The sequence below is a fragment of the Humulus lupulus genome, chromosome 2 (assembly GCF_963169125.1).
Source record: "Humulus lupulus chromosome 2, drHumLupu1.1, whole genome shotgun sequence".
Classification (NCBI taxonomy): domain Eukaryota; kingdom Viridiplantae; phylum Streptophyta; class Magnoliopsida; order Rosales; family Cannabaceae; genus Humulus; species Humulus lupulus.
In genome coordinates, this window is record NC_084794.1 from 7,671,191 (window position 1) to 7,742,184 (window position 70,994).

The following is a 70,994-nucleotide window of genomic DNA, read 5'->3' on the forward strand; positions in this document are numbered from 1 at the left end:
TTTCAACTATAAAATAAATCAATTTAATTCTTTGAAAATATTAATTATAACTTAATTTATATTTAACATTTAATTTTAATAATACAACATTTTTACCTCAAACTAAACCACAATAATTCAAATAATTAACTACAATATTTTACAACAAAATAACTATAAAAACACACAAAAATATATAAAATTAAAATAAACCTAATAAATTCAAAATTACTTAAAAACTTAATAAATCAATTAAAAACTCAAGAATTAAGCAACAATTAGCACATAAAAAGTGGTAAAATAACTCTATTTTGTAGAGTTATCAATAATCAATTCCATAGGTTTGAGTAAACCCTTTTGCGACAAACCTAGCCTTATACCTTTCAACACTCCCATCAGCTTTGGTTTTTATTATAAGAACCCATTTGCACCCAACAATCTTTGTCCCCTTCGGTACTCTTACAATCTCTCAAGTACCATTTTTAATCAAGGCATTCATTTCCTCCATAACTGCCAAATTCCAATTTGGATCATCCAATGCTTCCTGTATATTTCTAGGCACAACAAGTTCTGAAATATTCGCAATAAATGCTCTATGGTTTTTTGACAAATGATTGTAAGAAATATATTTAGCAATAGGATACTTAGTGCAAGTACGGGTTCCTTTCCTTAAGGAAATAGGAAGATCTAAATTGGTATTTTCTGGAATTACTCCTAGACTAGATTCAGGTTCAGTAAGAGAAGTAGAAGTAGAAGTAGGAGAAGAATTACCTGAAATATTTGGAAGACTGTCGCTTAGGGCTTCCGTTTGACCATGTGTTGAGATGATTACCTGGTCTTTATTTCTTTCAGGTACATTTCTCCTAGAATAAACCAAAGGCTCGAGATTTTCACGATTTTTAATAAATCGTAGTATTTCTTTTTCTGAAAAACCAATTTTAGATTGACATTCAGTAGGTTGAGCTTGAGCTGTTTCTAGAATGATATTGGGGAGTGGATCAATTTCCCAAAAATTTGATTCCACTAAAGTCTCCCCTTAAATAAAATTTTTGGTAAAAAAAGGGGTTTGTTCCAAAAAAGTAACATTCATAGTCATATGAAATCGTTTGGTAACAGGATTAAAGCACTTGTAACCTTTTTTATTAGGTAAATATCCAATAAAAATACATTTTTCAGCTCTTGGTTCTAATTTGGACCCAGACCTTTTTGGAGTGTGAACATAGGCAGTACAACCAAATATTTTCAAAGGAATATCTTAATTAATTCTACACCTTGGAAATAATTTTTTCAAGCAATCAAGAGGAGTAGTATATTATAAGACTCTAGTAGGCATCCTATTAATTAAATAAGAAGCGGTAAGAACAACATCTCCCCATAAGTATTTTGGAATATTCATGTAAAACATCATAGCTCTAGCCACTTCTAATAGGTGTCTATTTTTTCGTTCAGCTAAGCCATTTTGTTTAGGTTTATCAGGACAAGAATATTGCTAAATAATTCCTTTTTCCTTTAAAAAACTGCCTAATGTATTATTAAAATATTCTGTTTCATTGTCAGATCTCAAAATATTGATTTTACTCTGAAATTGTATTTCAATCATACAGTAAAAATCTTTAAAAATTTGAGCCACATCAGATTTTTCTTTCATTAAATAGACCCAACAAAGACGAGTATGGTCATCGATAAAAGTAACAGACCATTTCTTACCTGAAAATGTAGTGACCTTGGAGGGTCCCCAAACATCGCTGTGAAAAAGGTAAAAAGGTTGAGAAGGACAATAAGATTTTTTAACATAAGTGTTTTTATGGCTCTTGGCCAATACACAACTTTCACATTGAAAATATAAATGATTTAATTTTTTAAATAAACCAGGGAACAAATTTTTCAAATAGGAAAAACTAGGATGGCCCAACTTATAATGTCATATCATTATTTGATCAAAAATAGAAAAAGAACTGATTCTACTAAGTCCTTGAGCAATTTTATTAATAGATATAGTATCCTCAAAATAGTAGAGACCATTAATCATCCTAGCACTGCCAATCGTCTTCCCCGAGCGTTGGTCTTGAAAAATACAATGAGATTCATAGAAAACAACACAACAATTGGAATCTCTAGATAGTTGACTAACAGATAAAAGATTACAATGAAGTTGTGGAACATGGAGAACAGATTTAAGATCTATTCCCTCAGATATTTTAACAAGGCCTTTTCCCGCAATAGGTGCGAGAGTTCCATTGGCTATCCTAACCTTTTTATTACTTGAACATGGGATATAAGATTCAAACAGTTTAGAAGAATTTGTCATATGGTCAGAAGCTCCAGAATCAATTATCCATTGAGTATAATTTAAAAAGGAATGGAGAGCATATTTTTCAATACTTGTTTGTGTCACAGATGCAACAGAAATACCATATGATGGCGGATTGGATTTCAGCAGCTCATGAAGATGAACCATCTGCTTTTTTGTAAAGGGAAGAGCTTCAGCCTCATTGGTAGCAGCATTACACCCATATTTCTCTCGTGGTTTCCAGTTTGTTGGTTTCCCATGAATGCGCCAGCATGTCTCACGAGTGTGACGAGGCTTGTTGCAAAAATCACACCAGACCCGTGGCTTTTCATCAGATTTATTCCAGGTGGATCTGCTATAGCCCCCTCCATTAGTAGTAGCTAAAGTTGATCCTTCAACAGCTGCTCCAACAACCTTCTTTCCCAACATGACATTCATTCGACTTTCTTATCTTCTAACCTCCAAGAAGACTTCAGCAATAGAAGGCAAAGGTGGGCGGCTAATGATTCCCCCCCTCACCTCATCAAACTCAACATTAAGACCAGCCAAAAACTTGTAAATCTGATTGTCCTCGACTGTCTTTTTATGATGTTTACCATCATTAACAAATTCCAATTCATATGTGTCAAAAAGAGCAAGATCTTGCCAAATCCTTTGCAACACTATAAATGTAACGCCCTGGTTACCCCAGAACAGTTACGGTGAACAGTGAACCGAAAATTTGACTCGCTACCCGAGTCCTTTGGTTAAAAACGTGATCTAGGTACTATTAACAGGTTAAGGTGAAAAACCAATAAAAAGGAAATGGTACATTTCATTAAGTAAATAAACTGCTCATGAGCCTTTTAAAATGTTTACAAGATGTCCATAATACAAAAAAGTCGCTACAGTTTCAAATTTACAATCCCCGCCGGCCTAAGCGGCAAAAATAGGGTAAACCCCTAGTCCCTCTGAGAACTCCTTGACCGTGGCAGTCAAGCGGCCCTGTATGTACATCACCTCGCCAAGCTCTCCACTCAAGGTTGGCCAAGCTTTTCCTTCCCTTTACCTGCACCACATAGCACCCATGAGCCAAGGCCCAGCAAGAAAACACCATAAAGCATGATATAATGTCAACAACGATCATAATAGCCATACAGGACTAACAGTCCAACAAATAGGTGACAATAGCCAAAAGTCACAATAATGAGCATCGCTCCCTCTAGCCATGTGACGATAGGGTCACCAGGGCTTAACTGATAAGTGATTCTTTCATAAGCTTAGTCAGGACAGGTGTATGGTGATTAGTCACCAACATAACCTTCCTCACGACTCTAAAGTCGAAGCTATGGACAACGTCCCTTAGCCATGTGACAAACGGTCACCGGGGTCATATACCTTGGCTGTATTCATCTGGTCGTAGACCAGGCAAGCGCTTATATGTTCTTCGACCCTAAGGTCGGTCTAGCATTAATGCCATAAAGCCATTCAATGTGTGATTCTTGACTTTAGAGTCGGTCCCTGACTAGTCAGTGTCTTAAACAGGTAATCAGCGTACATTAGCATTTAATATGCAATCCACGTCCACATATACCAACCAACATGCTCCAATATCAAACCATGCATGTCATATACCTATACAGGGTGCAACTGTATTCATACACCGTTTTCTTACCTCTGGTTCGAGTGAGAATTATAATATGAACGACCCCTGAGAACGATCAACCTTTAAATTCCTCGACGGTCACCTGGTCATAACCAAAATATAGGATTCATCAATAAAAATGATAACTGAGGGTTCCCAAACCAAATCCCAGCCCCCGAGACATCAAAAACTACCCAACCGGGTGCTAGGTCCAACCCCGAGGCCTATGGTTTGAATCCCCAAGTTAAAAACCATATTTTAACAAAATTGGCCTTAAGGGCCGCGACCCTCCACTGCTGCGCCGCGGCGCGCCCTCAAACAGAGAGGGCTCCCTGCCTGCCAAACGCCAAGGGCCGCGGCGCACCCCTGCTGCGCCGCGACGCCCAGCCCAGAACAGCAGCATGCCCACGCACGAACCAGTTTTTCCCCTGTGCGATTTCCACTCAAACCAGTCCTTCAAACCTTCATAAAACCTCCTCCAAACATATAATTAAACCCCCAAACAACACCCTTAGCTCACTCTCATCAAACCCCAATCAAACTAACACTAAAATCCCCTTTGATTCTCACTTCCCACATCAAAACTCTAAGGCTGAAACTAACAATCAAAACAGAGCATGTATAAAAACCAGTGGCTAAAACTCACCTTGGAACCGTTTTTGGACCTCCCTTACAAGCTAAACCAAGTCTCCAATCCAGCCCTTAGGTTTCCCTAGCTTGAATCTCCACCAAGAACTCAAAACCCTCAAAGGAGAAGTGAAGAAGTTGATGTACGGGAAAGGAAGAAGCAAACCCCTGTTTTTGTTCTGTTTATTCCACCACCTTCTATAGCCACTTAAGTCTCATATATCCACCCCTAAAATGACCAAATTACCCTTATGTCATCTAAAGCCTTTCAAGCTACTCTAGGGGTAAACTTGGTACTTTTCGCTTAACCCGTTAATCATAATTAACGCTTCCCAATTCCCGCTAATCTCAATATCCTCAAACACCAATAATTCATATCCCGTTACCCTATAATCCCTGGTAACGCCATAACCATCAATATCACCCCGAGACTCACCCCGAGCCCCGAGCTCAAACCTGTTATGACCAAACCGATAAATCATGTTTAAAGATCGTCTCATGTCGAAATACTCGAACCAATCCACATTATAATGTGGTCTCACAATATATCATTAACACGCAAACAAATATTCAATTATACCCCCCAACGGGCCAAATTACCAAAACACCCCTGTAAACAAATGTGGACTCACATGCTTGTATTTAACATCATATTATAATATAATTCTCATAAACATGCATAAACACATTTAATGGCGTAATTAAACAGTTATGGCCCTCCTGGCCTACTAATCCAGCCATTAACCATAATAGGGAATCCGGGGCATTACAATAAAGTATTTGGTAACATTGTCCTCACCTTGTTTTATGTCACCAAGTTTGAGATTCAACTCAAAAATTTGAGATTGATTCTCCAAATCAGAATACATCTGATGAACATTATCCCATAATTCCGTAGCAGTAGGATAACACATATAGTTTGAACTAATCTCCTCCTCCATAGAATTAACCAGCCAAGTCATAACCATGGAATTTTCTGCATCCCATGTAGCATAAGCCGAGTCATCCTCCTTAAGTGCCTTCTTATCACCCGTCAAATAGCCCATCTTCCCACGTCCTCGCATGTACATTTGAATCGATTGAGACCAGCACAAAAAATTATCACCATTAAGACGAATGGTGGTAATCTGAACAGAATGGGATTCAGAAACATGTTTAGATGATTTATGGGTGTTAAGGTTGATAAGTTTGGTTGGTGGGATAGTAGTGGACTCATGGGAGGTATCTGGCATCGTGATGAGAGAAAGAGATTAGGGCCGGCTCTGATATTAAGTCAGAAATAGGAATATTTTCTGATATATTATTTTATCGTGAATGATACAATATATACCTAAAACAATACAATAATATTCTACTTTAATGTCAAATCACCATATTTAACAACTTTCCTAAAATAAATAAAATCAGCAAACAAATCAGTTATTTTACAGCTTTAAACAATCATTCTAAAATTAGAAAACTTCCTAAAATAGTTTGATTTTCTTCAACAGTAACTGGTTACCTCAGTCTGTAATCACATACCCTACTAAAATACTTAATTGAAAATATTGACTGTTTTTCAAGGTAACTGGTTACCTTATTGTTACTGAATTTTTTTGCAGTTAAAATTCACACCAATATCAAATGAATTTTTTTATTGAAAAGACAAGTTAGAATCTAAAATTTTCATAGTTCTTGTTTTTTGTCTATTTTTGATAAATCAATGTACATATATCAATAGGATTAAATAATTTTAAAAAAAAATTTAGTTTATAAATTGTTTGTGTTTTTAGAAAGCAGAGATCATCACTATTATCATTATATTCAAGATAATAGTTAAAAAATAATTTCGAATTTTTATGCAAACAAAATAGATTTATGTAGAACATTTAGGAAACTAATAGTTTTGAAATAGAAGAAGATTACAATAGAGTATATTAAGGTAGCTGGTTACCTTAATCTGTAATCACATAAACTACTGAAACACTTAATTGAAAGTATTGATTGTTTTTCAAGGTAACTGATTACCTTGTTGTTACTGAATGTTTTTGCAGTTAAAATTCACACCAATATCAAATTATTTTTTTATTGAAAAGACAAGTTAGATTTATGTAGAACATTTAGGAAATTAATAGTTATGAAATAGAAGAAGATGACAATAGAATAGAATTTAATATATTAAGGTAGCTGGTTACCTTAATTTGTAATCACGTACCCTACTGAAACACTTAATTGAACATATTGACTGATTTTCAAGGTAACTGGTTACCTTGTTGTTACTGAATGTTTTGGCAGTTAAAATTCACACAAATATCAAATGATTTTTTATTGAAAAGACAAATTAGAATCTAAATTTTTTATAGTTCTTATTTTTTGTACATTTATCAGTAGGTTTAGGAAATTAATATTCTGAAATAGAAGCAAACGACAATATAATAGAATTGAGAGAGGTGATGATTTTTGCATACCTTGTTTCTTGATTGTATACCAAAGATGCAAGTTGTTGGAAATGCCAAAGATTGCAGCAGAACTGATTGGAAGATTTCTTGAATTTGAATTGATTTCCGCAAAAGATGATCACCAATTTTCTTGCAAAAGTGACCATATTTTCTTGAAGTGTTTTTGCTTGAGATGAGTTCGAAAATAACTATTGTTGATCAAATGTTGAGGTGGTCGTTGGAGATAGAAGTTTTCGTTGGAGAAGGAAGGTATCGCTGGAGAAGGAAGCCGGAGATGGAAAAAGAAATTGGATAGAGTTACGACAGAGGAAAGGCAATGTCACGATAATGGGTTTGATTGATTTTGATGAGTGTTGTGTTATTTATTACGATTCTACCCCCTCCTTGGGCTGATTTGTCTTTGCTTAAATTTTAATTACCATATGTAGTTAGTTTTCCCATAAATTAACTTTTTGTTGATTACATTTTTTATACAGATTAGGGAAAGTATAATTCCTATATTTTTGCACAATAATGGCTAAAAATTCATATTTACGAGAAAATCCCTTATTTTTTAGGGAAAATTTTATATATACGGCATTTCACCAAAAGAATTCGAAAAATACGGTAATACATACTTCTTACAATATTACGGTAAAAGTGAAGCCCACAATTCACGGAAGACCCAACCCAATACGGAAGACCCAACATTTCCCACCATTATATACCGAAGACCCAACCCAACCATCACAACTCGGCCAAAGTTTTTGTAACATGCTGTACTCAACATTTCCATGGATTTCAGCTTACAAAACCGAGAAAACAGGGAAAAAATGAGAAATTTTCTTCTGCAATCTACTGCAAATTTTTTGAATCGATGGGTCTACAAAACAAATTACACGATATCTGTTTTGTGGTAAGTTTCCTTGAATCGATGGGTCTTCTATTTTGTTCTTGGAACATAATTTATAGCTTTCGGAAATCATTAAGATAATTATAGCAAAAACATATATTTTAACACATATCTCCACAGAATCATAAACAAAATTTACCATAGAAACATTTGAAAATCCTGAAAACCTTTTATAAAAAAAAGAAACTGTTACAATATTATAAAGATGTTTCTTAGATTGTCTCATCTTTAAGTTATTTGCTCTTCCTTGTGCAGAATTTGGTCATTTAAAAACCAATAAAGGGACGAGTTTATATGCTAAATTCTCATTTTGTTGGGGGATGTGTTATTGAATAGCTTGTGCTGGATTGGGTAGTTTTTAACCCATAAGGTAGTTTATATCCTATTTTGTTTTATAATGAAAATATAAAATTTCTACATATCAATCTAATTTTTCTTTTTATTCATCTGCAGCCATGAATCCAATAACATCTTTGGTATATTATGATGGTCATTGGAATGAAAATAATGTGTATGAGGATTTCAAAATGCTGGGAGTGTTAATACCATTAGATTGCTCATTTACAACACTAATGAATATCTTGTCTACAGAGTTGTCTACCATTCTGTCAACAGAAAATGCAACAATTGAGTACCAGATTGCAGAAACATTGCCTCCATTGAAGATCAAAAGTGATAGCTCTATACAATTCTACTTGGAGTGCAAAAGAAATGACAAAACACTCACAAAATACCCTTTGATAGTTTCTGTAACAGAGAACAACCAAACAATTACCTGTGGAGCACTTCAAAAGATGAGTTCTACTGTTGCTTCAAGTAGTAATAATATAGAGAATGATATTTCGGACACATCGACATTCTCTATAGATGAACCTCAAGGACTACCAAATTTTATTCAGTTGGCAGATCAAATTACAGATTTGATTTTGGAGAAGGAACGACATGAATCAATTCCTAAACATATCGGAACAGAAACTACAATTATAACTCATGCAATTTCTGATGGAATAAGAGAAAAACAGGTATACAAAAACAAAGAGGTTCTTACAACAACAATTGGTCTCTATGCCATAAAAAACAATTTTCAGTTCAAGGTCCACAAATCTTGCAAAAAAGAATATCAGTTGAAGTGCCTTGATTCAGAATGTACGTGGTCATTTTGTGCTGCAAGATATGGAAAGACAGATATGTTCCAACTTAGGAAGTTCAATCGTGCCCACACATGTTCCTTGGACATTATTCTTAGAGATCACCGACAGGCTTCAAGTAGTATGGTTGGGAATGTTGTGAAGACCAAGTTCACAGATCCAAAAACAAATTATAGACCTAAAGATATAGCTAAAGACATGTTGGACAGATATGGAGTTTCCATGAGTTACCAAAAAGCATGGCGATCTAAGGAAAAAGCAGTTAATTATGTACATGGTTCAAGTCAAGATTCCTACCGAGACATTCCACGATATCTGCACATTTTGAAGCACAAAAATCCAGGTACTGTAACAGATTTGCAAATTGATAGTCTAAACAGATTTAAATATCTTTATATGGTTATGGGACAATCAATTCTAGGTTGGAAACATTGCATTCCAGTAATTGTTGTTGATGGAACATTCCTAAAAGCTGCATTTGGCGGTACACTTCTCACAGCTTCAACACAAGATGCAAATAGACACATCTTCCCATTGGCTTTTGCTATAACAGATTCGGAAAACAATGATTCATGGGAGTGGTTCTTCAGAAAAATAAAAGAATGTTATGGAGAAAGAGAAGAGTTGTGTATAGTTTCAGATAGACACGAAAGCATAGAGAATGCTATAAAAAATGTCTTTCCAAATGTAACTCATGGAGTGTGCTCCTACCATCTTTTCTGCAACATAAAGACCAAGTTTAAAACAGACGCAGAGGCAACCAGTATTGCATTTCATGCTGCTGCAAAAGCTTATAACATGGAAGATTTTGAAAAATACATGAAGGACTTGGACAGTTTACATGAAGGAATCCGTCCTTTTCTGGCCAATGAGGTTAAATATGAAAAGTGGGCAAGAATCCACTCCAAAAGTCGTAGATATGCAGCTATGACTTCAAACATAGCTGAATCCATTAATGCAGCACTAAAAGAAATGAGAGAGCTTCCAGTAACAACATTACTCGAGTGCCTTAGAAACCTGATTAAAAAATGGAGCTACAACAACAAAAAAGAAGCAGAAGCAACATTTACAGAATTGCCAAAGAAACAAGAGGAATACTTAAGAAAGAACTTTGTCAAGTCATTAAGAATGACTGTAAGTACAACTATTTCCTTTATTTATAAATACCTCTGTATTAATATACTTCCTTGTTCATTATTATAATTTCATTGCAGGTAGAACCAGCTAGCACACTCATTTACAGTGTACACAATGGTTTAACAACAAACATTGTTGACATTGCAAAGAAATCTTGCTCTTGTAACAAGTTTGATTTGGATGAATTACCTTGTGAACATGCCATGGCAGTCATTAGAAAGATGAACCTTCAGTATAAAAAATATTGCTCATATTATTTCACAAAACAAGCCATGTTGAACACCTATAATGCATCAATACATCCATTGGGAGATCCAAAAACATGGAGAGTTCCGCCTGATGTTGAGGAAATAGAAGTACTACCTCCAAAGGGAAACAGAAAAAGTGGAAGGCCAAGGAAAAAAAGGTTTGTCTCAGCAAGAGAAGGGTCTTATCAGCTTAAATGTGGAAGGTGTGGAGAGCTTGGGCACAACCGAAAAACCTGCACAAACCAGCCTCTATTGAGAACAAAAAAACAAAAAAGCACTCAAAGCTTATAGATTGAAAATACTTTTTATTTGAATTTTGAAACTTTGTATGTTTCAGTACGGTGATTGGAACATTACTTATCACTATTACTTGTGATAAAGAATTATGAAATTTTATTGAATATATGGAATATTATAAAAACTTAGGAAAAAGTTTGCATCAATATATCAGAATTAATGTTCAGGGCGTTATCTGTAAATTTTTGTTACATATTTGATACAGATATATCTGAAATGAATATTAATGTAACATTTTGTTACATAATTGTTACAGATATGTTACTAGTTTCTCACAGACACTTCCAACATCAAATAAATGTGAAATAAGTTCTTTTATCAGCTTATGTTACAGTTTTGAAACAAAAATATTTGATTTTCATTTGTAAATTTACAGTCCATTTAAAAGGATTAACTTCAAAAGTTTGAAACGATTTGATACATATTTGAAACTGAAGTTATCGTGACTATTAATAGACGTTAAGTAATGCTACGCAATTTTGCATGAACTTAGGTTACAAACTTTTAACAGATGTTACCTAAAACATGAAATATAAAAATAAAGTTGTGAACTCAAGTTACAAACTTGAGACACCTCTGTACAACATTCCTCATAAAAAAGGGCTAATATCAAAATTCATTGATATGCCACAGTATTCAAAATATTCAAACATGATACTTGCTTGAAAGTTTGCAAAACAAAGACACAAAAGTTATCTTGCCATAAGTATGTATCTTCTTTACAAGATAAAAGCCAAAATGTTAACTACTTTGATGCTCTCATACTTCCATTGCATTAACATTCAACATCTTCTTGCTCATTCTTCCTCTGAACTCCCCATCAGATAGATAGCCTTCATCTTTCTTTCTTTTAGCGTGGACATATAGCTCGACTGCAATTTTGTTTCTCTGGAAACTAACATTCAGAGGATTGGGGATATTTTCAATAAGTCCATGCATAAGAAATTCAGCAAACTTTATGATAAAAATCCCACAATCGCTACAAAAAAAAACAACAAAATCAGTAACACATAAATGCATATAAACAAAATAATGCAACCAAAAAATAACAATAACTAAAAAAAAACCACTTACTTGTTACTCTGTTGTGGAACCTCATCATCAAACACAATGTCCAACGGGTGACACATATCAATGCCCTTGAATGCTTGTGCGTTTAGATCAATATCTTCCCTTGACTCATAAAAATTATTTAAAGAAAGAAACAAGGGCAACAAAGTAGAATATGCTTCAACAACTTTCAACACTTTCTTATCCATAACTCTATTCCTCATTGAGTTGTAGACTTTAAAAAATCTCTGCTTCACGTTGAACTCCCCAAGAATCCAATGATTACAGCCAACAACAGTCATATTAATAGGGAATAAAATGAAATCTACTAGCGACCAAGGGGTGTTACAAAGCATTTTATAACCACAAATATACTCAAAAATAACACTGTTATGCGATATAACAGATCGATCACAGTCACTTGACAGATACACATCATACAGAGCAGTGATAACTTGATCAAAAGAGTTATCTGTAGTAGTAACTCTAACATTTATCAACTCACAATACTTGGCTTTTTTTCTAAGGTAATAAAATGCCACATTAATATGCTGAAAAAACAAGAAGCAAACCATAATAAGAATAATGAAAACAGCAAAACTAAAACAACTTAATAATAATAAGGGAAAAAAATACCTCATTGTCCAAATCCCTCCCATCTTTAACTAAATCATAAAACCAAAATTTTCTCTCAATCTCAGTTACACAAAACTGAAATGGCTCCTTAATGATACTATTATTATCATCAAATTTCTTATACCTATAACAATTATAAACATTTAAAAGTGAATTATGGTGAAACAGAAACTGAAATACAAAATAAATAAAAAAACAATTAAAAAATAGAAGCATACTTATTATTTTTTCTCAGCCCCAGAGAAAACCACTTGTTAAAAGAGTCTTGGTCAATTTGATTAGGCAGATCAAAAAGATTGTCTCCAAAAGCATATCGTCCCACAACCTTCCTTTTAGACTTCACAACCTCCAAATGTTTCATATCCTCAGAAGAAGATGATCCAAATTGGTTAACAAAAGGAGATTGCAAAACTGTAGCAGGCTTTGGATTCCTTTTGCCAACAACAGGAGTAGACACAACTACTGGATTCATCAAAGAACCAGCAATGGGTGTTGCCATAATAACTTCCTAGAAACAAAAATAATATGAAAAACTCAATAATACAACTATTGGAACATATTGCAAAAAGAGAAAACAAAATACAATATCTGCCTTGTTTAGTTACCTTTTTCTTTGCCAAATCACCAACAGCTGCATGAACAACTTTATCAAAAATCTCCACATTCATGTTGTTAAAAATATGAGTCTCTTCTTCTAGATCTTTAACAACATCAGCTACATCATCATGAGGTTTGACAATATTCTATGGAAAAACAAAATTTTATAAATTAATACAGAAATACATGAATACATTACCTTAAAAAAATACAAATCATGAAACCAAAATAACCTGGTCATAGCTCTGGAAAAAAAAGTTGTATATATAATAAAAAATAATAATTGCCAAACAAAAAATTCCAAAATTCATAAGTTTACAAAAACATAACAGAGTTTATACATGCTCTGGAAAAGTCTTGTACAAAACTAACTTAGAAATAAAAAGTTTACAAATTAATAACAAGAGGTTTACAAAACAAGAATTCTAAACTTTCTCTTCCACTTCTCATACTCCAATGGAAACAAAATCAGATTCCTATCAAAAAGGGAAAACAAAAATTAATAAAAAGAAAATATTAATTATATATATTAACAGAAATATAAACATCTATAAAATATAAAATAAAAAATAACAAACCAACCAAGCAATAAAATTAATATTTAGATAAGAATACATACCATTGTTTCTTCAACATCATTCCCAGTAGTCTTCTCATTCTCATTTACTGTATCATTCTTATCATCTGCAATTACCATATCTCCAGCAGCATCTTCTTGCATTGCTTGAATGCATTCATCAAAAACTTGGGTAAAACTTTCATTCTCAAAAAACTTATCCTTTTCCTTTGAAACACCACCACCACCAGAAGTATCACCAACATCAGCTCCCACAAAACCAACATCAACATGATCAATATCATCATTAATACCACATGATTTTGGCCTCAACTCACCTAACATTTCCATAACTGCCTTGTGTTTTAAATCTTGATCGTTTTTCAAATTAACCAACATCTCCATCAATGCCCTATGTCTAGATTCACTAGCAGACTTTAAAAATGCAATTTCCTTAGACATAATGTTACACTTCTTCTGACATTCATCCACAATAATTTTCATATCAGAAAAACCAAATGTCACACAAGGAACATAGGATGAGGAAGGAGCCTCACTGGTTGGTTTCTTTGGAGGAGCAACAAAATCATCATCCTCAAAATCAGCAACATTCATATCCTTGTTGCACTGGAAAAAACCTTCAAGCTTGAAGGAATTGTTCTCTTCATCAGTGGGCAAAACTTTAACAATTTTGGTCTGCAAATAACAACACAGAAAAATCAGTTTACAATATTAAAAAAATCAAATAAATTCATATATAAAGAAAAGCAAAAAGAATAAAAATTACCTTATGTAATGAAAACACATTCCTCTCAAGCTCCTTATGAGATGGGATTGCAACAGATGACCAATTTATAATCCTAGGCAGACCACAACTAACCTTCTCACAATAAGTTCCCTCTAAACTAGGAATTGATTCGTAAATGAAAACTTGGAAAACAAATGGCAAACCATTCAACTTATAGGTTGGGTAAGAACCTTGCCGAGTAATAACAACTTCATTTTCCCTTAAAGCATCTCTCAAAGATGAGAGAGTCACATTAAAAATATCCTTTCCCCATGGAAAATGATTAAAACCACCACTATCACAAAGATACAAGTCAGTTTTTTCAATGTTCTTCTCTTTTTGCCAAGCATACAAAAAGTTAGTGATCAGGTAAAGTACAACCATCCTAACAGCCTCATCATCATTATCAAAATTGGCAGCCTTAAACCTTTCTTCAACAATAATTCTTGAAATGCCCCTTGTATGGTCACCAAAAAATTTAGAATACAATCCAATAGGATTACTATTCTTAATTCCACCTCTATCAATGTCACCAAACACATTTAACCCAGACAATAACCCAAATTCACCCAAAGAAAACCTAATCAGCTTTCCACAAACTTTAAACCACATTTCATTTAAGTTTGGTTGGTTAACTTCTCTCAACAAAACATGGTGAACCAATTTAGCTTGATTAGCATAAGATTTAAGGTTTAGAAAATGACCAAAGCAAGTCTTACTAAACAAAACCTTTTGAGAGTCAGTAAATTTTTCTGAGATCACATTGATCTTCTCAAAACCACAGTGAAAATTGACTCTTGCTCTATAATGATCCTCATGTTTGATAAAACATTCCATATGCTGCATAGAATAATAGACAACCAACAAAATTTTAAAACAAGACAAATCAAATGATTAGATGACAAGAAAAACACAAATTGATGAAATGAAATTAAAACAGATACAATCAAAACTTGAAAAAATGAAAACATATTTCAATAATATAAAACCTATTATCTTTAAATACAAAAACTAACAAATTGGAACTTGTAACATATGTTTACAGAAAAGAAAAACATATTTACAACATCAGAAAGAACATTAACAACCTTGTAACACTTGGTTACAAAACTAACAATAGGAACTTGTAACATATGTTTACAGAAAAAGAAAAACATATTTACAACATCAGAAAGAACATTAACAACCTTGTAACACTTGGTTACAAAACTAACAATATAGGACCTGTAACATATGTTTACAAAAAAACAAAAACATGGTTACAAGATCAGTAATACCATTAACAAACATGTAACATATAGGTACAAAAACCTAACAAAAATTAACAAAATTAAAAACATAAATCAGATCAGAGCATGAACAACATAGAAAACATATTTCAAGAATATAAAACCTAATATATAAAATACACAAACTACCAAATTAGAACCTGTAACATAAGTTTACAGAAAAGAAAAACATATTTACAACATCGGAAAGAACATTAACAAACTTGTAACACTTCGTTACAAAACTACCAAATTATGACTTGTAACATATGTTTACAAAAATGGAAAACAAGGTTACAAACATCGGAAATACCATTAACAAACCTGTAACACTTTGATACAAAAAAATAACAATTGTTAACAGCAACAAGACAAATAGACCCATAAAAAACAGAAAAAAAACAGAAAAAAAAGAACAAAACGAATTTAAACGACACAAACATAAATACCTTCGGTTTATCCAGTAAACCAACATTCTTCTTCGCAATTTTTCTGTTAGCCTTGCACTTTACTCGACTAGAACCTCCAATAGATAGTTTCTTAGATTTCTTCGCACTGACTTTGCTCTTTGACAATGCAACATGTTTTCGCTTCAACTTTTTCCCAATTAAGTCAACACTCGCATGCATGTCGCCCTCCTTCAACTCATTTGAACCACCAACATCATCCTCGATCACATTAGGAAGGGGAGAATCCAATGAATACTTCAAAACAGCTTTCCCTTTAGACAAAGGAGAAAGATTACTCTTCAGAAGTTTCCCCTTCGTTTCGGAAGACTCTTGATCGTCAGAATGCTTCGAGGATGCTGGGCCAGAGAACGCAGCACCCGACCGAGCAGGAGATGCAGACCCCGCACGAGTGACAACCATTGTTTAACCAGTCAATGCCAAACGATTTAGAAAAAAAATGAAGAAACTCAGTTAGGTTTTCGGACTCGGCCAAAGAAAAAATGAGAAACGGAGAATGAAACAGATGAAAGAGAAAGAGAATACAAAAAAACTTCGGGGTTTGAAATTTGAAAAAAAGACTTTATAAAAAACCGTATATTTGAAATAAAAAACCGTATAAAAGTAGGCAACCGTATATTTAAAATTTTTTTGCTTTATACGGTGTATTATGTAATTTTCTCTATTTTTTACTCAAATTTTCTGTTGGGCCCAACAAAAGCCCAATAAGTTGGGCCCAAGATAATCACAAAGCCCATTTTTCTTCCAACGCTGGCCCACGTCGCTTCCTTTGTTAAATTCGAATCGCACGAGTCGACTCAATGCGGAGGACGAGTCGGTTTGGATCCCACAGTTCACAAGGCACAAATCGTCCCAGTGTGAAAGCGGAGTGAAGCAAAATTCTGTTGATTCGGAGTTTGTGCGCTGAAAATCGATTTGCGAAAACTATGGACTCGGTTGAAGCGGTGGTGACTCAGATTCAGGGGCTGTCGAGTAGCGCCGGAGACCTCTCGAGGCTTCATACGATTCTCAAGCAAGCTGAGGACTCGCTTCATTCTGAGTCGGCTCGGTTGTTTCCTGCTCTTGATCAACTCGACCCTTCCAAACACTCCCTCGGATTCCTCTATATTCTGTAATTTTCTGTTCCATTACATAAATATTTATACATATTGTGATATAGTTATATGTGAACTTATATCTTTTGCTGCAAGTTTTCCGCATGTTAGGGTTTTAGATTATTCCCCGGTATACAAGAATTGAAACTGGACTTTGTGCCCTAGTCTTGGTCTTGAGAAACATTCGAAAATGATCATAGTTACTATGTTTGATGAGTTTAATTAAGTGCTATTGTATTTGAGAAGAATAGGGAACTTGTAAACATGGAATCAAATCAGTTTCACTTGCAGTAACACGTATGCTGGAGTAGGAATGTGGCTTTCTTTGATCCTGAAACCTAAAAATTGTTAGTTGGTTTTGATTGAATAATGAACATAGTTACTTTTGGATTGGTGGCAGTCATAGGGTCGACCAAATTGATGTTATATGTTTTTATGTGAAATTCTGATAAAATTTTATGGGTTTCATATAAATTACATAATTTTTTTTCTTTGGCAAATGATTCGCCGTCCGGTCTTCTTGAATTTGATTTTTTTTCTTCTCCTCTTTTTCATGGAATATTTATGTGGTTACAGAGAAGCATGCTCTTCTGGTTCCATATCGAAAGAGCGAGCAAGCACCCTGGTTCTAGCCATTTCCAGTTTTATCAGCTCATGTGCTGCGGAGCAGATTCGATTGGCACCTGAGAAATGTATGCATCTTAATTCCGAATAGTTTGGTAAATTATAAAATAGTCTGCACTTTTCCTGAGGCTATTGTTAACTTCGCTTGTTTGGTCTGCAGTCATATCTGTTTGTAAGAGGTTTAAAGACCAAGTTCTGCTGCTCCAAGCTCCAATTCGTGGGGTTGCTCCAATGCTGACAGCTATTAGGAAACTTCAGGTCTCGTCTGAATATTTGACTACCTTGCATCCAGAATTTCTTCTTCTGTGTTTGCTGGCGAAATGCTACAAAACAGGCCTGTCCGTTTTACATGATGACATTTCTGAGGTAGATCAGCCAAGGGATCTTTTTCTCTATTGCTATTATGGGTGAGTTTCTTCTCTGTTAGTGTGTTGAAAATCTTTTCATTGTTGTTAGATGCTTTGATCTATTGGGATATGTTCAGGTTGTTAAACTCAGATGCTCTACACACATTACTGTTTTTCTCTATTCTCTTGTTCTTTGCTATTCTTATCCATATGTTATTTTCTGATATTTAGAAATACTTTTATTGTGAATAGCATCTTAATATTGTTTTAAGAATTAAATATTTAGTTTGATAACCCTAGAGAGGAAATTCAATTGGTTAGGCATGGGATTTGCTCCCACAAGGTCTGAGATTATCTGAGCACCTAGCAATTGTTATAGTTTTCTGATCCTCAAATGTTGTAGGGTTAGGCATACTGCCTAGTTTAAAAAAATATATGTAGTTTGAAAACCTTTTGTCATTATTTTGCAACTTGTTAATTCAGGGAGCTTTTATTAGGAGATATGAATGATCGCGAATCATGATAAACATGCAATGCAAATATGTTATTTTGGTGATTTATGTCTTGATCAATATTGAACTATTTTTCGATACTTCTGTAGATAGTTTGTGGTTAATTGCTGACTGTACTTTTTCTTTTCTTTATCATAATAGGGGGATGATATGCATAGGGCAAAAGCACTTTCGTAAAGCATTGGAGCTTCTACACAATGTCTGCCATCAGATTCCACTTTCTTTTCAACTTCTTGCAATGTTAACTTTGAGTTAGTTGACCAAACTTATTTCCTTTCTTGTATACTCTAGGTTGTAACTGCTCCAATGTCTACTGTTAATGCCATAGCAGTTGAAGCATACAAAAAGTACATTCTGGTTTTTCTCATTCTCCACGGGCAGGTATGTTTTTTATTTCATTGCTTGATTTCCTTGTATACCCTTCGAATTCAAATACAATGACTTGTAAGAGTTCATTTTGTCTTGCAAAATATTTAGTAATTTTCATTACTGATAGAATGGTTTGTGTCAACTTTCATTTCTGGTGGCAGTTCTCTGCCAATCTCCCGAAGTACACTTCTTCAGTTGCTCAGAGGAATCTAAAGAATTTTTGTGTGGTAATTGGCATTCTCTTTATTGTTCTATGCGATTTTTCTCCGAATTAGATGCAGATGTTCTCATGCATCATTCAAAAACACCCTATCTAGTCATATGACGTTAGTGGTCCCTTATTTTGCTCGCTATCTTCTTTGATCAGCCCTATATTGAATTGGCAAATAGCTATGGCACTGGAAAGATTACAGAGTTGGAGACATATGTTCAGGCTAACAGAGAGAAGTTTGAAAGTGTGAGTTTTCTAAAACATACCTCATTATGTTCATTCAATATCTTGCATGCCCCACTACATATTCTTAATCTTGTGATATTCAGAGACGAGTGGATTTGGTTATTTGTCATGGGCTTCAGCCACCTAACAAAGTTTCTAAAAAACATTCCAGGATAGCAATCTTGGACTGGTAAAGCAGGTTGTATCTTCCATGTATAAGCGAAATATTCAGAGATTGACTCAGACATATTTAACTCTCTCCCTCCAAGATATAGCCAACTCAGTTCAATTAAACAGTGCTAAGGAAGCTGAAATGCATGTGCTTCAAATGGTAATTTCCATCTCAGAGATGTTAATGATATAGCAAATTCATATCACTAGTTGACATTCTTTGGTCAATTTGCAGATCCAAGATGGTGAGATCTTTGCAACAATTAACCAGAAAGATGGAATGGTTAGATTCCTTGAGGATCCTGAACAGTATAAATCCTGTGAGATGATTGAGCATATTGACTCATCAATTCAAAGGTAAATTAATTTGGTACTGACATTACATTCACTCAGTGCATATAATTTTTAAAAAATCACACTGAACTAATTTGCTTGATATTTGCTGTTGTCATTATTTATATTTATATTTTGAAATATTGGAACCTAAATATCCGAGACATATATTGTAGTCAATTGTTGCAACTCTATAGATATATTAACCCAATAGGGATATAGCACAAGCAGTTAGGTTTGCGATTTGCTCCTACAAGATCAGTTCGAGCCTCTCATGAATATTGTAGGGTTAAGCCAGAAACCCATTTTCAAAAAAAAAAATATCAGGCTTTGGGTAGAACCCGCATTTCGGCCTTTTGTTTTGATTTTCTGTTTTCTAATAATTCTCAGGATAATGATGCTTTCAAGGAAGCTGACTTCTATGGATGAAAACATCTCATGTGACCCTTTATACCTAGCAAAGGTGAGTTATCATTTCTGGATTTGGTTGTGAACAAAACTTGATGGGAATTATTGATCACTTATAAAGCTTATCTATGTGCTCAGGCTGGGAGAGAGCGGCCGAGGTTTGACCTTGATGATTATGACAGCGTTCCTCAGAAATTTAATATATGAACCAAGCGAGACTGTTGTGTATAGGGGGACCTCAACTAGTGACGGATTTTATTTTTTTGGGGTAGCCGAGTGTTAACTATTATTAAGTCATATTTTGGTCCCAGTTGAGAAATAGAATTTTATTGTTTTACCATATTAATTTTCAATCATCTTTTGTGCCTTCTTTCCATAAATTTCATATTTGCCATATTGGAGAGAATCCCTAATAATGCCATGTCAAAGTCTTCATTTGCTAACAAAGTTGGTCTAAAGTTGTTTTATTTTTAGCCCTTGTTGAATTCAATAATTTGAAGCATATGGATTTTTGAAGATTGTCATTGTAAATAATGTGATTAACAGTTTCAAACTCCAATCTATAATGAAAAGAAATCAAAGCATATGGCACAGTTAGGAACGACAAGATGAGTTGGGAATTAAACCAGCATTAATAAAAATGAACGTTGTAACAAACACCTCTCAGCATGAAATATCAATTACTAGCCGTACAAAATATACAAGGCAATTCCCATTTGAAAAAATGAAGACACAAATATACTCTAAAATCAGAGATTTTCAACACCTACTGCTTCATCCGTATATAATAATGAAAAAAAAAGAATAAGAATACAAGCAACACCAAAAATTATGTCCAAACCTTTGTGCGTCTAGGAATTGAAGGGCCTTAATTAACTTTGGCATCCCTATCTTTACACAGCATGTGCCACTCCTGAAGCACCGCAGCTTGAAGAGAAAGATGCTCGACTTCCTCTGCGGTTAACTTCGACAGCGTTGAAGGCCCCTTTTTCTTCTCCTCCTCCTCCTCGCCATCTTTCTTCTTTTCCTTATTTTCCTTCTTTTTGTCCTCGTCTTCCTCTTCTTCATCATCTTCGCTATCTTCGTCACCATCAACCTTTGGAATTTTTGCCTTCGGTTGTGCTGCCTTTAACAATGCTATCCGTTCCATTGAGATCCTAAGTCTCTCGGCAGCTGCCTCTTTCACTTCGTCCTCGGGCATGTATTCAACACCCCCATCAGTGAGATCATCTAACCAGCCTTGTAGATCTGATCCTATCTCTTTTGTTATTGATGCGTCAGAAGCTCGAACCACAAATTTGCATATCATGGTTGTTGTCTCATCACCAAGATCCACATTCCTACTCACTTCGCTGGCTCCAAATATCATCAAACCTAAAAATCCTCCGTACCAAGTTTTTGCTGCGAAACAAAGCTGTACAAAAAAAGGGAAAAGTAATGTTCAACACAGCTCAAGATCCAAAGGAATACAGGTGTATAGCCATCAAACCATCAGAGGTGGCAACAAACTAAGCCAACAATGTGTTAAGGGAGTCTAGAATCTATTTATACAGATTCAACACCAGCTACTCTGACCTTTCTACTGCTACAGGAAACTATTATTGCTTAAACCAAGTTCTTCGATGAGTTTTTTTAACCAGAAGATGAAATACTAAACCCCAACAATTTGAAAAAACCATTTGCCCAACTCAAATTATGTAGCATAAACCCCAACAATTTGAAAAAATCATTTGCCCAACTCACATTATGTAGCAGTGATAGCTTCGATTAATGAAGCAGGAGAATAAGGAAATTAGATAATATTTCATCCAAATATAAGGAAATAAGCCAAATATAAGGAAATAAGATGCGAAAATCCAAATACAGTTAGATTTAAAATTAAGATGAAAAACATAATTACCTGAAATCCTGCAACTGTCCGAATGATATGCGAACAAACTCTATGAAATGGCTTGGTTGACAGCGATTTAAGCCCACTCAAAAAAGGAGACGCACCATATTGTTGTGCAGCAGTAGCTTTGAAACCACTTCCCTCATAAGTATACGTACCAGTGTACTCTACAATAGCTGGTAAACTAGGCCAGAGTCGGAAAAACTCAACAGGAGAAATTTTGTGGGGCAGAAGAAGCTCAGTTAATGGAATCTTGTATGGTTGACACCTCAATATGACAGGTTCTCCTAATTCTGGTCTTAAACTTCTTTTTTGTCTCATTATCTGTGGATCTTCTTCAGCGTAATCACCTTCATAAGCCCCAGAGGCACCACTACCATAGAATGGGTAGTATAAGACTTGAACCCAAAGGGCAGATCTCTCAAAATGAGAAACACCTACAGTCACACTGCACAGTACTGGATCCTGGAAACAAGAAGAACCAGCAGATGCAAGACTTGTCAAAAAATTGCGAACAACCCAACAATAGTACTATCAGTCTAAATCTCTGTAAGCAATTTGTGGAAGAGAATTCCTTGTTCAATTGAAAAACATGACATAATTTATACAAAGTACAACCCCCACACCCCATTTGTCCGCCAAACATGAGAAAAGTAAGTAAGAAGGAACTTGTGAGAAAATAAAAAATTAAATGTGGAAGGTGAGGAGAAAAACCTGTGACACAAGATTACGCAATTGCCGCACTGCTTGAGGAGACCCATCCATGAAATAAAGTGCACCAGATAATCCAACCCGAATATCCACTCGGTTCAGTTCGAGCTCTGTTAAATTCAAGACCTGCATATCATAAGTTGGAATAAGAATGTTATCCTCGAGTTTCAAAAAACAAAAAAACAAAAAAGCCTGTCCATCATTTTAGTTTATGGAAAACACGCATAATGAAGTTATCATTCCATTGACATCCTTTAACAAATATTTGCAGTAAAACTCATGGCTTGAACATTTAAAAAGACTAAAAAAACAAATTCACTACTGTGTCCTTAAATTTAGACACTAAATAATATTTTAAATGATACAATTCTACATCAAGAAAAATTTAATGGCCCAAAATAAAGTTTCTGTCAAATGTAACAAGAAGGAATTCTATGTATATTTTTGAATTCACATATATTAGGGGTGTAAAACTTGAAACTATAGATTACTGCCCGAACATTCAAGGAAACAAATTTGAGGAAATTGTTATTCTTTTCAATCAAAATGAATTGAAGGGTGATAAATGGATATTAATATTCCAACACAGGCACACAGCTGAGGTACAAGTAGCACACTTAACGTGACAACCAAAAATACACTTTTGCATCTATAATAGATAAGGGGAAAAGTTTACCTTCAAATGCAATGTGATCCTTCCATCACCAGAGTCAGCTAAATGATATGCTTCCACAAAACAGGGATCACTGCTACCAGTCAAAGTAACTGCAGTAGGAGGGACCTTAAGTAGCGTAGAGTCAACTCCCTTTGTCAGCAAAAGAGCTAGTTCACTTGGATCTGGCCTCCAAAGCTCTACAATAGCATTGTGAACCAGTCCTTCCAACTTTCTATCCTGAGCAGCAGCTGCTTCATAAAATTGAACAGTTAATTTGTGGTGGCTAAACGGATAATCACCTCTGGCCTCACTTACCCCGGCCCACCTGAAAAAACAATGTAACAAGTTCAGTAGGCAAATTCCCCAAAAATAACTTCTATTTGTTTCAAACAAAGTGAGTTAAAAGCATGGTAAACAGCATAACCAAGTTAGAGTTTCTCAGACAGCATGCCATAATTTACCAGAAAGATGGAACTTTACTTATAGAATGAAGATGTTGTTTGAATCCAAAGATAGATTAAAATAATAGGTGCTCACTTGCTTTCTGAATGGCTAGAAGCATATTTGATTCTCTGAAGTATCAAACGACACTGCTGCTTGTTGACAGAATCAGCCATGTTACTGCCCCTAAACTCTTCAAGTTCTTTAGTCAATAAGAGCCCAGCCCTTGCATAGCGTGATCCCAACCTCTGGGCACATAAAAGAACCGCCTGAACATCCTGTAGCCTATTTGTGGTATCTGCAGATGAATCCACGTTGAATAAAACCTTGTGGATATTTGCTATAATAATATTCAGAGGATCCTCAGGGTCATCAGCCAAAAGGGGATCCAACCCTTCTAGATCTATGTGTTCTGAAACAGCCCAAATAACACGGGCACATATCCTTGCGGTATTAATCTGCCAAATGGACATGAATTTTATAAGCCTAATCAATGCATAACTAAAGTATATGTTTCGTGTTTGCAATTTCATAAATACATTACATTGTCCATACCTCACGCAAATCTTTCACAAGCTCACGCTGCAAGTTTTGCAACCTTGTCTCATTCAGAATTTGATCTTGAGAAGCCCCATCTTTAACTCTTTTAACACCTCCCCTAGTATCATAGATTTGGCACAGCCTAACAAGCAACTTTAAGTAGCAATCAAGTGCATAAGTTCGCCCTTCACAATCCCATTTGACACAAGGCCGACAAACTTCTACTACTTCCAAAGAAGGCTCTGTCCAATTTAATGCACCATAACCAGTTCCATATGCCAAAGCTCCAATGACCCTACTTTCCATACCAGTGTTCTTTTGTTCAGGCAAAGGTAGAGACAGCTGAAAACAACTTTCCACCAAAGACGCAACCAACTCCTCCCTAAATAAGCTTTTACTGGTTACACTGTTAAGATCGTCTCTTATTCTAACATCCTCAAAAAGAGATGCAATGTCAGTTCCAGCCAGAGGTTTCTGACCTCTTCGCACACTTTCCTTTGCAAACAGATCAACACAAAGAGCCGTCCGACAAATACATGCTAAAGCATGCATCCGGTCTGATTCTGCCCTTAAGTTTCTTACCATCAGCAGCAGCCTCCTAAACAATGAAATCTAAAACCCCAAAATTTACTATATCAGATTCTTTTCAAATAAATATTATATACATATTTTACAGCCCCAATTATGTGACCCTCCTAAAAACCAAATATTTCCTCGTATTCATCTACAAGACAACCAATTAAGCTAAAATATTTTAACATTTGAAATTAAAAGCAACAGTGAGACAATGTTACTACTTTCCCATGAATTATTTTTTAATAATAATAATGATAATAAATTCCTTTTATAGTAACACCCGTGAACTACACTATCATCAGAATCCTGCGTCTACACCTAAGATATACAGGAAAATCGAACTGTTTTTTCGAAATTCGAATTGACAAGTAAAAGATGACAAATTAGTAAGAATACCTGCATATGAAGATCTAGAAGATGCAGATTCGTAACAACAGCCCTGACAATGCTTTCCCTTGCCGAAGAGAACTCTTGTCTATCCCAGAGCGTGAGAATAGCAATAATGGATTGCGAAGCCCACTCGGGTTTCCCCCCAGCCACATCAGCTAAGTACAACATGTTAATGCCCACTTCGAAAATCAAAGCCGGCTCCAACGACGACGCCAAGAATGGCACCAAATGCGAAACCACGTCTGAAACTCCAACCAACCTCTCCGCATTGGAATCCACAGTCGTCCCATTGGTACCACCTGAGGATTTCGATAGCTTCCTGATAACCTCTACTGAGCCCGAAGCAACAGCCTTGACAGCATACACTATCGGAAACACTGTGGCCCTGAAACTTTCCACCGGCATAACTAGTGACCTCGCCATCAATGCATTCCGCTTCTTCCAAACGAAGTCCACCATTGACGATACCCAATTAGACCTAATAGCAAGCGAGTTCTCGCTATCCACCAACTTGTCACCGGCCAATCTACTCATCCGCTTCGAATCGAACTCTTGAAACAACCTCCCCACCGATTCAAACGCCACCTTCGAAACAGCGTCGGATCGATCAAGCATATTCTGTCCGATACGAGACCACCAGTTGGAGACTTTATCGAGCAAATTGACATTGTTCTCGCAGAGCGTCACGAGATCATCACGTGCGAGGATGCAACCCAATGTCTCGGTAATGGAGAATCGAAGGTTGTCACTCGGCGAGTCGAAGCAATTGCTGATCTCCTTGTTCGAGTCAGTAATGAGCTTCGACAAACGATAAGAAGGAATGGCGGCGAGGATGGAGAGAGCAGCGGCGGTGACGTCAGGGTCGGGGAAATCGAAATCATTACGGATTCCAGTGCATACAGTATCCCAAAGGTCAGCGGTGAGACGCGTTGACCGAATAAGGTCAAATGCGAGCTTCTTACAGACGGCGGAAGCAGGCGAGGCAACGATCTCCTCAACGGCGGACTTGGCGATGACGGAGATGTCGCGACCGGCCGCTGATTGTTGCAGAGCTTGGAGGAGCGCTCCGGTCTGACGGAGGGCGTCGTTGGAGCGAAGGTCGGCTTGGATCTGAGCGAAGAGGATATCCATCGAAGCGGAGCTGCAGATCCAAGGACTATGAGTGAATTTCGATTAGGTTAGGAAGTTTTGGAGATTTGAACATAAGAAAAGTTTGAAGATGAGCTTGGAAATGGCTACGATGGAGTTGTGCTCTTCTGGTTCAGAATTTTCATTCGGTTGTTAACTGAAAATAAAAAACAGTCCAGTCCAAGATGGAAAAAGATGGTGGTGAGCCACCGAGTGACCGGCCAGGCAACTGAGTTATGATCTCGTTTCTCTCCCTGCGAGTTCGGTTTGGGCATTAGGCCCATAAGTAGATTACTCAATGAAAGCCCAATTTCATGTTGGATCTTGTAACTTGAAAATTTTACAACCATACAATTTTTTCTAGATATTTATAAAAATAGTATATAATTTTGGGATTTTTTCATAAATACGGCTTTTTAGCTATTAATATGCAAAAATATGGTAATTAAACTTTTCTTAGTTTGTATGGACAAATTTAATTAAAAAAAATCAGATTATGAGAAAAAAATATGGCATAATAATGATTTTTTACAAAAATATAGCATAATAATGATTTTTTTTTCAAAAACATGGGAAAAAAATCTCATAGAAAGGAATATAAGTTTTAAAAAGCCATAAAATAATACTTGTAAAAAAAGTCATATTTTTTAAAACTTTATTAGAAAACCTATATAAAATGTAATTTTCAATATAATTTTTTGTTTTTGCAAAAATAACACTTTTAACTGCAATATACATTGCCTTATAACAAAATTTGGATTATAATTTCTTTACCTACAAACCATAAACGTTTGAGAAGGGCTAAACTAGCCCCCTACGAGAAGGGCTAAACTCGCACCCTTATTGACGTTTGAGATTATTAGGCCACAAGTGGATCACTCAATGAAAGCCCAATTTCATGTTCGGCCTTCTAACTTGAACATTACAGTACCATACAATTTTTTCTAGACATTTATAAAAATAGTATATAACTTTTTGTTTTTGCAAAAATACCACTTTTAACTGCAATATACATTGCTTATAAAAAAATTTAGATTGTAAAAAAAATAACAATATTTAATTTTCATACTTAACCACGAGTCACACCCTAATATAATTAATATGGGTTGAATACTCTAATTTTAGTTAAGCATTACAATCTAGAGAAAGATTGATGTGGGTTGAAAATCTTGCGTAGCTCATTTCTTAAAATTTTTCCAGATGTATTCTTGGGTATGGTATCCACAAATGCCACGCGCCTTATCTTCTTGTATGGTGACACCTGCACATATATATGGAAATTTTTTATAGCTTGTACTATTAATATAATGCAACTAAGATTTATTAATACAATATTTAAGCCCTCAAAGAATGTTTTTTTTTCACCTGTTTGGCTACGAAATTCATTACTTCTGATTCCCCAAGGATGCTGTTAGGTTTCCGTACCACAACACCCATTGGTACCTCACCAGCTTCTTCATCCGGATATCTGTATATATTTTTATTATAGTGTTACTATTAGACATTTTAAAAGGTTCAACACTATATGAAATGTCACTTTATCATTCGTTAATGATACTTAATAATATTTATTAAATTAAAATGTACAGGACCCGACACTAATAACGGTATGCAACTTCTTGAGTACCACTAATAGTCCTTATCAATACTCTTTATTATTATAATGTGTATACTCACTATTTTAATCTTTTGTATTTTAAATTAAATATAAAAAAACTAATAAGAATTCTCTGCATCAAAATTAACTCTCTACTACTTTTTTTTCAAAAAAGAAAAAGACATTTTTCCTCTTGTTTCATTAAAATTAATTAAATTTAAGTTATACTTTAAAATTCAATACAATCTAAGCCCTCAAGAAGAATTTTAAAGATTTATTTTATCTTAAAATAATAATAAATTAGTTAACAAAATCATACTAGTTATGATAAAACAAATATATATAAAAGCATCTTTGTTTTATAAAAAAAAAATGACTAAAGTTAAAAAGAAACTGAAAATTACTTTGAGAATATTTTGTAAAAGATAATAAAGTTATTATTAGAATTTTAAAAAAAAAAATGATACTACAAAGAAAGTAAAAAAAAAAAAGCATAAATATATTAGGAATTGCGTACGGTATGACAGCAGCATCAATTATCTCCGGGTGGGATTGAAGCAATTGTTCCAACTCTGCCGGAGCCACCTGAATTAGCTAGCAAAGGCAAGTCTTAAGACCCTTTTTCTTTTCTTTTTTTTTTTAACAAAAAATAAAATAGAGAAGTGGGTATTTTTATTGTAGTTATATTAGGAAGAGTACGTAGTAACATATTCATGTTATGAAAAATATGTATATAAAGTAAGTAGGTAGGTAATAATGAATTATATTTGGTTATAGTTTGGTTTGGTTTTTGGACCTGAAATCCTTTGTATTTGATTAGCTCTTTGAATCTATCGACGACAAAAAGGAAGCCTTCATGGTCGATGTAACATAAGTCTCCCGTCTTCAACCACCTCTCTCCTCCTTCATCTTCTACTATGGCTGCCTTACTTGCTTCATCATCACCAATATAACCTAAATTATACATATATATATATACAATACAGTATCTCCATTAATATATAATTGGCATTATTCTATCTATGACTATAAACCAATTGAGAACGTAATCACCACCAACTCATACATGCATTAAAAATTTATTAGATATATATATATATATTTGATCTCTCTGTTAGAATGTAGTGGAAAGTGGTGTAGAAGTATGGGATTCCATCTCAAAACCAATTGGTGATGAGTGGAGTAACTCATACTCTTATAAATGGTATGATGATCCCATATACTTTCCATGTGGGATTCTATTCTCTAACATCCCCCTCAAGATGGTGCCTATCTCGTTGGCTCTTTTGGCTCACTTTCTCCGAATCACAAATGGCTCTTTTGGCTCTCTTTTTTGGACTGGTTTTGGATTTGGATCGGACATACTCGTTAGAGTTTTCTTTGGCTCTGATACCATGTTAGAATGTGGTGGAAAGTGGTTTAGAAAGTAGGAAATGGTGCATGGTAAGAAGTATGGGGTTCCATCTCAAAACCAATTGGTGATGAGTGGAGTAACTCATACTCTTATAAATGGTATGATGATCCCACATACTTTCCATGTGGGATTCTATTCTCTAACACTCTCCTTCAAATATACATTTGAAGAGAAATTGTAAGATATAAAAGGAGTCATCATACTGTTATTGTAATTTAATATAAGGTCTCACACATTTGAATTTAATAAGTATTATGAAGTATCGCTCACAAACTATAACATGGCAACTCATGTGATGTTTGACTTTTTAAGATACCAAATAATAACAATATAAATAATCCTAAACTATATCAAAACCAACCACTCAATATATCTTTTCTATATAAAAAGTGTGTAAATAGCAAATTTTTTTTTTGTAAGGGTTTTTAATTTTTTTTATTAATCTTAACGGAATATTCTTATATTTAACAAAATATTCTTATATTTAAAGGTAGATTGTAAACATAACTTAAACTTAAATAATTAAATAAGTTAAAATATGATATTTTTAAGATATTTTACAATAATAATTTTTTAAAAATAATAAAATCATATATTTTATAACTTAAATACAATTTAATTAAACTTAAATTTAATATTATATTAAACATATAATATATAATTTTTTGTTATCACTGTTAAATTTAAAAACTAGAACAAGCATAAACTTAAACAAAAATAAATTAATTAATTAAAATATGATATATTTAAGATATTTATGATAATTTAAATAATTAAATCATATTTATTTAAAAATAATAAAGTCATACATATTATTTTTTTATCCTTATAATTTTGTGTGATAGTTTGTTTTTTTATCAAGTGATTAAACTTTTTTTCTCCATCAAATTCACCAAAGAACAGATACATTAAAATCTAAAAATAATTTATGCATGTATACTACTGTATATACTATGCTTTTTTTTATTCTTATTTTATTTCTATTGTTAATATTTTTTAAAATATTATTGTATTTTATATATATCTGTAACTATGTAAATATATATTTATGTCAACGTTATTTAAATTTAATATAAAAAAAATATTAATATAAATATTTATATATACTATGAAATTATAATTCATTTTATTCTCAATATATATTTAAAAAAAATAGTAAATTAGTTTTTATTAAAATTATCGAAAATGTTTATATATATATATATACATATATTAGTTGGCCGGCTAACAAGTATGACATTGTACTTTAAATAATGTTCTTACTTTTTTTTTATTAAAAAAAAATCTTTGCAATGATACCTTTCATTATTGAGGGTCCCTTAATCCAAAGCTCTCCTTCCTTGCAGGGAGGCAAAGAATCACCTGTTTTCGGATCCACTATTTTGGCTTCAAACTCTTCTGATATCTTTCCCGATGAACCCCACCGCAGACTTTCTTCCGGATTTACTGGCCGGAAAATTGCCCCCGCCGTCTCAGTAAGCCCATAACCCTTAAACCACACAAATATAATGGATATCTTAAAATATATACAATGGAATAATCTTATGATTATATCAAATCAATAATAAAATTAAACCTGGGCCAAAGCTACGTTGGGAAACCTAGCTTTGAAAGCCTCAATGATCTCTTTCCTTAGGGAGGAGCCACCGCAAGCCACCGTTTGTAATGAGCTCAAGTTATAGGCCGCCATTAACTGAGTACTACCCTTCACCAGAGCCACCACAATCGGCGGCACTAGCGCCGCCGTGGTCACCTTGAACTCCTCTATCGCCTTAAGCATTTTCCTCAGCTCATACCTCTCCATCAACACCTCCGTATCACCAATCCCAACCCCCTTGATGAAGCTAATGAACCCGTAAATATGGAAGTACGGCACCGTTTTGAGCAAAACACCGGGAGCCGTCTTCCCTACGCGCCACGCTTGTGCGTCGAAGCTCGCCACGAGCGATATCAAATTGCGGTGAGTCAGCATCGCTCCCTTTACTCTCCCTGTAGTCCCCGACGAGTACATGATCACTGCCACGTCGGATTGACTCACTCCGACTGGGTTCAGTTCCCGAGTCGAACCCGTCGTCACGAGCGAGTCGAACTCGGGAGAGTCCATCGAGATTATGGTTCCGATCAAACCTCCGAGCTTGTGAGCTATTGCTGACGTGGCAAAGGCGACGCCCGGCTTGCTGAGCTGGAAGAGTCTGGCGATCTCTGACTCGGTGCTGACCGGGTTGGCAGGAGAGATGACGACGCCGAGAGTGAGTAGCGCGAAGTAGAGGATCGGAACTTGGAGCGAGTTAGGGGATAGTACGAAGGCAGTGTCGCCCTTGGTGAGGCCAATCTGGGTTTGGAGATTGACTGCCAGGGTTTGGACCCGGCGAGTGAAGTGGGCATAGGAGAGGCGGTGACCCGTGTCAGAGTTGATGAAGGCGAGTGAGTCTTGCCAGTTCCATGGGCAGTTGCGTAGAAGGGTAAGAGTGTATTCGGCTGCTGAGAGAGGGAGGTGTTCGAGAGGAAGGTGAAGCATGGGAGGTCTCAGGCTTTGAAAGGTCTTAGTTAGTGAGTTGAAACCGCTTCTGGGGTCGACGGTGTTTTTCATAGCCATGGTGGTGGAGTACTGGGTCGAGCTATGAGTGGTGATGAGAAAAATGAAATTTGACGTAAATCGTGTTTTGTTAAACTTTAGTTTACTTTTTTTTTTTTTTTACAAATGCGTGAATATATAGTTTACTTCATTGTAGTTTATTGCTATTGTGGCAACCTATGCAACAAATATGTTTCTGTTTTTTTAACATATATATCAATTAAATGAATAATCCCTTTAAATTTGACCCAAAAAAATAAAAAATAATCCCTTAAAAAAAGATGAATAAAATTAAATAATACACTTAATTTAAAAAATATATACAATAATACATTTAATATATAATATTTTAATAAAATTCAATAACAAATATATTACTATATAAAAATATTTGATAAAACACAATTTATTATAAATACAATGGTACCGCGTACTCTAAAATATTATGATAAGTCCTTTCTTTACTCCCACAAAAAAAAAATTCCTCCAGATATCATGAAACTATAATCATATTTAAAGAGCTTTGTTATATAAATATATAATTGGCAATTGGTGTGTCACTTTTGCCCTTAATAGTGGAGAAATTGTAAATCAATAATTGCGGCAAAATCCCTATTCTTTTTTAGTTCGAGCACTGATAACCTTAATTTAAAATTTTGATGGCAATATCTCTGACTGTTATGTTTTTGTTGCAGCCATTCACTTTTGAAGCGAAGAGGATGTCCATCGAAGTGGAGCTGCAGATCCAAGGACTATGAGTGAATTTTGATTAGGTTAGGAAGTTTTGGAGATTTGAACATAAGAAAAGTTTGAAGATGACCTTGGAAATGGCTACGATGGAGTTGTGCTCTTCTGGTTCAGAATTTTCATTCCGTTGTTAACTGAAAATAAAAAACAGTCCAGTCCAAGATAGTGGTGAGCCACCGAGTGACCGGCCAGGCAACTGAGTTATGATCTCGTTTCTCTCTCTGCGGGTTCGGTTTGGACATTAGGCCCATAAGTAGATCACTCAATGAAAGCCCAATTTCATGTTGGATCTTGTAACTTGAAAATTTTACAACCATTTTGCAAGGATTGAAATTATTTTCCAAGACCTCGGGTTTATTCCCTAGTGAAGAGAAATCAGCAATTTATTGTGGGGGCATGGAGGAAAATGAGGTTCAGCGTATTTTAGATGCCTCTGGCTTTCAGCGAAGCTCATTGCCTTTCAGGTACTTGGGAGTGCCTATTTGTGCTAAAAAAATTTCTGCCAAGGAGTGTTCGGTTCTCCTTGAGAAAATGACTGGGAGTATAAGGCGGTGGAGCACTAGGAATTTGTCTTTTGCTGGGAGGATCACTCTTATTAATTCGGTTCTTATCTCTATTCACTCATATTGGAGTCAATTATTTCTTATCCCGAAAAGAATCCTGAAGGAGATCAATGCTATTTGTCGTGCTTTCCTGTGGCACGGGACATCAATTAGTTCTAACTCAAGAGGGGTTGCTTGGGAGAAAATATGTCGTTCTAAAAGGGCTGGAGGGCTTGGCTTCCGAAACATCTTGGCATGGAATAAAGCAGCTCTTGGGAAGTATGTCTGGGCAATTTCTTCTAAGAAGGATGACTTGTGGGTTAAGTGGATAAATTCTGTGTACATAAAGGATCAGGTTTGGTGGGACTACTCTGTCCCTGTGCAGAGTAGCTGGTACTGGAAGAAAGTTGTTGCTGTCAAGGACACTCTTAAAACTTTGGTTGATGAGCATCAGTTCTCAGTAGGGCCTTATAGAATAAAACAGGGTTATGAGCTAATCTGGCCAGAAGGCGATAGTTATCAATGGAGTAAAGAGGTTTGGAGTAGATTTAACATTCCCAAACAGAGATTTATTTTTTGGTTGGCTGTCCAAGATCACCTAAAAACTAGAGATAAGCTGTACAAGTTTGGTATAGTGCAGGATTGTGCTTGTCTCCTGTGTGGAGTTGAGAAGGAATCTGCTGCTCATTTGTTTTTTGAGTGTATTGTTAGCAAAAGATGTTTGCAGGAAGTCAAAAGCTGGCTTCATTGGCAAGCTAAATCTGTTTCATTGCAGCAGCTGGTTAGGTGGAATACTCGTTCTAAGATTAGCAAATTCAAGAAGCTCTGTTTTGCTGCTTGCCTTGCTGCACTGGTGTATCATATTTGGCAGTCCAGAAATGATGCCTTGTGGTCCTTAAAAATAGCTAGATTAGATCTTATTGTAAAAAGGATAACTGAATCTGTTAAAAATAGAATCTTATTTGTTTGGCCTAAACATATTGGGCAGGAAGATATAGAATAGTTTGAGAAATTATAGTTTGCATATTTATTTTTATATTGCTTATTTGTTATGGTGTATAGTCTGGTGCAGGCCTTGAGTTAAGGTGCTGTTAGTTTTGTAATTGGTTGTTTGTTGGAATATATTTTCTGATTTCCCAAACAAAAAAAAAATTTACAACCATACAATTTTTTCTAGATATTTATAAAAATAGTATATAATTTTTTGTTTGCAAAAATACCACTTTTAACTACAATATTCATCGCTTTATAAAAAAATTGAATTATAATTTCTTTATATACCAACCATTAACGCCCCTACGAGAAGAGCTAAACTCGCACGACGTTTGAGATTATTAGGCCCACAAGTGGATCACTCAATGAAAGCCCAATTTCGTGTTCGGCCGTCTAACTTGAACATTTTACATTACCATACAATTTTTTCTAGATATTTATAAAAATAGTATATAACTTTTTGTTTTGCAAAAATACCATTTTTAACTGCAATATACATTGTCTTATAAAAATATTTAGATTATAAAAAAAAATAACAATATTTAATTTTCATACTTAACCACGAGTCACACCCTAATATAATTAATATGGGTTGAATACTCTAATTTTAGTTAAGCATTACAATCTAGAGCAAGATTGATGTGGGTTGAAAATCTTGCATAGTTCATTTCTTAAAATTTTTCCAGATGTATTCTTGGGTATGGTATCCACAAATGCCACGCGCCTTATCTTCTTGTATGGCGACACCTACACATACATATATGGAAATTTTTTATAGCTTGTGCTATTAATATAATGCAACTAAAATTTATTAATACAATATTTAAGCCCTCAAAGAATTTTTTTTTTCACCTGTTTGGCTACGAAATTCATTACTTCTGATTCCCCAAGGATGCTGTTAGGTTTTAGTACCACAACACCCATTGGTACCTCACCAGCTTCTTCATCCGGATATCTGTATATATTTTATTATAGTGTTATTATATATATTAGACATCTTAAAGTGTTCAACACCACATAAAATATGACATTTTATGATTCATTAATTAGAGATACCTAATAATATTTATTAAATTAAAATGTACAAGACCCAACACTAATAACCGTATGCAATTTCGAGTAACACTAATACTCATTATCAATACTCTTTATTATTATAATGTGTATACTCTCTATTTTAATATTTTGTATTTTAAATTAAATATAAAAAAAACTAATAAGAATTCTCTGCATCAAAATTAACTCTCCACTACTTTTTTTTTCAAAAAGAAGAAGATATTTTTCCTCTTGTTTTATTAAAATTAATTAAATTTAAGTTATACTTCAAAATTCAATACAATATTTAAGCCCTCAAGAGCAATTTTAAAGATTTTGTTTTATTTTAAAATAATAATAAATTAGTTAACAAAATCATACTAGTTATGATAAAACAAATATATATAAAAGCATCTTTGTTTTATAAAAAAATGACTAAAGTTAAAAAGAAACTGAAAATTACTTTAGTATATTTTGTAAAAGACATTAAAGTTGTTATTATACTATTTTTTTTAAAATGATACTACAAAGAAAGTAAAAAAAAAAAAAAAGCATAAATATATTAGGAATTGCGTACGGTATGACAGCAGCATCAATTATCTCCGGGTGGGATTGAAGCAATTGTTCCAACTCTGCCGGAGCCACCTGAATTAGCTAGCAAAGGCAAGTCATCATGACCCTTTTTCTTTTCTTTTCTTTTTTCTTTAACAAAAAAAAAATAGAGAAGAAGTGGGTATTTTTATTGTGGTTATATTAGGAAGAGTACGTAGTAATAACATATATTATGTTATGAAAAATATGTATATAAAGTAAGTAGGTAGGTAATAATGAATTATATTATTATGGATGTGGATGTGGTTGTAGTTTGGTTTGGTTTTTGGACCTGAAATCCTTTGTATTTGATTAGCTCTTTGAATCTATCGACGACAAAAAGGAAGCCTTCATGGTCGATGTAACATAAGTCTCCCGTCTTCAACCACCTCTCTCCTCCTTCATCTTCTACTATGGCTGCCTTACTTGCTTCATCATCACCAATATAACCTAAATTATACATATATATACAATACAATATCTCCATTAATATATAATTGACATTATTCTAATTAAGACTAAAAACCAATTGAGAACGTAATCACCACCAACTCATACATGCATTGAAAATTTATTAGATATATATATATATATATTTGATCTCTTCTTCCAATATATTATAAATAAGAGAATGAGTATTACGACATATAGGAAAAACACAAACGTTTTAAATATACTAAATAATCATAAATATCAAAACCAACCACTCAATATATATATATATATATATACATATATTGGCCGGCTAACAGGTATCACATTGTACTTTAAATAATGTTCTACTTTTTTTTATTAAAAAAAAATCTTTGCAATGATACCTTTCATTATTGAGGGTCCCTTAATCCAAAGCTCTCCTTCCTTGCAGGGAGGCAAAGAATCACCTGTTTTCGGATCCACTATTTTGGCTTCAAACTCTTCCGATATCTTTCCCGATGAACCCCACCGCAGACTTTCTTCCGGATTCACTGGCCGGAAAATTGCCCCCGCCGTCTCAGTAAGCCCATAACCCTTAAACCACACAAATATAATGGATATCTTAAAACATATACAATGGAAAAACCTTATAATTATATCAAATCAATAACAAAATTAAACCTGGGCCAAAGCTATGTTGGGAAACCTAGCTTTGAAAGCTTCAATGATCTCTTTCCTTAGGGCGGAGCCACTACAACCCACCATTTGTAATGAGCTCAAGTTATAGGCCGCCGTTAACTGAGTACTACCCTTCACCAGAGCCACCACAATCGGCGGCACTAGCGCCGCCGTGGTCACCTTGAACTCCTCTATCGCCTTAAGCATTTTCCTCAGCTCATACCTCTCCATCAACACCTCCGTATCACCAATCCCAACCCCCTTGAGGAAGATAATGAACCCGTAAATATGGAAGTACGGCACCGTTTTGAGCAAAACACCGGGAGCCGTCTTCCCCACGCGCCGCGCTTGTGCGTCGAAGCTCGCCACGAGCGATATCAGATTGCGGTGAGTCAGCATCGCTCCCTTTACTCTCCCTGTGGTCCCCGACGAGTACATGATCACTGCCACGTCGGATTGACTCACTCCGACTGGGTTCAGTTCCCGAGTCGAACCCGTCGTCACGAGCGAGTCGAACTCGGGAGAGTCTATCGAGATTATGGTTCCGATCAAACCTCCGAGCTTGTGAGCTGTTGCTGACGTGGCAAAGGCGACGGCCGGCTTTCTGAGCTGGAAGAGTCTGGCGATCTCTGACTTGGTGCTGACCGGGTTGGCAGGAGAGATGACGACGCCGAGAGTGAGTAGCGCGAAGTAGAGGATCGGAACTTGGAGCGAGTTAGGGGATAGTACGAAGGCAGTGTCGCCCTTGGTGAGGCCAATCTGGGTTTGGAGATTGACTGCCAGGGTTTGGACCGGGCGAGTGAAGTCGGCGTAGGACAGGCGGTGACCCGTGTCTGAGTCGATGAAGGCGAGTGAGTCTTGCCAGTTCCATGGGCAGTTGCGTAGAAGGGTAAGAGTGTATTCGGCTGCTGAGAGAGGGAGGTGTTCGAGAGGAAGGTGAAGCATGGGAGGTCTCAGGCTTTGAAAGGTCTTAGTTAGTGAGTTGAAACCGCTTCTGGGGTCGACGGTGTTTTCCATAGCCATGGTGGTGGAGAACTGGGTCGAGCTATGAGTGGTGATAAGAAAAATGAAATTTGACGTAAATCGTGTTTTGTTATTAGTTTACTTTTTTTTTTTACAAATGCGTGAATATATAGTTTAATTCATTGTAGTTTATTGCTATTATAAGTCATAAGGACGTGGCAACCGAACAAAAATTAAGGCTCATCATCAATTTACAGTGTTAATATAGTTAGAAAAAAAAGAAAATTGTAAATAATTTAAATATATATTAAATAAATAGATGATATATCTTAAAATAATTGGTGGGAAATTTTGTCTGGGCAACCTATGCAACAAATATGTTTATGTGTTTTTTTAACATATATATCAATTAAATGAATAATCTCTTTAAATTTGACCCAAAAATAAATAAATAAATAAATAAATAAATAATCCCTTAAAAAAACTATGAATAAAATACAATAATACGCTTAATTAAAAAATATATACAATAATATATTTAATATATAATATTTTAATAAAATTCAATGCTAAACATATTATTATTATATAAAAATAGGACAATTTTCCTATAGGGGCTTTATTTTAAGCCCTATCAGTGGGGCTTCATTTTATGCTTTCAACGTGCATAAAAAAAAATTAGTTACGTGTGCAACATGTTTGAACTTAGTTTTTGGTACTGTAAACTATTCAGAATTTTCTGAAAATTTGCAGGATGCTCTAAATAGCTACAATATACACGGTCATAAAATAAATCGCGCCGAAAACTGTTTACGGGTCGAGAACACTGAAAGCGCCACCGGTAAGACTTAAAGTGAAGCACCTATAGAATAATTTCCCTATAAAAATATGCTATAAAAGACAATCTATTATAAATACATGGTACCAAATGTACCCTAAAATATTATGATAAGTCATTTCTTTACTCCAAAAAAAAAAGTCCTCCGGATATCATGAAACTATAATCATATTTAAAGAACTTTGTTATATAAATATATAATTGGCAATTGGTGCGCCACTTTTGCCCTTAATAGTGGAGAAATTATAAATCAATATTAGCGGTAAAACTTCTTACTTTTTTTGAGTTCACGTACCAATAACCCCAAATAATTTTTTTGATGGCAATACCCCGACTATTACATTTTTGTTGCAGGCATCCACTTTTGAACGTTAAGTGTCAGTCTGGAATAATGATGTCCATGTGTCGTTGATTTATTAGTCCATGTAGTTAATGATGTGGCAATAACTTGATGATGTGTAATATTCAAAAGGGTTTTTGGCGGTGAAAATACCCAATGTTTTCATGTTGTTCCACTTTTACACCCAATTTTTATTTTTTGCTGTGAATATACCTAAATCCGCACGAACAGTGTCTCCGTCACTACTCAACCCCTAACAATGTTAAAAACGCTTTACATGGGCAATTGCATATACAAACTCAAACACATATGTTTTTAAATATTAATTGCAAAGAATAAATAAGAAATTCCAGTGGCTTAAAAACCATGTGCTTCATTTATACTCACATTTCATGTAGAAAAAGCGAACCTACACTCAAAGTTTTCTCTGAAACTAATTTCTTGAGACTCTGTAGATTACGACTGGGAAGATCGTAGAGGACGACGAGTAGGAGTAGGAAAATGAGGAATTGGAAAAAATGCCCGTGCTTCAGACTGATGACGAAAAACCCCATAAATATGGTAAGCCACGAACGAACTAAGCTAAGCTTAATGCCAATGTTTTTATGGGATTTTCTTGGTATTGCAAATAAGGCATTTTGTTTTGAGGAATGAAATGATTTTGTCTGTATATGGGTTTAGGGGAGGATTTTTATAGTTGCCTGGGCAAAAAAATGTTCTATTTTTGTTTTTGTTTTTAGGTAGTTAGACATTTATGTCTACCTAAGAGAAACATTTACTTTGGAATCTTTTTTTGGACCTGTATGCTGAGCAAGTGGAGTTCACTTGTTTGTTTGATTGTGTTGTGCATGTACTTTTATGGGATAATCTTTGTTTTGTTTGAGTAATGTGCTTTGTTGTATATCACATGAGTTTGTCCATTTTCCCACTAACTTTCTTTGTATTTTTTTATTATCTGATATGCTAGATCTGTGTGGGGGCCATTACTCTGGCAATGCACCATGGGGGAAATTTATTCACTCCATTTGACAGCAAAAGATATCATGGAGGCAAAGTTTCTTTTTTTGACTGGAATCACACTGATTACTTCAGTAGATATGAGTTGGACTGGATGGTGCAATGCTTAAGGTATAAATTGCCTATGGGTTTTGTGTGGAAGCCTAAGAAGAAGCATTTGAAATTTGCTAAAATGGTAATTGGTGATAAACGAGTGATTGAGAATAACAATGCTTTCAGATAGGCAGAAGGGCTTAGAAAATGCATTAAGTATTGAATTTGAAGGTTCGGAAGTGAGATACTGTGTGAGACATATGCATGCCAATTTCAAAAAGCAATTCCCTGGACTCTTACTTAAGCAAATGTTGTGGGTTGCTGCAAGGTCAACAACTAAAGTGGAATGGAAAAATAGGATGAATGAAATTAAGCAGGAGAATGTCAGGGCATGAATGGTTGATGAAAAAAAACCAGAAGAATAGACCAAGTCTCATTTCAGGGAGCATGTGAAATGTGACAATGTTATTAATAACCTCTATGAAAGTTTCAACAATGTCATTCTTGATGCCAGAGACAAATCAATTATCACTCTGCTAGAAAATATTAGGCTATAGAGAAGATTAGAGCTAGAATGCTTGCTTCTCAGAGTAGACAGAAGAGCTATGCTGATCCCAAGCGCAGGAACGTGGAGTTCCAGGTAGGAGACTATGTTTTCCTCAGAGTCTCACCATGGAAAGGGGTGAAAAGGTTTGGGAAGAAAGGCAAGTTGAGTCATAGATTTGTAGGTCCATTTGAGATCCTGGAGAGGATTGGTCAGGTGGCTTACAGATTGGCTTTGCCTCCGGCGTTGTCTGCCGTGCATAATGTGTTCCATGTATCAGCTCTTCGGAGGTATGTATCTGATGTGGGCCATATTCTAAGTTATGAAGATCTGGAGCTTGAGCCGAATCTCTCCTTTGAGGAGCAGCCAGTTCAGATACTTGATAGAAAGGACAAGGTCCTCAGGAATAAGACAATACCTTTGGTTAAGGTATTGTGGAGGAACAGCAAGGTCGAGGAGGCGACCTGGGAGCTGGAGTCAGACATGCAGAGTCAGTATCCCGAGCTGTTCAGGTAAATTTCGGGGACGAAATTTCAGTAAGGAGGGGATAGTTGTAATGCCCCGAATTCTTCGATGAGTTTAACGGCATGAATAGTAGGCCGGGAGGGCCATATTTGTTTAATTATGTGATTAATTGATAAATGCATGTATATGTTGATTATATTATGATATGATGTGAAATGCATGCATGTGAGTCCATATCTCCTATTACAGGGGTGTGATGGTAATTTGGCCCGTTGAGGGTAATTTGTGTATTTGGGTGCATAACTTGATTTGTGAATGAGATTCCATTATTATGGAGATATATTCGAGCTATTGAACATGAGACGGTTATTTTTAGTGGATTAGCGGTTTTACCATAATGGGGTCAATTTTGGGGTAATAGAAATGTTCATTTGATGATAAATTGGGAATATTTGAGATCAGGGTGAAATTTTGGAGGTTTTGACTATAATGTCCCCGGGGGTGTTTTCGGGACCCCGAGCATTAGGTTTTATTTGAGGTTACTTAAGTTTGAAGTAGCTTATCAGATAGAACATACGATAAGAAAACCTTCCGTTCTCCCTTTTCAAAGTCCGTTTTACCGTTTAAGCCTTTTTGACGAAATCTTGAGTTCTAGGAGTCGGAATCGAGTGAGGATCGAGGCATAGCGATCCTAGGGAAGATTAGAAGCTTCTTAACCGAAGGATTCGACGGAAAACAACCCAATTGAAGGTAATCGAAGTTTAAGTTTTGAGTTTTTCCGAGTTTCTAAGCTTTGAATTGATTTTGTGAATTGTTGAGTTTTCGGTTCGTTTGAGCTTTGGGTTTTGAGGGTTTTGATGCGTGGGGAAGCTTGGGAAATTTGTTTTGATGATTGGGGTATGTTTAGGTGTGTTTTTGGAGGCTTTGGAGTGTTAGAAACGCGTTTGGGAATGGCCCAGGGTTGGGGGCCGCGGCCCTGTTCTTGAGCGCCGCGGCCCTAGTTCGATGAAGCAGGTGTCAGGAATTTGTGCTTGCTGGGCGCTGCGGCCCTTGATGGAGGGCGCCGCAGCCCTTGCCTTAGAGAACACTGGGGGCCGCTGTAACACCCTCACTTATTTTAGTTAAAAACCATATTTGAGGTGTTATGTTTTAAAACTATATCATAATTTATTTCTGCGGAAGTCTGGACATTTTTTTTTTTTAAAAACTTGAAAACTTATTTCACATTATTTACATTAAACATAAAGTGTGTCTCAAACATATTATACATAAGTATTAAATAACCCAATTTATTTTCAAAACATAACTTCACACTTTATTACAAACATCTCACTGATAACTGAAATAACCCACAAAAAGGTCGATGTGTTCATATGTACAAATCAGGGTCAGGACCATGCTTCAGTTCTCCTCATATCATTCACATATTTCTTTCTCTACCTGCAACACAAGACAACTGTGAGCCTAAAGCTCAGTAAGCAAAGTAATGCATGCAATGCTAATGATTACCCAATATCAATGGACATATACAACTTCTTTTTAAATTTTGGGCCCCTTAATATTGTGCACACTGTTTGAATTGGTCAATGCCTGCAGGGCTTGTTACACATATAATACAAAATCCCATGGGTTCTCCTCCGGCTAGCCTTCACCACAGTAGGGCACATTAAAAACCTTATTCCATCGTTGCCCCGTCAGGCTCAAGAGTTAAGGCGGCCACACACTGTGGTGTCAATACATATAACAATAACTCATATGGAGGAGAAATAAAAACGGAAATATGGCAAACAATATAATTGGTTCACTAAACCTAGCCCCAAATTATTGGGCAGCCACTATAAGCCTACTATAGGCCTCCGTTTACACTTATTAACACTTTCATTTGCCTTTTCAAAACAGTGGCACTGAACTTAAACTTCTTATTACAACTTTCTTTTATGTTGCACAAAACTTGCAAAGGCATCATATAATTAATCATCATAATATCATGCATGGTCTTATATCATATAATAATTTACCATATCACTATTATGCCATGCATACAAATTTATGATGAAGTGTCACTGTATGTTAATACCACTTACTCACAAAATATTCATATAATGCATACTTTCACATAACACATAATTCTTGTGTTGCAGTTGAGTACTTTACTTACCTTTTGTCCACAATATATTTCACCGTGTAACAAGTGATGTCTTAGGTATTGATGTGCTTATCCTGACAATAGCATGGATTTCTCATCATAATGATGGCAGTAATACATTGAACTCTCATTTAAAAATACCCATAAGACTTCATATCAAATTTCATACCCAAAACATGCCTAAAATGCCTTAAACCACCTAGATCGAGCATTAGATTTATCTTAGACATTTGGGGAAATTTTGACAGAGTTTCCCCTTAATTTTAGCTATCCTCAAATATCAAAATACACCAATAATCAACATCAATTAACCTGCCATAACCATATATCCCAAATACCAACATGATTCATCATAAAGTTATCATATACCGATTTTGATAAAATTCTTATCTCCTAGATCATCACCCAAATTAAATGAGTCTCCACATATATTCAAACATTTATAAACATATATACTCTCTTATAAACTCAATCAAATAACCAAAAATCATCTTGTACTCCAAGAACCCCAAAAACCTCATAAAACACAAAATTTCACTTACCGAGCAACTTTTCGGCGAAAACAATCTCTTCAAGCTTTTCTAAACCTCAAACCACTTGGAAACCCCAAGAAATATCTTAAAAAGGATAAAACACCATATATAAGTTCTCAGAAAAATTCAAAAACATAGTTTAACTTCCAAGTACAAGAACTTACCATAAAAAGGCTAGAACTAAGCTTAATCTACTTCTTTGGCTTTGCTTTCACTTGGATCTCCTTAGAATTTCTTCAAACCAGCCAAGAAATGGTTTTTGGTTTTCTTTTCTCTCTGTTTTTCAGAATAATGGTCGTGCAAAGTGATAAGGTTTGATGAAAATTCCTTATTTTCAATGATTTAGCCTTATTGTCAAAAGTTGACACCTTTCATCTCATCATTTCACCTTTTGACTTATGAAAACCTTATCACTTCAATAATTTCGACTTAATCATCTGCTAGGCCTATTATCCTTATGTGTAAAACACTCATACCAAACCTTAGGTCCATATGACTTCATACCCAATAGTTATGCTTACCCGATCGAGCGTAGCACACTTATGCTAAGCTCGTTTTGACTTTGCATCAATACCACTGATTATGTATACCTCCCATCAAGAATTGATCTAATGGTTCTAAAACCATTTTTACATCATCAATGAGACCTTAATCATACCTCGATTACATTTGGTAAATCCATAAATACTCAATTTTACACCGAAATACTAGTAATCGACATTGTACTATTTTCCACTACTTAACCTATTTTGCCTTCTATATCTCACTTTCAACACTTAATTCCATGCCTTGTCCATATTTTTCATACTTTCTTATATCTTGAGCACATCAAACACCCATAAAAGACAACTCAAATGCCACAAGGTTAATAATATTGAGCATACATATAGACATCACATACACAACTTTTATACTTATACATGAAAACACTTATAAGAATATGCATATGCTCAAATTATACATATTGTATGATATGTAATGCAATGCAATCATGTGATTATTGGCTATATATATCAAAATAATGTGGGTGCTACAATCCTCTACACGTTATAAAAATTTCGTCCTCGAAATTTCTCTTACCCAAATAGCTCTGGGTATTTAGATTTCATTTCATCTTCCCGTTCCCATGTCATTTCCTCAATGTTTGAACTTCTCCACAAGACCTTAACCAGTGAAATCTTCTTATTTCTCAACTCTTTCTCTTTTCTGTCAAGAATTTTCACTGGTTTTTCTTCATATGTTAGGTCTTGTTCAACTTCTATTGGCTCGTAGTTTAGCACATGTGAAGGATCTGGCACGTATTTTCTCAATAATGAGACATGAAAAACATCGTGGACATTTGACAGTGATGGCGGTAATGCCAGTCTATAGGCTACCTTTCCCACCTTTTCCAATACTTCAAAAGGTCCAATAAATCTTGGGCTTAACTTCCCTTTCTTTCCAAACCTCATTGCTCCTTTCATAGGGGCAATTTTCAGAAATACCTTGTCCCCAATGTTGAACTCCACATCTCTTCGCTTTCGATCAGCGTAACTCTTTTGCCTACTCTGAGCAGTTAACATTCTTTTTCTTATCTTCTCCACTGCTTCAGTTGTCCTTCTGACCAGATCTGGACCAAGATACTTTCTTTCTCCCATTTCATCCCAATGAATTGGTGATCTGCATTTTCTGCCATATAACATTTCATACGGTGCTACACCAATCGTTGCATGAAAGCTATTGTTATAAGAAAACTCTATCAGACATAAATACTTCTCCCATGATCCTTGAAAATCTAGGACACAAGCTCGAAGCATATCTTCAAGAGTTTGAATGGTCCTTTCAGATTGTCCATCAGATTGGGGGTGATATGCCGTAGTAAACTTCAATTTTGTGCCCAATGCTCTCTGCAAACTTTCCCAAAACAATGAAGTAAATCGAGCATCCCGGTCTGAAATTATAGATACTGGCACTCCATGAAGTCTAACAACCTCTTGAACATATAATTCAGCCCACTGATCCATAGTATAAGTCATGCGTACCGGAAGAAAGTGTGCTGATTTGGTATATCGGTCTACTATAACCCAGATAGCATCATGTTGTTTAGAAGTCTTTGGCAATCCAACTACAAAATCCATAGTAATCTCTTCCCATTTCCACTCTGGTATCCGTATTGGTTGTAGTAAACCAGCAGGTTTCTGATGTTCAGCTTTCACTTGTTGACAGGTTAAACACTTGGCTACAAACTCGACCACATCCTTTCTCATGTTGGGCCACCAGTAGTGTCTTTTCAAGTCATTAAGCATCTTGGTCGTCCCCGGATGTACTGAATACAAGGTATTGTGAGCTTCGGTAAGGATTTCTCTCTTCAACTCCTCATTATTAGGGACACAAACTCTTTCCTTGAACTTTAGCATCCCATTACATGACACACTAAACTCATTGACCTTCCCACTTTCCAATTCACCTTTTTGTTCCACCAAGTAAGGATCCTCACATTGACCTTGTTTGATTCTCTCTAACAAGGTAGACTGAATAGTCATCACTGATAATCTTCCTGTGATCACCTCAATCTCCGCTCTGCACATGTCCTCCTGAAGTGGTCTTGTCAGTTTCCTCAAAAATGACACATTACCATGAGACTTTCTACTCAGTGCGTCTGCAACTACATTTGCTTTTCCAGGATGATAAAGTATTTGACAGTCATAATCCTTCACTAGCTCCAACCATCTCCTTTGTCTCATATTTAATTCCTTCTGAGTGAAGAAATACTTGAGACTTTTATGATCGGTATATATTTCGCACTTCTCACCATACAGATAATGTCTCCAAATCTTTAGTGCAAAAACAACTGCTGCCAACTCCAGATCATGTGTTGGATACTTCTGTTCATAGTCCTTCAATTGTCTAGAAGCATAAGCTATGACTTTGCCATTCTGCATCAACACACACCCTAAACCTTGCTTTGAAGCGTCACTATAAATCACAAGTCCTCCTGATCCAGATGGAATAGTAAGTACTGGAGCAGAAACCAATCTTTGCTTCAAATCTTGAAAACTTTTCTCACAAGCTTCAGTCCATTCAAACTTATGATTCTTCCTCGTGAGTTGTGTCAATGGCATTGCTATCTTGGAAAATCCTTCAACAAATCTTCGGTAATAGCCTGCTAATCCCAGAAAACTCCTTACTTCTGAAACATTTGTTGGTCTATTCCACTTACTAACAGCTTCAATCTTTGATGGATCCACCGCAATACCATCTTTTGAGACTATATGGCCCAAAAATGCCACCTTCTCTAGCCAAAATTCACATTTCTTAAATTTGGCATAGAGTTGTTTTTCTTTTAATTTCTCCAACGTCAACCTCAAATGTTCCTCATGTTCTTCTTGGGATCGAGAATACACCAAGATATCATCAATAAACACTATTACAAACTTATCAAGGTAGTCCTTAAACACCCTGTTCATCAAGTCCATGAATGCAGCTGGAGCATTAGTTAATCCAAATGGCATCACAAGGAACTCATAATGGCCATACCGAGTTCGAAATGCGGTCTTTGGTACATCCTCTTCTCTAATCTTTAATTGATGATACCCAGATCTCAAATCAATCTTTGAAAACACTCCTCTTCCTTGTAATTGATCAAAAAGATCATCAATTCTAGGAAGTGGATACTTATTCTTGATTGTCAACTTGTTCAATTCTCTATAATCAATACACATTCGCATCGTCCCATCCTTTTTCTTCACAAATAGCACCGGAGCTCCCCATGGTGAAAAACTAGGCCTGATAAACTTTTTATCCAGGAGTTCTTGCAACTGTATCTTTAATTCCTTTAGTTCTGCTGGTGCCATTCTATAAGGTGCCTTGGACACAGGGGCTGTACCAGGAAGTAGCTCAATCACAAATTCAATTTCTCTGTCTGGAGGCAATCCTGGTAAATCTTCTGGAAATACTTCTAAGAAATCTCTAACTACCGGTACATCTTCCGGTTTTAACTTTTGCTCCTTATACGTGTCAACCACACTGGCGAGATAACCCACACATCCACTTTCCAACAGTCGCCTGGCCTTCATAGCAGAAATTAATGGAATGCAACTTTTTGATGTCGCTCCAGTAAACATAAACTCATCTTCCTCTGAAGGCTTAAATATCACTGTTTTCCTTCTACAATCAATAGTGGCATTATACTTTGAAAGCCAATCCATACCCAAAATCACCTCATAATCGGCCATCTCTAACATTATTAGATCAGCATATAATTCCCTACCATCAATGCAAATAGGAACCCCCCTCAACCAATGAGTAGAATACAGAATCTCTCCAGATGGTAACATTGTACTAAAAACTTCTGACAATTTTTCACACGATCTACCCAACCTTTTTACATATGTCAATGATGCAAATGAATGCGTGGCACCTGAATCTATTAATGCATGAGTGAGAATACCAGATGCAAAAATATCACCTGACACAACAGAGTTGTTGGTATCAGCATCAGCCTGAGTAATCGTGAACACCCTAGCATTTGTCCTCTGAGGTTCATCCTTCATTTGTTGGTTCTTCATCAATGGACAATCTTTGATAAAATGATCCCCCTTGCCACATTTGAAGCAGCTCTTAGTTAGAAGCCTGCACTCCCCGAAATGATTCTTTCCACAAGTTTGACATCGTGGCATTTGTTGGAATCCAGGTTGCCTGTTTTGCTGACCTCCTTTAAATTTCTTATTCTGTCCTTGTCTAAATTGGAAATTCTGGGCCCCTTTTTTGTTGTCATTGTGAAAGCGGCTTTGTTCTTTGTTGAATGGAGTGTCTCTACGAGGCATGCTAGTAGCAGCTTTAGCTTTTGTTATTTTTTCTTCTCTGTGTTCAGCTCTCAAAGCTTTCTCCACAGCCTGAGCATAAGAAAGAGGCCCTGTACGTCCCATATCTACATCTCTAGCCAATTCTGGTTGTAGACCCTCCAGGAAGCGATTCACTCTACTAGTTTCAGTGTTAACCAAGTCTGGTGCAAACTTGGCTAACCGGTCAAATGTCCTGGCGTACTCAGCCACTGATAGATTCCCCTGTTGCAATCTAGTGAACTCACTTACTTTGGCAGTCAACACAGCTTCATTATAAAACTTCTCATTGAAGACCAGTTCAAATTCTGCCCAAGTCATCTGATTCACTTCTCTAGTCTGCTTAACCACTTCCCACCAGATCTTAGCATCCTTTTTAAGTGTATGAGCAGCACAAGAAACTTTTTCCCTGTCACTTAGTTGCATGAACTCAAAGATGTCTTCTAAAGAACTCTTCCAGTCTTGTGCGTCAAGTGGGTCAGTGCTACCTTCAAATACTGGTGGGCGTTGTTTTCGGAACCGTTCATATAATGGTTCCATGGGGTGCACTGCAGGTGGAGCTTGTGGAGGTGGAGCTTGTGGAGGTGTTGGAGTTTCAGTAGGTGGTGTTGGTGCTTGCCTTTGTCGTTGTTCTGCTAACAACTTCTCAATTTGTTCAGCTTGTCTATTCACCACCGCTCGAAGTTGAGCCATTTCTTGTTCATATTTATTGCTGCAAGAGCCTTCAGTAGCCCCCATACCATGTTCATGATCCATCTGTGTTATTATATATCTTTTAAGACAAAATGTCCATAACTTATGTCATTTAGCCAATAAAGCACATGATGCATGCAACCAGCACATAATAAATGCACACATAAAACTTACAGATGAACTGAGCATTATCCTTTCCTCAATGTGTACATATGAACGGTCTACAAGAACATTTTAACCATGGCGCTCTGATACCAACTTGTAACACCCTCACTTATTTTAGTTAAAAACCATATTTGAGGTGTTATGTTTTAAAACTATATCATAATTTATTTCTGCGGAAGTCTGGACATTTTTTTTTTTTAAAAACTTGAAAACTTATTTCACATTATTTACATTAAACATAAAGTGTGTCTCAAACATATTATACATAAGTATTAAATAACCCAATTTATTTTCAAAACATAACTTCACACTTTATTACAAACATCTCACTGATAACTGAAATAACCCACAAAAAGGTCGATGTGTTCATATGTACAAATCAGGGTCAGGACCATGCTTCAGTTCTCCTCATATCATTCACATATTTCTTTCTCTACCTGCAACACAAGACAACTGTGAGCCTAAAGCTCAGTAAGCAAAGTAATGCATGCAATGCTAATGATTACCCAATATCAATGGACATATACAACTTCTTTTTAAATTTTGGGCCCCTTAATATTGTGCACACTGTTTGAATTGGTCAATGCCTGCAGGGCTTGTTACACATATAATACAAAATCCCATGGGTTCTCCTCCGGCTAGCCTTCACCACAGTAGGGCACATTAAAAACCTTATTCCATCGTTGCCCCGTCAGGCTCAAGAGTTAAGGCGGCCACACACTGTGGTGTCAATACATATAACAATAACTCATATGGAGGAGAAATAAAAACGGAAATATGGCAAACAATATAATTGGTTCACTAAACCTAGCCCCAAATTATTGGGCAGCCACTATAAGCCTACTATAGGCCTCCGTTTACACTTATTAACACTTTCATTTGCCTTTTCAAAACAGTGGCACTGAACTTAAACTTCTTATTACAACTTTCTTTTATGTTGCACAAAACTTGCAAAGGCATCATATAATTAATCATCATAATATCATGCATGGTCTTATATCATATAATAATTTACCATATCACTATTATGCCATGCATACAAATTTATGATGAAGTGTCACTGTATGTTAATACCACTTACTCACAAAATATTCATATAATGCATACTTTCACATAACACATAATTCTTGTGTTGCAGTTGAGTACTTTACTTACCTTTTGTCCACAATATATTTCACCGTGTAACAAGTGATGTCTTAGGTATTGATGTGCTTATCCTGACAATAGCATGGATTTCTCATCATAATGATGGCAGTAATACATTGAACTCTCATTTAAAAATACCCATAAGACTTCATATCAAATTTCATACCCAAAACATGCCTAAAATGCCTTAAACCACCTAGATCGAGCATTAGATTTATCTTAGACATTTGGGGAAATTTTGACAGAGTTTCCCCTTAATTTTAGCTATCCTCAAATATCAAAATACACCAATAATCAACATCAATTAACCTGCCATAACCATATATCCCAAATACCAACATGATTCATCATAAAGTTATCATATACCGATTTTGATAAAATTCTTATCTCCTAGATCATCACCCAAATTAAATGAGTCTCCACATATATTCAAACATTTATAAACATATATACTCTCTTATAAACTCAATCAAATAACCAAAAATCATCTTGTACTCCAAGAACCCCAAAAACCTCATAAAACACAAAATTTCACTTACCGAGCAACTTTTCGGCGAAAACAATCTCTTCAAGCTTTTCTAAACCTCAAACCACTTGGAAACCCCAAGAAATATCTTAAAAAGGATAAAACACCATATATAAGTTCTCAGAAAAATTCAAAAACATAGTTTAACTTCCAAGTACAAGAACTTACCATAAAAAGGCTAGAACTAAGCTTAATCTACTTCTTTGGCTTTGCTTTCACTTGGATCTCCTTAGAATTTCTTCAAACCAGCCAAGAAATGGTTTTTGGTTTTCTTTTCTCTCTGTTTTTCAGAATAATGGTCGTGCAAAGTGATAAGGTTTGATGAAAATTCCTTATTTTCAATGATTTAGCCTTATTGTCAAAAGTTGACACCTTTCATCTCATCATTTCACCTTTTGACTTATGAAAACCTTATCACTTCAATAATTTCGACTTAATCATCTGCTAGGCCTATTATCCTTATGTGTAAAACACTCATACCAAACCTTAGGTCCATATGACTTCATACCCAATAGTTATGCTTACCCGATCGAGCGTAGCACACTTATGCTAAGCTCGTTTTGACTTTGCATCAATACCACTGATTATGTATACCTCCCATCAAGAATTGATCTAATGGTTCTAAAACCATTTTTACATCATCAATGAGACCTTAATCATACCTCGATTACATTTGGTAAATCCATAAATACTCAATTTTACACCGAAATACTAGTAATCGACATTGTACTATTTTCCACTACTTAACCTATTTTGCCTTCTATATCTCACTTTCAACACTTAATTCCATGCCTTGTCCATATTTTTCATACTTTCTTATATCTTGAGCACATCAAACACCCATAAAAGACAACTCAAATGCCACAAGGTTAATAATATTGAGCATACATATAGACATCACATACACAACTTTTATACTTATACATGAAAACACTTATAAGAATATGCATATGCTCAAATTATACATATTGTATGATATGTAATGCAATGCAATCATGTGATTATTGGCTATATATATCAAAATAATGTGGGTGCTACAGCCGCGGCCCAAGGTGCTAGGGCCGCAGCCCTTGCCCTGTTTTCGCCCCGTTTGCTCGTTTTGACCCCGGGAACCTAGTTTTAGGCCTCGGGAGTGTCCTTGCTATTTGGATTGGTTTGGATTGATCTCTTGGAGGCTAGATATTGGTTTGGAACCCTTGATTATCATGATTATTGATGGTATCCCATATGTGTTGTGTTTAGGTGACCGCTAAAGGACTAAAAGCTAAATCGTTCTCAAGGGTCGTTCTTTTGTTCATTCTAGCTCGAATCAAAGGTAAGAGAACTGCACCCCAAGTGTGACATGCATGGATGTTCATGAGGCATGTTGATTGTGAGAATATGGACATGGATTGAATATAGAATGCTTAGCATATGTTGCTCACTTGTGCATGGTACTGACTTATTAGTCAGGTTCGGCAGTGGTACTGGGCACTGATCACGTTGAGCTGACTCATTAGTCAGGACGGCCTTAGCATGTATTACACAAGCCAATAAGATTTGATCTAATCGTCTATTAGCATTGAATGACTCAAAGAGCATTAATGCCAGACCGACCCCGAGGGTCGATGATTGAAATAAGCGCTTGGAGGCTAGTGGCTTACTTAGCAGCCACTCTCCCATTTGAAACAGTGACGTGCTTGTCAGTCACTCAGTATGGTTTACCAGAACCTGTTGAAGGCTAGTGGCTTACCTAACAGCCACTCTTCCATTTGAATTAGTGACTTGCCTGTCAGTCACTCAGTGTGGTTTATCAGGACCTCATGTGATATTCACTCATTTGTTTAAAGCTTTATGCTCAGTATGGTCATAATGATAATCGTTTGATAATGTTTATGAAAGTGTTATGTTTTCTTGCTGGGCTTTGGCTCATGGGTGCTATGTGGTGCAGGTAAAGGGAAAGAAAAGCTCACCTAGCCTTGAGTGGAGAGCTGATGTGGTGTTGTGTACATATGCGGCCGCTTGACCACCACTGTAATGCCCCAAATTTCCTAATAAGGTTTAAGACCTTGATTAGGAGGCCGGGAGGGCCATAATTGATTTATTATAGTATTTAATGATTATATGCATGTTTATGTGAATTATATTATTATATGATGGTGAATGCATGCATATGGGCTCATATGTTAATTATGAGGGTAATTTAGTAATTTGGCCACTGTGGGCGTAATTGTATATTTTGGGTGCGTGATTGTGATTAATTAATATAGCCACATTATAAGGTGGATTGGCTCGAGCTATCGACATGAGACGATCATGAGATGTAAGTGTTCGGTCTAGTCATAACGGGTTAAGTTCGGGGCTCGGGGTGAGTCTCGGGGTGAATTTAATGATTAGAGCGTTACCAGGGATTTTAGGGTAACGGGATATGAATTATTGGAATTTGAGGGTATTGAGAATAGCGGGAATTGGAGAGCGTTAATTACAATTAACGAGACAGGCGAGAAAGGACGGTTTTACCCTCGGAAGATTTCAGAGGGGTTTATTTGGCTTAGGGGTATTTTGGTCTTTTGACCCTAAGGATATATATGACATAAAGGGCTGTAGAAAACAGAGTAAAAACAGAGTCTATCCTCTCATTCTCTCTTCCATCTCGTACAAGCTTTCTCCCTCACCTTCCCTTGAATTTTGAGAGCCCAAATCAAGAAGTTAAGCTTGGAAATCAAAAGTGGCAGCTAGGGAGCATGTAACAATCATCTAAGGGGATTCAAAACTGTGTTTAAGGTGAGTTCTAGCCAATGAATTCAGGTGTGCTCTGTTTTTTTAAGTGTTGGTTTTCAGCTTTTGATACTTGTGAGAAGTTTGGATTCAAAGGGGTTTTGATGGATTATAGGATTGGGTTTTGATGAGGGGAGGTTATGGGTGTTGTCTATGGGTTTAATTGTATGTTAGCAAGAGGTTTTATGGAAGTTTGAGGGGCTGGTTCTAAGGGAAACACAGGGGCAAATTTTGAGTTCGCGTGCTGGTTTTAGGCTGAACTGGGCTGGGTGCCGCGGCACAGCTTTTGCGTGCCGCGGCCCAAGCGTGTCTGGCAGATGGGGCTTGGGGGCGTGCCGCGGCACAGCTTTTGGGGGCCGCGGCCCATAAGGCCAAATTTGCTAAAAAGTGGTTTTTAGCTTAGGGATTCTTACCATAGGCCTCGGGGTTGGACCTAGTACCCGGTTGGGTAGTATTTGAGGTCTCGGGGGCTGGGATTTGGTTTGGGAATCCTCAGTTATCGTTTTTATTAATGATACCTTATGTTTGGTTATGACTAGGTGACCGCTAAAGGACTAAAAGTTGATCGTTCTCAAGGGTCATTCTTTTAATCGTTCTAGCTCGGCTTTGAGGTAAGAAAACTGCACCCTGTGTATATGTGACATGCATGGCTATTGTGATGCATGTTAGTTGATTAATGAGTATGACATGTGTGGTTATCATTGATGCATGTCGGTTGATTATTACGTATGACATGCATGGCTATTCTTGATGCGTGTTGGTTGACTATTAAACGTGACATGCATGGCTGTTATGGGTGCTTGATGGATTGTTGGATATATTACATACGGTGCATGAGAAACATGTGATTAGGACATGCTTTGTATACTGGGTATGAGATTGTTCAGAGCATGAGCCTCTGTGGTTGTGCATGGTCCCAATGGTACTGGTATCTGTTAGTAAGCATACTAAATACCTTGTTTATGGATATTGAACATGTGATATATGATTGGTGGCATGTCTTACTCGTGAACGACACTGACTAGTCAGGGACCGACTCTAAAGTCGATGATCACGCATTGAATGGCTCTATGGCATTAATGTGGGACCGACCCTAAGGTCGAAGAACTTATAAGCGCTTGCCTGGTCTACGACCAGATGACTATAGCCAAGGTATATGACCCCGGTGACCGTTTGTCACATGGCTAAGGGACGTTGTCCATAGTTTCGACTCTAGAGTCGTGAGGAAAGGTTATGTTGGTGACTAATCACCTTGCACCTGTCCTAATCAAGCTTAAGTCGAGAATCATGCATTGAGTGGCTCTATGGCATTAATGCCAGACCGACCCTAAGGTCGAAGAACTATTAAGCGCTTGCCTGGTCTACGACCAGATGTTTATGGCCAAGGTATATGACCCCGGTGACTGATGTCACATGGCCAAGGGACGCTGTCCATTGCACGACTCTAGAGTCGGGAGGAAGGTTATGTTGGTGACCATTCACCATGCACCTGCCCTAATCAAACTTATGAAAGGATCACTTGTCAGTTAAACCCTGGTGACCCTATCGTCATATGGCTAGAAGGAGCGATGCTCATTATTGTGACTTTTGGCTATTGTCACCTATTTGCTTGGACTGATAGTCCTGAATGGTTATTATGATCGTTGTTGACATTATATCATGCTTTATTGGGTTTTCTTGCTGGGCTTCGGCTCACGGGTGCTACGTGGTGCAGGTAATGGCAAGAGAAAGCTGGACCATCCTTGAGTTGGAGAGCTTAGGTGATGATGTGTACATAAGCAGCTGCTCGTCCTCCACGGCCGAGGTTTAAAGTGGAACTAGGGTTGAACCCTGTTTTGCCGCTTAGAACGGCCTGTTGTATATACTTTCTGTAATAAACTCTGAAATTATATTTTCGGGATCCCAATGTATAAATTAAACGTTCTAGGGAAACGTTACATCCTAACCAAAGTTTTTAAACCCTAAACCGCTAATCATACTTAGTTCACGATTTTGGCCAAATGACTCGATTAGCGAGTTTAGCACTGTTTACAAGGCACTCCGTAACGGTCCCTGGAGTTTGGGGCGTTACAACCACGGCCAGGGCCTGGTAAAGCGCCTGGGACGGCATGGCCGTATATGTATGACCTGGTGTTGGCTTGGTTTTATTTTAAGTGTTTGACATGCATTTATTATCTGCTTGTGAGGGTTTTCTTGCTGGGCTTCGACTCACGGGTGCTCTGTGGTGCATGTAAAGGCAAAGGGAGAGTCGATCAACCTTGAGTATGGCGAGCGGGATGAGCGGCGCGTACATGTCCGGTCTGTCTGGCTGCCACGGCCAGGGGTGTTTTGGGAGATGTTTGTACAAAACCTGAATTTTGTCGTTTAGCCGACTCTAATTATATTTTGAGTTGTAAATACTTCTAAACAATGTTTTTTGGGATCCCAAATGTTAAATGTCTTATAAATTTTCAATGAAAGGTTTATTCTCAAATTTATGACTCTGATTATGATTTAATTACACTTTTGTCTTAAAACCTCGATTAGCGAGTTAATTGCACATTTTAAACTCACTTAGTAATGACTCTAAGGCAGTAGGGCGTTACAATAGATATAAGCCATTGAAGGCTGTAGAAAGAAGAGAAAACAGAGCATCTTCAAGAACTTCTCCCGTACCTATTTCCTTCCTGTTTTCTTTGGATTTTTTAGCCTAACTTGAGGATTCAAGCTTGGGAAGTAAGTCTTGGGAGTTTGGGAGTGTGTTCCACCATTGAAGAGCATCATAATCTGAGCTTGAGGTAAGTTTCTAGCCATTAAATTCCCTGGTTTGCTCTGTTTTAGCTCTGGTTTTCAGTTGGGATTTCTAGGTTGGATGATTGGTTTTGTTGGGAGTTTTGGCTAGGGTTCTTGTGGTTGTGATGCTTGGGGTATGTGAGGATGGATTTTGGGTTCATTTGGCACCAAAAATGAGGTTTGTAAGCATTGGAATTGAAGGAGTCGAAGGAAGAGATTTTAGGGGAGTATCTGGCTGGGGGTAGCGCTACAGCCCCCATCAGAGGGCGCTATAGCGCTACACAGGATTTTTGTTGGGTGGTTGGGGGTTCTGAGTATAGCGCTGGGGCACTATTGAGCAGCGCTGTAGCACTACTCTGTTCCTCCAGAATCCCGTTTTTAGTGTTTTTAAGGGTTTTTGGCTCGGGGTTTCAATCCTTAAGGCCCAGGATCGAATCTACTCACCGTGTGGGCATGTTTCGAGGTCCCGAGAGTGGGGTTTAGGTTAAGACCCTTTCATTGTTGATTTTCATTAATAGAGGTTATAATTGGTTATGATTAGGTAACCGCTAAGGAATCAAAAGGTCGATCGTTCTCAGGAGTCGTTCTTATTATATTTCTCACTCGAACTAGAGGTAATAAAACTGGACCCTGTGTATATGACATGCATGATTGTTGTTGTGGCATGTTGGTTGATAAATGTGGACATTGATTGCATATCAAATGCTACCGAATGTTGTTTACTTGTGTATGACACTGATTAGTCAGGGACGGCACTGGTCGCATATTACTGACTTGAGAGTCAGAAATGGCATAAGCGTCCTGAACGCAGGGCCGACTAAAGATTAGATCTAATCGATATCAGCATTGAATGACTCTAAGGCATTAATGCTGGATCGACCCTAAGGTCGATGAAACTTATAAGCGCTTGACTAGTCTAAGTAGTTACTTAGAGCCAGGGCCTAAGGCCTAGGTGGCTGCTTGTCACATGGCTAGGGAGCGGAATCCCATGGTTATGACTCTATGGTCATGTGATAGGTTATATTGGTGACCAGTTCATCGAGCACCTATCTTGATAAGTTAGTGAAAGGATCACTTATTTGTAAAGCCCCGATGACCCTATCGTCACATGGCTAGAGGGAGCTGAACCCATGTTAGTGACTTTTGCGACTGTCACTCATCTGTTTTGGACTAAAAGTCCTGAATGATTATCATGATCATTGTTGATATTATATTCATGCTATATTGTGTTTTCTTGCTGGGCTTTGGCTCATGGGTGCTATGTGGTGCAGGTAAAGGGAAAGAAAAGCTCACCCAGCCTTGAGTGGAGAGCTCAGGTGGTGCTGTGTATATATGCGGCTGCTTGACCACCATGTCCAAGGAGTTCTCAGAGGAACTAGGGGGTTTACCCTATTTTTGTCGCTTAGGTCGACGGGTTTGTAAATTTGAAACAGTAATGACCATTTTGAGTTGTAAATAACTTATAAATGTTTTTATGGGCCCATGAGCAGTTTTATATTTTAAATAAAATATATCATTTCCTTTTGATTGGTTTTCCACCTTAGCCTGTGTAACGCCCCAACTCTAGGGACCACTACAGTGCACATTGCAAACAGTGCTAAACTCGCTAATCGAGTCATTTGGCCATAAACGTGTAACTAAGCATGATTAGCGGTTTAGGGGTTAAAAACTTTGGTTAAGATATAACGTTTCACTAGAACGTTTACTGTATACATTGGGATCCCAAAAATATAATTTCAGAGTTTATTACAAGAAAGTGTTTACAACAGGCCGTTCTAAGCGGCAAAACAGGGTTCAGCCCTAGTTCCACTTTCAAACCTCGCCCAAGTATTGGTCGAGTAGCTGCATATGTACACGTCATCACCTAAGCTCTCCAACTCAAGGATGGTCCAGCTTCCTCTTGCCTTTACCTGCACCACAAAGCACCCGTGAGCCGAAGCCCAGCAAGAAAACTCATATGCTCATAAACAGTCATATCATGATATCAAATCATATCTGGCATGCCTAGCATTCATAGCTCTACTCAGCATGCAAATGAATTCAAACAGATGCTGGGGTATCCAGGACAAGAAGTCAATCCTAATCAGATGAGTGTCGCAACACTTGAGGTTCTGGTAAGCCATACTGGGTGACCGACAAGCGAGTCACTAATTCAAGTGGAAGGGTGGCTGTTGGGTAAGCCTCTAACCTTCAACAGGTTCTGGTAAACCATGCTGAGTGATCAACAAGCAAATCACTGGGGCCTCAGTGCCCAAGCCATGCATATGATGATCAAAATGATCATGCAGAGCTCATAGCTCTGATCAGATGAGTGAATATCACTTGAGGTTTTGGTAAACCATACTGAGTGACTGACAACCAGGTCACTAGGGGCTCAGTGCCCATTTCCTACAATGGCTCTACATGACTAGCCTTTGGCTAGATAAACGCTTGTTTATATTCATCGAACTTGAGGTCGGTCCTGCATTAATGCTCTTTGAGTCATTCAATGCAGAGGGTCGATTAGGTCCAATCGACATAACTTGCACTACACACTAGGGTTGTCATGACTAGTAAGTTAGTACAATGTGACCAGTGCCCAGTACCACTGCCGAACCTGACTAGTGAGTCACAGCTTCACAGTTGATACTAACACCTTTGCCAATTCTGACTGATGAGTCAGCTCTGCGTGACCAGTGTCCAGTACCACTGCCGAACCTGACTAGTGAGTCACAGCTTCACAGTTGATACTAGCACCTTTGCCAAATCTGACTAATTAGTCAGTACCATGCACAGGTAAGCAATGCTATCAATGTGTATCATATGCCAATTATCCAACAATAGGGCATTCATCATGCTTACTAAACAGTTGCTAGCATAATTATGATCATGCACAAACTCAGAGACTCAAGCTCTGGCCAATCTCATATTCATCATTCATGGCATGCCCTAATCACATGTTTCTCGTGCATCACATACATCACACTTAATCATCCAGCATGCCTCAGTGATAATCATATGCAAATGGGCAAGATTGCCAAGCATTCATTATGCTATCAATGTTTACATTTAAACATCCAACATGCATCAATCATAGCCATGCATGTCACATATGGGGTGCAGTTTTCTTACCTTAGGTTCGAGCGAGAATTAATAAAAGAAACGACCTTTGAGAACGATAAGTTTTTAGTCCTTTAGCGGTCACCTAGTCATAACCAAACATATAGGATACCATTAATAAAAATGACCAACATAAGTTCCCAAACCAATATCTAGCCTCTGGGACATCAATCGCCACTTAACCGGGTAGTGGGATCGACCTCGAGGCCTTAAGCTAGCATCCCCAAGTCAAAAACCCATTTTTGGCCAAATCTGCCTTGATGGGCCGCGACTCACCATAGCCATGCCGCGGCTCACCCTCAGACAGAAGCCTAAATTTACCCAGAAGCACACTCAGGCCGCGGCACATTACCCTGATCAGCCCAAAAACCAGCAACGCACCAGCAAACTCCCCTGCATTTTTCCTCTCAAACCAGCCCTTCAAAACAACTCAAAACCTCTTCCAAACACTCATTTAAACCCCCAAACATCACCCATAACTCCCCTCATCAAAACCCAAGTTTCCAAACTCAAGAACTTCCATTAATTCACAACTAACACATCAAAATCCTCAACTGAAAACTTAATAGAAAAACAGAGTATTCCATAAAACTCATGGCTGGAACTTACCTCAAACTTGATTTTGAATCCCCTTCCATGGATGATTCAAGCTCCTAAGCTCCCACCTTTGATCTCCTAGCTTAATTCCTCAATTTGGCCTCTCAAAATTCAAAGGGAAGTGAAGGAGGAACCTTGTACGGGAGAGAAGGAGAAGTGATGAAGATAGGCTCTGTTTTTGTTCTGTTTCCACAGCTTTCTAAACCCCAAAAGCTGATATAAATCCTTAAGGTCAAAAGACCATAATGCCCCTAGGCCAATTTAAAAGCTTCTAAGCACTCCCAAGGGTAAATTCGTCATTTCCAACCTATACCGTTAATTATAATTAACGCTCTCCTATTCCCGCTAATCTCAACATTCTCAAATGCCAATAAATCATACCCCATTACCCTTTAATTCCCGGTAATGCTCTAATCATCAAAATGACCCCGAGACTCACCCCGAGCCCCGAACTAAATCCCGTTATGACTAGACCGAACACTTACATTCCCATGATCGTCTCATGTCGAATGGCTCGAACCAAACCACATATGATGTGGTAAAATTATAATTCACCCATATGCATAAATAATACACAATTACGCCCCCAACGGCCAAATTACCAAAATGCCCTTGCAATTAAAATATGAACCCATATGCATGCATTCACCATCATATAATAATATAATTCATATGAACATGCATATAATCATTAAATATCATAATAAATCAATTATGGCCCTCCCGGCCTCCTAATCAATGTCCTAAACCTTATTAGGAAATTTGGGGCATTACAGCCTGTTAATAACACTTAGATGCACGTTTTAACTAAATGATTCGGGTAGTGAGTTAAATTTTCAGTTCACGGTTCACTGTAACTGTTCTGGGGTAACCAGGGCGTTACATTTTACCTCTTCCATTGGGAGTACTCTTAAGCCTTAATTTTTTATTTGGTAAAATATTGTAACTTGTAAATTACTAATATATTTTTTTTTATAATAGTAATATGAATATCTTTGCATTAAATGATTGCGAACTTCTTTGGTAGTCGGTACACTCTAATCTTAATTTTTTTATATCATGGTATAGATAGTAGCTATAATAAATATCCCACCAGTTTTTGATAAATTTTGAATAATTTATAGTGTCAAAATTATGATTCAAACAATTTGTTTCATATGTGTTATCCAAAAAACAGGCACGAGTGACGTGGCAGGCATTTTTAAACACGTGGCTGACACCTGGCAGAGTTCTGTTCGACCATCGATGTAATGCCCCAAATTCCCTAATAAGGTTTAGGACCTTGATTAGGAGGCCGGGAGGGCCATAATTGATTTATTATGCTATTTAATGATAATATGCATGTTTAGGTGTATTAAATATGCATGTGAACCCATTTGTGATTAATTGGGTGATTTTCATATTTTGGCCATTTCAGGCATTTTTGGCATATATGTGAAATGGGCGTGGTGCTTTGTTATTATCTGGTTAAGCTAGGGTTACCCAGCACAAGACGATCCTAGGAGGTAAGCTAGTGGGAAAGTCACAACGGGATTTAAGCTTGACTTGGAGTAAGTCAAGGGGTATTTAGAGCATTACCGGGTTATTGGGTAATGGGAATTAACATTTGGTGATAAATTGGGAGTTAGTAAGACCAGGGGGAAATTCTGGAAGTTTTGACTATAATGTCCCCGGGGGTGTTTTCGGGACCCCGAGCATTAGGTTTTATTGGAAGTTACTTAAGCTTGAAGTAACCTTTTAAGAAAATAAAAAGGACGTTCTGTACGTTCTCTCTCCCTAAAGTTCCCTTTTCGTTCCCGATCGCATTTTCGAAGGTAACTTGAGTTCTAGGACTCGGAATCGAGCGAGGATCGAGGCATATCAATCCTAAGGAGAATTAGAAGCTTATTAGCTGGAGGATTTAGTTGGAAACAACTCAATCGGAGGTAATTCAAGTTTAAGTTTTAAGTTTTTAAGCTTGAATTGAGCTTTGTGAATCGTTGAGTTTTTAGGTTGTTTGAACCTTGGGTTTTGGTGGTTTTGGACCATTGGGGAGTTTGGGAACTTTGATTTAATGATTTGGGAATGTTTAGACATGTTTTTGGGAGGTTTTAAAAGGTTAAAGCGAAGGAAAAATGGCTGCCCCGAAGTTGGGCCGCGGCCCTGTTCTTGGGCGCCGCGGCCCTTGCTCGATGAAGCAGGTGCCTTCTCTGTCTTGCTGGGCGCCGCGGCCCTTGGGTTGGGCGCTGCGGCGCTTGCTTCTGGTGGTGCTGGGGGCTGCGGCTCAGGGTGCCAGGGCCGCGGCTCAGGCAGGCTTTTGAGCCCGTTTGGGTGTTTTGACCCCGAGAACATGGTTTTAGGCCTCGGGATCATTCTTACTACCCGGATTAGTGAGGATTGATGTCTTGGAGGCTAAGTTTTAGTTCAAGGGTTGGTTTTAGAACTTGAACTCATTGGATCACCATTTGTGGTTGTGACTAGGTTAACACTAGAGGCTTGGATCAGGATCGTGCTTGTGGCTCATTTGTTGGTAACCTGTGCTTGGACCTAAGGTAAGAAAACTGCACCCCATTTGTGACATGCATGGTTATGATTGATGCATGTTGAATGTTTAAATGTAAACATTGATAGCATAATGAATGCTTGGCAATCTTGCCCATTTGCATATGATTATTGTTGAGGCATGCTGGATGATTAAGTGTGATGCACAAGAAACATGTGATTAGGGCATGCCATGAATGATGAATATGAGATTGGTCAGAGCTTGAGCCTCTGAGTTTTTGCATGATCATAATTATGCTAGCAACTGTTTAGTAAGCATGCTGAATGCCCTGTTCTTGGATAATTGGCATATGATACACATTGATAGCATTGCTTACTCGTGCATGGTACTGACTAATTAGTCAGAGTTGGCAAAGGTGTTAGTATCAACTGTGAAGCTGTGACTCATTAGTCAGGTTCGGCAGTGGTACTGGGCACTAGTCACGTTGTACTGACTCATTAGTCAGAATGGTCTTAGCGTGTATCACGCAAGCCATCAAAGATGAGGTCTAATTGACTGTTAGCATTGAATGACTCAAAGAGCATTAATGCCAGACCGACCCCGAGGGTCGATGAATGAAATAAGCGCTTGGAGGCTGGTGGCTTACTTAGCAGCCACTCTCCCATTTAAAACAGTGACATGCTTGTCAGTCACTCAGTATGGTTTACCAGAACCTATTGAAGGTTAGAGGCTTACCCAGCAGCCACCCTTCCATTTGAATTAGTGACGTGCTTGTCAGTCACTCAGTATGGTTTACCAGAACCTATTGAAGGTTAGAGGCTTACCCAACAGCCACCCTTCCATTTGAATTAGTGACTTGCATGGCAGCCACTCATTATGGTTACCAGAACCTATTGAAGGCTAGAGGCTTACCCAACAGCCACCCTTCCATTTGAATTAGTGACTCGCTTGTCGGTCACTCAGCGTGGTTTATCGGAACCTCAGGTGTTGCGACACTCATTTGATGAATATTATAAGCGCTTGAAGGCTAGTGGCTAACCTAGCAGCCACTCTTCCATTTGGTTAGTGACTTGTTTGGCAGTCACTCATCTGATTAGGATCGACTTGATAGTCCTCCAGTCAGAAGGTCAGGATCTCTTATCCTAGATACCCCAGCATCTGTTTGAATTCATTTGCATGCTGAGTAGAGCTATGAAGGCTAGGCATGCCAGATATGATTTGAAATCATGATATGACTGTTTATGAGCATATGAGTTTTCTTGCTGGGCTTCGGCTCACGGGTGCTTTGTGGTGCAGGTAAAGGCAAAAGGAAGCTGGGCCATCCTTGAGTTGGAGAGCTTAGGTGATGACGTGTACATATGCGGCTGCTCGACCAATACTTGGCGAGGTTTGAAAGTGGAACTAGGGCTGAACCCTGTTTTGCCGCTTAGAACGGCCTGTTGTAAACACTTTCTTGTAATAAACTCTGAAATTATATTTTTGGGATCCCAATGTATGCAGTAAACGTTCTAGTGAGACGTTTCATCTTAACCAAAGTTTTTAACCCCTAAACTGCTAATCTTACTTAGTTACACGTTTATGGCCAAACGACTCGATTATCGAGTTTAGCACTGTTTGCAATGTGCACTGTAGCGGTCCCTGGAGTTGGGGCGTTACAATTTTGGTATCAGAGCAATGCCATGGTTTATGTGTTCCTGATGACAAGCTGGGCATGTACACTCATCACTGAAGATAGCTTCACTCAAGGAATGGTAACTATTTTTGTAGTTATGTGCTTAGCTGCTTAAATAGACTGTGAATGGTTTACCTGCACATTGCATTAGGGAGCATGAGATTCTGATAGAGCTTGGCTCTTGACTATTTGATTATATGCTCCGTTGATATATTTATGAATATGATCATTTGATTACCTGCTCCATGATTACATAATTGTGATAAATGCATGCTTGAGTTGAGGCATGGTGTGGATGTTGGCACAACAGGGATTTTGATTGATGTATGAATGCCATGGAAATGCTTATAGCACCGCAGTGATTTGTGAATATGGTGTGGTAAGATTGATCCCGTGGGAAAAAAACTCATGATATGCTCATTGTGGCTAATGGGTCAAGTTATTGACTGCAGAATGGGTTTATAGCCAAGGTGGTTATGAGGCCCGGTGGTGGTTATTCAGAGGCTGGGAGTTTCAGTCAGGGGTTGAGTTCCTCATCTACCCCTCAGAGTTTTCAACAGATAGTCACAGATTTGCAATCAAGATTGCAGAGGCATGAGGAAGAGATTAGGTGTCTAAGGCAACAGCAGAATCTGTTGGGAAGCACCTCTTCCTATGTTGTGTCAGGAATGGCACCAGGTTTGGCTCAGCCTAGGGTTGAGAGCAGATGGGAATTTCTTTGTGGAAGATTCCAGGAATATTACCCTTCAGTCTTTGAGGGAGGCCTAGATCCATTCAGAGCTGAGCAATGGATGGGCATGATTAGTTCCATTCTTGATAGTATGGGGCTGGTAGGTCACGATAGGGTGATCTGTGCGACATATGTATTGCGGGATGATGCTCAGACATGGTGGCAAGTGATATCCCAGACACGAGACACAGCTGTGATGGATTGGAAAGAGTTTAGGCTGCTGTTTAATGAAAAGTATTACTGTAATGTGGCTAAGGCTGCCAAGATGAATGAGTTTCTGAATCTCGTTCAGGGAAAGGCATCAGTATCCGAGTATGTTAGTAAATTTAATGGGTTGGCCAAGTTTGCTTTAGACATGGTACCCACAGATGTGGCTCAGAAGGAAAGATTTGTTCAAGGATTGAATCTTGGAATAGCTCAGGGCATCAGAGTTTCCCCAGTGCATGAAGTCTCTACCTATGCTCAGGTGGTAGAGAAGGCTCTTGCTGTTAAGAGCATCAGAGATGAGGAAAGGAGTGCCACGAGGCATGGAGCTCAGATAGTGGTTTCTCCATCTATTGGAGCAAGCAACAAGAAAAGTTGGAAGCCTTACCCAGAGTGCGCTCGGTGCAAGAGGAATCATCTGGGAGAATGCCGAGCAAAAGCATGTTTTGCTTGTGGCATGGTTGGGCATCTTAAGAAGGATTGCCCAAGGTTAAGGGAATTTGAGTAAAAGAGGTTAGACAGCTCGACTCCAGCTCGAGTGTTTATTCCAGAGCAGTCAGAGTCTGGGACTGGGACTAGTTCCTCAGGAGTGGCAGGTCAGTTTTCTTGTTTTGATTTATGAGTTATGCTGATTGGCTTTGGTGCCATGTTGTTCCTTTGTTTGTTGCATATAGAGAGGCATAAAATTGATATGATGATCACATGGTTGTGTTGTGATGGGAACATAGTATGGAATTGACAACTTAAAAGGTAAGTTGGGTTATGGAAGGACCCCTCAGTGGTTGAGTAAAGCTAGTTATGACTGGTTTGGGTGTGATTTGTGAATAGAAAGCCTTGAGGCAGTTGGTGCTATGCATAGCTTTGGTATGCTGATGATATCTGGGTGGAGAGCTAGAGTTTTATGGCAGAGAGATGCATAGAACTCTTGGCTAGTGTGATGGATACCACTTGGGTTGTGTCAGTGGGATCAGGACAGGCTGGACGAGTCTGTGAGTTCCTGAATGTGTTTTCAGGGGATTTGTCAGGGTTTCTGTTATATGAAGAGATATAATGGTGGTTTGATTAGTACCAGGGATAGAGTTGAATTGAGAGCATTGTATTGAATGGCTTAGTAGAGTTGTAAGAACTCGAGGCTTAGATACTGAGTGAGAAGGAAATTCTCAAGAGTTGATCTTTGATCTGGTTAGTACCAGTTAGGGATCAGGGGAAAAGGATATGCAAAAGGCTGTGTTTATAATAGATAAAGAGCACTAGGAGGTGCTGGATTGTATTTTGGGAATTTGGTTAACGCTAAGTGTTTATGGATCAGATGAACAGAGCGTTCAAAGGAATTATTTGAATGGGACTTTTTGTTCGTCGGGGACGATGATATTGTGATGTATTCTTTGTGGAACTTGCTAAGGTCAAGGGACGCCTTAGAAGGCATGAGTGTCCTTGGATGGGCATGGCATTATATGTGTTTTGTGGAAAGAGTTCTGAGTTTCTTTATGCAGATCAGAATCAATTGACAGGTTGTTATGACACCTCAGTGATACAGAGAAAAGATTGCTTATGTAACACGTTGGTAAAAGAATTTGATTAGAACTAGAGTGGTGTTTCTGGTGGAACAATGGCCAGTTCTGTGCTTGAGATTATTATCTCAGAGGAACTAATAGGAAAGATGACTAAGTGACTCTCAGATAAGAAAGATTGAATGGAAGTCCTAGCTGGACTAGCTAGGGGTGATATAGTATCAGATATGAATCTATTGTGATACAAGGGTCATGAGGATCAGACTTGGGGTCTGATGGACACTGGGATTAAATGGGAGATTCTGGATGAATCTTATGTTACTTTCTGATTCTCTTCGTTCAGGCATCATGTCAGTGTACCAGAGTGTGAAAGTTTTACGATGATGGCCTGAGATGAAGAGGGGTATAATGGAATGTGTGGTTGAGTTCTTAACCTGTTAACAGGTTCAGACAGGGTATCAGGGATCAGTAAGGTTATTGTGGCCTTTGAGTATTGTATAATAGAAATAAGAAAGCATCGCGATGGGGCTACCCAGGAAGGTGGGTCAGCATGATTGACTTGGGTCATTTTGGACCAGTGTTGTGAGTAAGATTCTTTTTGGTTATAAGAATAAGTAACACAGTGGATTAGTGTTCAGATCTCTTTGTGAGAGAGATAGTGTACCTTCTCGAGAATTAAAGGCTTATCTTATTAGATGAAGACTTCATTGTTACTTCCAGGTATTGGAAGAGTGAGGGAAGGCGAGGAGTATATAGATGGAACTCAGTACGGTTCATTGTTCTCAGACTGATGATAATCAGAGGGAGAATTGTCCAGAGTTGAAAAGTACCTTATGAGATAAGGTATGGTGGAATATGTTCGTCACCCTTTCATTGGAGTGAGATGTAATATCTGGATCATGTGATGGTTCAGGGGACCATAGAGGTTATTAGAGGTTGGAGCATGGATGCTCACTTCTCAGACTGAATGGAAAAGTGTTACTGAATTGAAAACAGGAACATGGAATTCCAAGTAGGGAGTTGTGTCTTCCTAAAGAATCACCATGGCAAGGGGTGACGAGTAAAGGCAAGTTGAGCCTAGATTAGTATGGCAGTTTGAGTCCTGGACAGGACTAGTCAGATTATCTTTTGTTGGACCATAGTTTTGGTTCTGATGGTTGTACATTGTGTTATGCATTTCCATGCAGTGGACATGGGTTGAAAGAACTCATAAGTTGAGTTATGAGGTTCTGGGGAACAAAGTATACCTTGATTTAAGGTATGTTGCAGAAACAGTGAGGTCAAGAGAATGACCTGGGAAACTGGAATCAGTTATGCGGAATTCATAGTCCGGGCTATTCAGATAAATTTCGAGGACGAAATTTCTGTAAGGAGGGGATAGTTGTAATGCCCCAAATTCCCTAATAAGGTTTAGGACCTTGATTAGGAGGCCGGGAGGGCCATAATTGATTTATTATGCTATTTAATGATAATATGCATGTTTAGGTGTATTAAATATGCATGTGAACCCATTTGTGATTAATTGGGTGATTTTCATATTTTGGCCATTTCAGGCATTTTTGGCATATATGTGAAATGGGCGTGGTGCTTTGTTATTATCTGGTTAAGCTAGGGTTACCCAGCACAAGACGATCCTAGGAGGTAAGCTAGTGGGAAAGTCACAACGGGATTTAAGCTTGACTTGGAGTAAGTCAAGGGGTATTTAGAGCATTACCGGGTTATTGGGTAATGGGAATTAACATTTGGTGATAAATTGGGAGTTAGTAAGACCAGGGGGAAATTCTGGAAGTTTTGACTATAATGTCCCCGGGGGTGTTTTCGGGACCCCGAGCATTAGGTTTTATTGGAAGTTACTTAAGCTTGAAGTAACCTTTTAAGAAAATAAAAAGGACGTTCTGTACGTTCTCTCTCCCTAAAGTTCCCTTTTCGTTCCCGATCGCATTTTCGAAGGTAACTTGAGTTCTAGGACTCAGAATCGAGCGAGGATCGAGGCATATCAATCCTAAGGAGAATTAGAAGCTTATTAGCTGGAGGATTTAGTTGGAAACAACTCAATCGGAGGTAATTCAAGTTTAAGTTTTAAGTTTTTAAGCTTGAATTGAGCTTTGTGAATCGTTGAGTTTTTAGGTTGTTTGAACCTTGGGTTTTGGTGGTTTTGGACCATTGGGGAGTTTGGGAACTTTGATTTAATGATTTGGGAATGTTTAGACATGTTTTTGGGAGGTTTTAAAAGGTTAAAGCGAAGGAAAAATGGCTGCCCCGAAGTTGGGCCGCGGCCCTGTTCTTGGGCGCCGCGGCCCTTGCTCGATGAAGCAGGTGCCTTCTCTGTCTTGCTGGGCGCCGCGGCCCTTGGGTTGGGCGCTGCGGCGCTTGCTTCTGGTGGTGCTGGGGGCTGCGGCTCAGGGTGCCAGGGCCGCGGCTCAGGCAGGCTTTTGAGCCCGTTTGGGTGTTTTGACCCCGAGAACATGGTTTTAGGCCTCGGGATCATTCTTACTACCCGGATTAGTGAGGATTGATGTCTTGGAGGCTAAGTTTTAGTTCAAGGGTTGGTTTTAGAACTTGAACTCATTGGATCACCATTTGTGGTTGTGACTAGGTTAACACTAGAGGCTTGGATCAGGATCGTGCTTGTGGCTCATTTGTTGGTAACCTGTGCTTGGACCTAAGGTAAGAAAACTGCACCCCATTTGTGACATGCATGGTTATGATTGATGCATGTTGAATGTTTAAATGTAAACATTGATAGCATAATGAATGCTTGGCAATCTTGCCCATTTGCATATGATTATTGTTGAGGCATGCTGGATGATTAAGTGTGATGCACAAGAAACATGTGATTAGGGCATGCCATGAATGATGAATATGAGATTGGTCAGAGCTTGAGCCTCTGAGTTTTTGCATGATCATAATTATGCTAGCAACTGTTTAGTAAGCATGCTGAATGCCCTGTTCTTGGATAATTGGCATATGATACACATTGATAGCATTGCTTACTCGTGCATGGTACTGACTAATTAGTCAGAGTTGGCAAAGGTGTTAGTATCAACTGTGAAGCTGTGACTCATTAGTCAGGTTCGGCAGTGGTACTGGGCACTAGTCACGTTGTACTGACTCATTAGTCAGAATGGTCTTAGCGTGTATCACGCAAGCCATCAAAGATGAGGTCTAATTGACTGTTAGCATTGAATGACTCAAAGAGCATTAATGCCAGACCGACCCCGAGGGTCGATGAATGAAATAAGCGCTTGGAGGCTGGTGGCTTACTTAGCAGCCACTCTCCCATTTAAAACAGTGACATGCTTGTCAGTCACTCAGTATGGTTTACCAGAACCTATTGAAGGTTAGAGGCTTACCCAGCAGCCACCCTTCCATTTGAATTAGTGACGTGCTTGTCAGTCACTCAGTATGGTTTACCAGAACCTATTGAAGGTTAGAGGCTTACCCAACAGCCACCCTTCCATTTGAATTAGTGACTTGCATGGCAGCCACTCATTATGGTTACCAGAACCTATTGAAGGCTAGAGGCTTACCCAACAGCCACCCTTCCATTTGAATTAGTGACTCGCTTGTCGGTCACTCAGCGTGGTTTATCGGAACCTCAGGTGTTGCGACACTCATTTGATGAATATTATAAGCGCTTGAAGGCTAGTGGCTAACCTAGCAGCCACTCTTCCATTTGGTTAGTGAC

The 70,994-nt window shown here is 37.4% G+C and overlaps 7 protein-coding genes across 7 annotated transcripts; 2 read left to right on the plus strand and 5 right to left on the minus strand.

Moving 5' to 3' along the window:
* Positions 1 to 5,686: 5,686 nt before the first annotated feature.
* Positions 5,687 to 10,772, plus strand: LOC133813875 (uncharacterized). Its single transcript, XM_062246910.1, has 4 exons — positions 5,687 to 5,741; positions 8,304 to 10,132; positions 10,213 to 10,586; positions 10,721 to 10,772. Exons 1-4 carry the CDS (start codon positions 5,687 to 5,689, stop codon positions 10,770 to 10,772), a joined length of 2,310 nt encoding a protein of 769 aa, XP_062102894.1.
* A 365-nt stretch (positions 10,773 to 11,137) lies between these two features.
* On the minus strand, positions 11,138 to 12,180 carry LOC133817117 (uncharacterized). The gene is made up of 2 exons (XM_062249526.1): positions 11,755 to 12,180; positions 11,138 to 11,659 (listed from the first exon to the last, which is right to left on the minus strand). The coding sequence occupies exons 1-2, from the start codon at positions 12,084 to 12,086 to the stop codon at positions 11,440 to 11,442; spliced, it is 552 nt and encodes a 183-aa protein (XP_062105510.1). The 5' UTR covers positions 12,087 to 12,180; the 3' UTR covers positions 11,138 to 11,439.
* A 135-nt stretch (positions 12,181 to 12,315) lies between these two features.
* LOC133817116 (uncharacterized) lies at positions 12,316 to 16,462 on the minus strand. The gene is made up of 6 exons (XM_062249524.1): positions 16,024 to 16,462; positions 14,307 to 15,146; positions 13,583 to 14,215; positions 12,972 to 13,109; positions 12,585 to 12,874; positions 12,316 to 12,490 (listed from the first exon to the last, which is right to left on the minus strand). Exons 1-6 carry the CDS (start codon positions 16,441 to 16,443, stop codon positions 12,331 to 12,333), a joined length of 2,481 nt encoding a protein of 826 aa, XP_062105508.1. The 5' UTR covers positions 16,444 to 16,462; the 3' UTR covers positions 12,316 to 12,330.
* A 371-nt stretch (positions 16,463 to 16,833) lies between these two features.
* On the plus strand, positions 16,834 to 20,705 carry LOC133817119 (COP9 signalosome complex subunit 3). The gene is made up of 11 exons (XM_062249528.1): positions 16,834 to 17,152; positions 17,712 to 17,827; positions 17,920 to 18,166; positions 18,760 to 18,817; positions 18,910 to 18,999; positions 19,149 to 19,214; positions 19,355 to 19,444; positions 19,596 to 19,754; positions 19,830 to 19,951; positions 20,318 to 20,390; positions 20,474 to 20,705. The coding sequence occupies exons 1-11, from the start codon at positions 16,968 to 16,970 to the stop codon at positions 20,540 to 20,542; spliced, it is 1,275 nt and encodes a 424-aa protein (XP_062105512.1). The 5' UTR covers positions 16,834 to 16,967; the 3' UTR covers positions 20,543 to 20,705.
* Positions 20,706 to 20,982: 277 nt separating this feature from the next.
* On the minus strand, positions 20,983 to 26,887 carry LOC133817118 (protein TPLATE). The gene is made up of 7 exons (XM_062249527.1): positions 25,546 to 26,887; positions 24,589 to 25,185; positions 24,130 to 24,491; positions 23,614 to 23,917; positions 22,941 to 23,063; positions 22,236 to 22,691; positions 20,983 to 21,749 (listed from the first exon to the last, which is right to left on the minus strand). The coding sequence occupies exons 1-7, from the start codon at positions 26,668 to 26,670 to the stop codon at positions 21,204 to 21,206; spliced, it is 3,513 nt and encodes a 1,170-aa protein (XP_062105511.1). The 5' UTR covers positions 26,671 to 26,887; the 3' UTR covers positions 20,983 to 21,203.
* A 912-nt stretch (positions 26,888 to 27,799) lies between these two features.
* Positions 27,800 to 32,473, minus strand: LOC133817120 (4-coumarate--CoA ligase-like 9). Its single transcript, XM_062249529.1, has 6 exons — positions 31,255 to 32,473; positions 30,978 to 31,167; positions 29,061 to 29,218; positions 28,782 to 28,849; positions 28,033 to 28,135; positions 27,800 to 27,928 (listed from the first exon to the last, which is right to left on the minus strand). Exons 1-6 carry the CDS (start codon positions 32,272 to 32,274, stop codon positions 27,800 to 27,802), a joined length of 1,668 nt encoding a protein of 555 aa, XP_062105513.1. The 5' UTR covers positions 32,275 to 32,473.
* Positions 32,474 to 35,153: 2,680 nt separating this feature from the next.
* Positions 35,154 to 38,333, minus strand: LOC133817121 (4-coumarate--CoA ligase-like 9). Its single transcript, XM_062249530.1, has 6 exons — positions 37,257 to 38,333; positions 36,980 to 37,169; positions 36,454 to 36,611; positions 36,148 to 36,215; positions 35,388 to 35,490; positions 35,154 to 35,282 (listed from the first exon to the last, which is right to left on the minus strand). The coding sequence occupies exons 1-6, from the start codon at positions 38,274 to 38,276 to the stop codon at positions 35,154 to 35,156; spliced, it is 1,668 nt and encodes a 555-aa protein (XP_062105514.1). The 5' UTR covers positions 38,277 to 38,333.
* Positions 38,334 to 70,994: the final 32,661 nt, after the last annotated feature.

Bases quoted from the DNA above. Each gene is read 5' to 3' on its own strand.
- LOC133813875 (XM_062246910.1), top strand. From the start codon at position 5,687: ATGGGTGTTAAGGTTGATAAGTTTGGTTGGTGGGATAGTAGTGGACTC. The intron at 5,742-8,303 runs GTATCTGGCATC...ATTCATCTGCAG, and splicing joins TAGTAGTGGACTCATGGGAG to CCATGAATCCAATAACATCT. The intron at 10,587-10,720 runs GTGTGGAGAGCT...TGTATGTTTCAG, and splicing joins TATCAGCTTAAATGTGGAAG to TACGGTGATTGGAACATTAC.
- LOC133817117 (XM_062249526.1), bottom strand. From the start codon at position 12,086: ATGCTTTGTAACACCCCTTGGTCGCTAGTAGATTTCATTTTATTCCCT. The intron at 11,660-11,754 runs GTAAGTGGTTTT...TTTTTTTTGTAG, and splicing joins GTTCCACAACAGAGTAACAA to CGATTGTGGGATTTTTATCA.
- LOC133817116 (XM_062249524.1), bottom strand. From the start codon at position 16,443: ATGGTTGTCACTCGTGCGGGGTCTGCATCTCCTGCTCGGTCGGGTGCT. The intron at 13,110-13,582 runs GTATGTATTCTT...GTTTTTCCATAG, and splicing joins ATGATGTTGAAGAAACAATG to AATATTGTCAAACCTCATGA. The intron at 12,875-12,971 runs GTAACTAAACAA...TTTTGTTTCTAG, and splicing joins GTGATTTGGCAAAGAAAAAG to GAAGTTATTATGGCAACACC.
- LOC133817119 (XM_062249528.1), top strand. From the start codon at position 16,968: ATGGACTCGGTTGAAGCGGTGGTGACTCAGATTCAGGGGCTGTCGAGT. The intron at 18,167-18,759 runs GTGAGTTTCTTC...TTATCATAATAG, and splicing joins TTTCTCTATTGCTATTATGG to GGGGATGATATGCATAGGGC. The intron at 19,952-20,317 runs GTAAATTAATTT...AATAATTCTCAG, and splicing joins ATTGACTCATCAATTCAAAG to GATAATGATGCTTTCAAGGA.
- LOC133817118 (XM_062249527.1), bottom strand. From the start codon at position 26,670: ATGGATATCCTCTTCGCTCAGATCCAAGCCGACCTTCGCTCCAACGAC. The intron at 22,692-22,940 runs GTTTTTCTCCTC...TCTTGTTTCCAG, and splicing joins TGCGTAATCTTGTGTCACAG to GATCCAGTACTGTGCAGTGT. The intron at 21,750-22,235 runs GTAATTATGTTT...TTTTTTGTACAG, and splicing joins GGACAGTTGCAGGATTTCAG to CTTTGTTTCGCAGCAAAAAC.
- LOC133817120 (XM_062249529.1), bottom strand. From the start codon at position 32,274: ATGGCTATGAAAAACACCGTCGACCCCAGAAGCGGTTTCAACTCACTA. The intron at 31,168-31,254 runs GTTTAATTTTAT...GTGTGGTTTAAG, and splicing joins CCAACGTAGCTTTGGCCCAG to GGTTATGGGCTTACTGAGAC. The intron at 28,136-28,781 runs GTACGCAATTCC...AAATATATACAG, and splicing joins ATTGATGCTGCTGTCATACC to ATATCCGGATGAAGAAGCTG.
- LOC133817121 (XM_062249530.1), bottom strand. From the start codon at position 38,276: ATGGCTATGGAAAACACCGTCGACCCCAGAAGCGGTTTCAACTCACTA. The intron at 36,612-36,979 runs GTATCATTGCAA...TGTATAATTTAG, and splicing joins GGGACCCTCAATAATGAAAG to GTTATATTGGTGATGATGAA. The intron at 35,491-36,147 runs GTACGCAATTCC...AAATATATACAG, and splicing joins ATTGATGCTGCTGTCATACC to ATATCCGGATGAAGAAGCTG.